Here is a 72,089-nt window from a genome sequence, read left to right on the forward strand (position 1 = left end):
CTCCCTGGCTTGCATCAAACAATCAGCATCTATGCACCACTCTGTGCTTCCAAATCATTTAAGACCTGCTTCTAAGCACTGATTAGATTTGGGGTCTCTCTCTTTCACTCCTTTCTCCCTCTTCTTCCCTATTTTTTGTTTGTATTCTATCTCCACAGCATTGCCTGCTTAACTTAACAGGGAGACAGTTTGGTGTAGGGGTTAAGGGCATGGGCTTTAGGAACAGACTTCTCCAGTTAAAGTGCTGATTTACATGCATGAGCTGTGAATCTTTAGCAAGTTTTACCTTAATTGAGCCTCAACATCACGTATGTGGAATGGAACAATACTATTTATCTCGAGGTCATTGCAAGATTGGATAAGCTATTAAATGTAACATTCTTAAAACATTGTCTGACATACATGGAATAGTTTTTGTATAGATGATAGCTATTATTACTGTCACAGACCTGTACTTCACTTCCTAGGGGCAATGTGAAAAAAGTTATGAAATTCACTTCTGAGTAAGAATTCCCTGAACTGTTAAATCCTATTTTCCCAATTTGTTGTTGGATAACTTAAGCAGTTTAATCTCTCTGACCCTTTGAAAACACTGGTACGAGTGGAAACTTCTTAAGGATTCTTCATGCTGACTCAAAGGTGGTAATGAATACAGAGCACATGGCATGTGACTTGACAAATGAATAAAAATGATATGGATGGAAATTTAGCAGCTGAACAAAGATATTACTGAAAACGCAATAGATAGGTTTAGTTAGAAAGAGAGAGAGAGCTCAGAAGAGTGACATTTTTGGACCTCAGCAGGATTCACTAGATTATATTCAGCAAAATAGAAAATGACCTTTTTCCTGTATGTTTAGAATATAAAGGAAGGAACGTTAAAATCGTGTGTCTATCAGTTCTCTATTGATATAACTGATTACCACAGGCTGTATAACATCAGCTTGGAAGTTTATTTAGCTCCCTCATCAAGATTTTGAGAGCGCCCAGGTAGAGTCTTCTTCTGGTGACCTGTGGTAGTATTCTGGTACCATTTTTTTTTTCTTTAACTTATTTATTTCATTTTACATACCCCTTTCCACCCCCCTCAGAGGGAATAAGGCCTCCTTTGAGGAGTCATGGAGTCTAGCATACCATGTGGAGGTAGGATCAACCCCTCCATCCCCTATATCAAGGTATCCTACCATAGGGAATGAGCACAAAAAACCAGTTCATACACCTGGGATAAGTCCTGGTCCCACTGTCAGCCTCCACACCTAACAGATCAAGCCATATAACTGTCACCCACATTCAGAGGGTCTAGTTTGGTCCCATGGAGGTTCCTCATCTGTCAGTTCAGAGTCAGTGAGTACCTGCTGGTTCAAGTCAGTGGTCTCTCTGGGGTTCCACTTTGACCCCCCCCCCCACTTGCTCACGTGATCCTTCTCTTTGACTGAACTCTAGGAGCTTAGCCCAGTGCTTGGCTGTGGGTCATTGTATCTGCTTCTATTTGTTACTAGATGTAGGTTCTATGATGATAATTAGAATTGTCACTAATCTGATGATGGGGAGGCCTGTTCAGATGCCCTCTTGACTATTATTAGGAGTCTTAGCTGGGGTTATCCTTGAGAATTCTTGGGACTAGCATCAGGTTTCTTCCTAAGCCCATAATGGCTCCCTCTATCAAGATATCTCTCTCATTGCTCTCCGCCTCTGTACCTCCCCTAACTCCGCCTTCTTGATCTCTCATGTTTCCATCCTCCATTCACTTCCTTCTATCCCCTTCTCAGTTTACCCAGGAGATCCTAACGATTTCCCCTTCCTAGGGCCCTCCATATGTGCCTCTCTTTTTGCCTAGCTTCTCTGAGGTTGTGAATTGTAGCCTGGCTATCCTTTGTTTTACATCTAATATCCATTTATGAGTGAGCACATACTGTTTTTCTTTCTGAGTTTGGGTTATTTTTTCAGGATTATTTTTGTCTAATTCTATCCATTTGCCTGCCAATTTCATGCTGTCATTGTGGTTTTTTTTCTGTTGAGTAATACTCCACTGTGTAAATGTACCACATTTTCTTTATCCATTTTTAGGTTGAGGGGTATCTAGGTTGTCTCCAGATTCTGGCTATTATGAAAAATGCTGCTATGAACACAGTTGAGCAAATGTTCTTGTGGTATGAGTGTCCATTTTTGGGGTATATTCTCAAGAGTATTGCTGAGTCTTCAGGTAGATTGATTCCCAATTTTCTGAGAAATCGCCATACTGATTTCCAAAATGACTGTACAAGTTTGCACTAGCATCAGCAATGGAGGAGTGTTCCCCTTACTCTGCATCTTCCCCAGCATAAGCTATCATCAGTGATTTTGATCTTAGCCATTCCAATAGGTGTAAGATGGTATCTCAGAGTTGACTTTATTTGCATTTCCCTGATGGCTTAGAATGTTGAGCAATTCAATAAATGTCTTTCAGTAATTTGAGTTCCTTCTGTTGAGAATTCTCTGTTTTGATCTGTTGTACCCCATATTTTAATTGGATTATTTGGTATTTTGGTGTCTAGTTTCTTGAGTTCTTTATACATTTTGGAGATCAGCCCCCTGTGGGGTTGGTGAAGATCGTTGCCTATTTAGTAGGCTGCTGTTTTATCTTATTGACTGTATCCTTTGCCTACCAAAGTTTCTCAGTTTCAGGAGGTTCTATTTATTTATTGTTGCTCCGAGTATCTGTGCTACTGGTGTTATATTTAGAAAGTGGTCTCCTAGGACAATAATCAACTTTATATGGAAAAACAAAAAACCCAGGATAGCCAAAACAATCCTATACAATAAAGGATCTTCTGGAGGCATTACCATCTCTGACTTCAAACTCTATTACAGAGCTACAGTAATGAAAACAGGGTAGTACTGGCATAAAAACAGAGAAGTCGACCAATGGAATCATATAGAAGACCCGGATTTTATCCCACAAACCTATGAACACCTCATTTTCGATAAAGGAGCTAAAAGTATACAATGGAAGAAAGAAAGCATCTTCAACAAATGGTGCTGGCACAACTGGATGTCAACCTGTAGAAGAATGAAAATAGACCCATATCTATCACCGTGCACAAAACTCAAGTCCAAATGGATTAAAGACCTCAATATCAGCCCGAAAACACTGAACATGATAGAAGAGAAAGTGGGAAATATCCTACAACATATGGGCACAGGTGATCGCTTCTTAGGTATAACCCCAGAAGCACAGACATTAAGGGCAACATTGAATAAATGGGACCTACTTAAACTGAGAAGCTTCTGTAAAGCAAAGGACACTGTCACTAAGACACAAAGGCAACCTACTGACTGGGAGAAGATCTTCACCAACCCAGCAACAGACAAAGGTCTGATCTCCAAAATATATAGAGAACTCAAGAAACTAGACTTTAAAATGCTAATTAACCCAATTAAAAAATGGGGCACTGAACTGAACAGAGAATTCTCAACAGAAGAAGTTCAAATGACCAAAAGACACTTAAGGTCGTGCTCAACTTCCTTAGCAATCAGGGAAATGCAAATCAAAACAACTTTGAGATATCATCTTACACCTGTCAGAATGGCTAAAGTCAAAAACACCAAGGATAGCCTTTGCTGGAGAGGCTGTGGAGGAAGGGGTACCCTCATCCATTGCTGGTGGGAATGCAATCTTGTGCAACCACTGTGGAAGTCAGTGTTTCGGTTTCTCAGGAAATTCGGGATCAACCTACCCCTGGACCTAGCAATACCACTCTTGGGAATATACCCAAGAGATGCTCTATCATATGACAAAAGCATTTGTTCAACTATGTTCATAGCAGTATTATTTGTAATAGCCAGAACCTGGAAACAACCTAGATGCCCTTCAATGGAAGAATGGATGAAGAAAGTATGGAATATATACACACTAGAGTACTACGCTGCGGTAAAAAACAATGACTTCTCGAATTTTGCATGCAAATGGATGGAAATAGAAAACACTATCCTGAGTGAGGTATCCCAGACCCAAAAAGATGAACATGGGATGTACTCACTCATAATTGGTTTCTAGCCATAAATAGGGCTCACGGAGTCTACAATAGGCGAATCTAAAGAAGCTAAGTAAGAAGGTGAACCCAAGGAAAAACATATAGTTATCCTCTTGGATAAGGGAAGTAGACAAAATTGCCGGGGAGAAAATTGGGATTTTAGGGGTGGGGTGGGATGGGGTAAGGGGAGATGGGGAGAGAAAAGGTAGAAGGGAAGGAGGGGGGGACTTGGGGAAACAGGAGGATTGGGATAAAGGAAGGTTGGACAGGGGAGCACGGAAGCACAATTCTTAGTTAAGGGAGCCACTTTAGGGTGGGCAAGAGACCTGACCCTAGAGGGGCTCCCAGGTGCCCAAGCTGAGGTCCCCAGTTAGTTCCTTGGGCAGCTGAGGATAGGGAACCTGAAATGACCCTATCCTAGAGCAATACTGACGAATATCTTGCATATCATCATAGAACCTTCATCTGGTGATGGATGGAAATAGAGACAGAGACCCACACTGGAGCACTGGACTGAGCTCCCAAGGTCCCAATGAGGAGCAGAAGGAGGGAGAACATGAGCAAAGAAGTCGGGACCATGAGGGGTGCACCCACCCACTGAGACAGTGGAGCTGATCTACTGGGAGCTCACCAAGGCCAGCTGGACTGTTACCGAAAAAGCATGGGATAAAACTGGACTCTCTGAACATGGCGAACAATGAGGGCTGATGAGACGCAAAGGACAATGGCACGGGGTTTTGATCCTACTTAATGTGCTGGCTTGGTGGGAGCCTAGCCAGTTTGGATGTTCACCTTCCTAGATATGGACGGAGGGGGGAGGACCTAGGACTTACCACAGGGCAGGGAACACTGACTGCTCTTTGGACTGGAGAGGGAGGGGGAGGGGAGTGGGGGGAGGGGGAGAAGGGTGGGAGGAGGGGGAGAAGAGTGGGAGGAGGGCGAGAAGAGTGGGAGGAGGGGGAGGGAAATGGGAGGCTGGGAGGAGGTGGAAATTTGTTTTTTTTTATTCTCCTTTCATCAATAAAAAAAAGAAAAAAAGAGAGAAAGTGGTCTCCTGTGCCAACGTGTTCAAGGCTACTTCCCACTTTCTCTTCTATCAGGTTTAGTGTAACTGGATTTGTATTGAGGTCTTTGATCCATTTGGACTTGAGTTTCTTGCATGGGGATAGACATGGATCTATTTGTATTTTTCTACATGTTGCATGTTGGCATTCAGGTATGCCAGCAAATTTGTTGAAGATACTTTCCTTTTACCATTGTACAGTTTTTGCTTCTTTGTCAAAAATCAGGTATTCATAAGTGTGTGGAATAATATCAGGGTCTTCAGTTCCATTGATCCATGTGTCTGTTTTTATGCCAATACTGTATGACAAGAACTTTAAGTCTTTGAAGAAAGAAATTGAACAAGATATCAGAAAATAGAAAGATCTCCCATGCTCTTGGATAGGTAGGATCAACATATTAAAAATGACAATCTTACTAAAAGAGATCTACAGATTCAATACAATCCCTATACAAAATCCCAACACAATTCTTCACAGACTTTGAAAGAACAATACTCAATTTCATATGGAAAAACAAAAAAAAATCTAGGATAATCAAAAAAATCCTATACAACAAAGGAACTTCCAGAGGCATCACCATTCCTGACTTTAAAATCTATATTAGAGCTATAGTAATAAAAATAGCTTGGCATTAGCATCAAAACAGACACATGGATCAATGATGTTCTGGTATCTTGTGGTAAGAATGGTGCACACAAAAACAGAGCCACAATGACCTTTATACCAGTCCAGTCTTGAGAGGCCTTATGACCTATTCATCCCTTTAAATTCATAACTGGTTTCACCCAATTCCAATACAAATTATTATTTTCTTTCTTTCGTTTTTGTCTTCCCCCACATTTGTTTGAGACCGAGTTTCATTATGTAGTGAGGTTCGTCTGGAACTTAAGATCTTCTGTCTCAACTCCTTGTTCAACTCTAGACTCAACCGGAGTTGAGAGAAAAGAAGACTTGGCATATGTAGCATTGAAAAGTTCCTAAATATTGCATATTTAAGTAGTCATCATTCTTCAAACTTATCCAAAGCACCAAACCATTTTAAGTAGTTCTAAGAATTTAAAGAAAAAAAATGTTGACTGGTGTCAACATCAACCTGTTGGAAATCAAAAATAGGGCGATTTTTTAACTCTAATAAGTGGGCAGAGAAAAGACATGTATTACTTCTAGAAGAACAATAATAACATTTGTTTGTCTTTTCAGTAGAAATTGTAGGAACTAATCTGGGGATAGTGCTCAAGTGGTTCAAGTGCTTGCTGTGCGAGCATGGAAGACAAGAGTTTGGACCAAGAGACGCCATGTACGTGTCAGGTAGGCATGGCAACCTGCCTTCAGTTTCAGTCCGGAAAGGTAGGGCTAGGGTGCTCTAAATTAAGATGGCTACAGTCATGACATCAGTGAGCTCTGAGCTTGATTGAGAGACCTTATGTCAGTAAATACAGTGAAACAGTGATGCATGATGATTTCATATATCAGCCTTAGGCATGTGTGCCCATACACATGTGTGTTCACACATTTAAATATGCACACATACACAGAAGAGAAAAAAGGGAAATTAGATTCTAAATGTGAGTAGAATTATTCTTTAAAATAATATGTCAACACACAATTCTATATTTGGAATGAATATTCATCAAAAATTCGATTAAAGTTGTTTTCTTCTTAATAGGAACAGAATACATAACTGGCATACCTACACCAAAAACATAGGAATTCTTCAAATATAAAAAAAACCCAATCTCATATATACAGAATTTCAAGATAAAATGAAGAGTAGCAGACTGGATGGTGGTGGCACACACCTTTAATCCCAGGACTCAGGAAGCAGGGGCAGGTGGATCTCTGTGAGTTGGAGGCCAGTTTGGTCTACAGGAGAAACTCTGTCTTGAAAAACACCAAAAAATAATAATAAGAGCAACCAATAAAGACAATACATCATACTGTATCTGTTAATATCACATACTATTGGGATATGAAGATTTATTTTACCATTATGGCAATTCACTCAGCATAGTTATGATGCAAGAATAGGGTAGTGGTTCAAAATAAAGTAATAGAATGCTCAAGAATACAACAGAAATTCAAAATTGGTATAATATATGTCCATACTTAGTTTATGACAAGAAAACCATAAGTCTTGAGTCAAATTGTGTCCCTTCAAAAGCTATGCTCAATTCCTAACTCCTGATACCTTAGATTATGTTTAGCTTTGGGACCAGAGTTATTCCCAGGTATAATTAGCTAAGACAATGTCTTAATGGAATAATATGTGTACTTTATTCATTACTACTGTCATCCTTAGGAGAAGGGATCATTTGCGCATGTACAGACTCAAGGAGGGAGAAAAGTATGTAATGATGGAGGCAGAACTTGAAATTCTCCACTATGAACTAAGGAGCCTCAAACATTACCAACAAACCAACAGACGCTGGAGAGAGTCAAGGATGGCCTCTTGCAACTGGAGAAACATGGTCCTATTAGCTTGATTTAGGATTCTAGTCTCTAGAACTGTGAAACAAGTCATTTTAAACAGCTCAGCTTTTGTTACTTCATTATGGCAGCCTTAGGAGTCTTACACATCACTGCAATGAAATGGGAACAATGATAGGGAATATCCTCAGAGGCAGAACAAGTATATAGATTCAGAACCTACACCACTATGTATGAGCTACACTAAAATACTAAGGAAATGCATCAGTATGTAAGAGAAACAGGTCTAAAATTGCTCTAAGTCTGGGCTGGGGCTCTGTGGTTGAGTGAAGAAATTTCATAGCAGTGTTCCTCCTAATGCTAAAAAAAAAACAAAAACAAACAAACAATGAACAAGCTTAGCAATTGCCCATACAAAAAATGGCAGTATTGTAATTAATTCAAATTTAATACTGCTAAAGCAGAGATGATAAATCCCCCAAAAGTGATTAAGAGGAGTGGGGAGGAAATCGGGGAGAAAATATAAAACTTGATTCCAATTAGATAAAGCTGAAAACTGGCAAATTAGTCTGTAATAACGTAAGACAAAACTAAGGATTATTTTAGGATTGGTGTTGATGATTTAAGAGGTACCAAGGAAACCTCTAGAATATCGATAATAGTCTTTTTATTTGTATGATATTTGTATGTATTACCTATATAGGATTTATTTATCCTATGATTTGTATATTTTTGTCTCTGTCTGTCCCAGTTCAAAGAAGATATTTATAAAAACCATGCAAGTGACTGGTACATCTACCGCTCTGAAACAAGTTATCTGCAAACCTAACATCTTATGATGTCACCCATTTGTTACACATAGTTTCTAAGGATGAAGAGTCCAGGGGTAACCTACCTGTATTCTCAGGCTCTGGATAGTCTCACAAGCTATGACTCCCTCATGGTTTAGCAAGGAACATTGTTTCTCTGGCCCACTCATATGGTGGTCAAGAGAATTTATTTCCTTCTAAGTTGCTAGGAAACCAGTGATCGTTCCTCCTTCCACTCTGCCATGTACCTCAAAACATAGCAGCTGACTCCCCTCACAGGATAGAATGCCAGAAAGACAAATGTCATAGTCTTTGTGACTTACTGGGGGGAAGTGACAGCCTATCAATTTTGTAACGTTCTATTCATTAGAAAGAAGCCCCCAGGTTGAGCTCTCACAGAAAGAGAAGGGATATACCAGGCATATCTGTTAAAGGCTTGGGAGCCTCTAAAGATTACCTCCACAGTATACAATTCCTCAGAGCAGAACAAGGAACACAAACACAAGCAGATATGTGTGAATTGCTACCCTTCCTTGTGCATTTTACAGTGCGCAGGATGAAGTCAATCATACAGGATCCCTGTGTTAAATGGGGAAGTCTCTACTGTTTTGCCCTGATTGTGTAGATGGAGTGACTTATTGGCTGTTAGCTGACCATGGGTATTCTCCCCTCCAAAATTAAATGAGGTTACACAGAGAAAAGCTATCCTCACATAAAGAAATGGCAAAATACCCTGTTTTAATGGGTTTGAAGAGACTCTTACCAGTAACAAATGTTCTTCGTTATCCCACCACCCACTTGAAAAGCAACTGGTATTAGGGGGAAGAATAGCCTTGTCTGGTCTATTGCAGGAAGCCTCATTTTATTGGAATGCAAGCATTACTGTGAAATAGGAAAGAGGAGAAAGAAAATGAGAAAATGGCCATCAACAACTGCTTTTAATGGAAATGGTATGATGGCCCCTCACCCTCTTCTTCATGGTTTTGAGGCAGTGATCCCCAGAGAGCAAGTCTGGGGATGCAAAGAAAAGGCCTTATTTGAGAAAGCCTGGTCTGCAAGTTCCCTCTGCTTTGATGCCCCAGCGAGAGGGAATGTTTCCATTGTGTGTGGGTTTTGATATGTAGCTTTGAAAAGAATACTAAATTGTCAAATGAAAATGTTGAATTCTGGTTTTTGTTGTTGTTGTTGTTTTTGCTGAGTAAAGGGAGCTGCTGTTGAGTAAGACTGAAATCAGTCCAAACCTTCAGTTATTAAGACTGCCATTTCCTCAAAAGGCACATAAAAGAACCCTTCCTTTTGTTTATGTGTTTTCCCATGGAAAATTCAGTAATTCTTCTCCTTCACTGTCAGACTAATAGGGGAAGACATGGAAATGCCAGTAGATAGGAAAGAGACAAGGAGGGCCTGTTTTTCTGGACTGTTGGTAAAATGGACTGAGGTTTGCGGAGTTTTCAAGTGTGAAGCCTGCAAGGGCCACTCCGTAAGAAATTCTCTCATTTTGAGTGCAAAACTACTCAGTGGAAATCACTTTACTGCATTATCACCTAGAAATCCTGTCATGAAACTGGAATAGTTTGCTGCCCAGTGTCACCAGGAAATAGAGAGAAATTAAGAACAGTGTTTATTTAAGAAGTACGATCTACACCACAAAACAAAACAGGGTTGATTTCTGTGCTTCCCCAAATTGGACGGAAAGCAGAATTGCTGAGAAGATTCTTTTCAACTTATATTCCCACTGACATCTAAATGTGTTAAGTCAGAGTCTCTAGGAGTGGAGAGTAGGCAAGCTGTCTTGAAAAGGGCTGTTGAGGTTGGGGTTGTGACGTTTTTCATTAAGGGGTCCAAACACACTGGCTACATAAAGTGACCAGAGACTTCCACATCACAGTGACAGTCGAGGTTCACAAACCTTCTACACAAGTTCACTACCTGAAGGAAAGTAAGAGACTGCAGATGCACAAATAACTGCATGATTCTTTCATTTGTTTTCTGTACGCATGATCCTTAGGGAGCAGGGCACTCCTGAATCTCCAGATTCGGTTGATAATTTCACAGTATGTCTCCGTCACTGGATGACATTTTCTAATGTCCTCAAATGCTCTCCATTTTCTAGGATATATGCGAGTATTTGAACTGTCTGTTGAAGGGAACAATTAAACCCTCTCTAATTACACTTTCCATACAGTTGTCATCTCTGAGTCTTCATTTTCCAAATGAAAGCAATCTGTCCATCTCAGTTTCCCTTATGTGTCAGGCCATTGGAAACAGGAGCGACTTTATCTTGCCTAGAAACATCATCTTTTCCATCTTTAAACTGTAATCCTTACTCATCACACAAAAGGGAAGGAAATATTTCTATTCCTCACCCATTGCTAGGTCCATGGCTGAGGTTGTTATAATGGAAGAAAGATTAATACAAAAAGACATACAGTTTTGTTTATTATAAATTTTATATGACACAAGAAAAGGAGCTGAAGACTCAAAAAATAGAGAGCTCTGAATTTTATGGTTGCTATTGTTAAGTTTGATGAACAAATAGATAGTCACAGAAACACCATTTTACAAGGGAATTTGATCTAATGCCTTAAATTGGGAGGAGACCAGTTTTTTCTTTCTTCAGATTTTTCTATATGTCCTATGCCATTAGAGATAAGCATGTACCTTTCTTTTAAGTATGGAAAGAACAATTCTGGGTTGCAGGACCTATGGTGTGTCTCAGGAAAACAACTCTTCCTGAGTTTTATAAGCATTTTTCCAGGACAATGAAAAAGTTAGGGACGTTCCATTTTGTACTCTACTTTGAAGAATCATACTTTGAAGCAAGTAGCTTGTCCTAGACCATTGTTAGTTCATAGTCCAGAAAAAATAAAACTTTCTTCCTTTCTTTTCTCTCTCTCAAAGAGGTTTTGAGCCATAAACATTCTGGGAAACCTGCCCAGGAAGTCTGCCCAGGATGTCTTCCTCAACACACATCAGGACTATCTCTCTATCAAAATGTATTAGGGGAAGCCCTGTCTTCTTGTTCCACTAAACAATGTTCCTTCTTCAGAAGTGCATGATGCTGTTTAATTGTGTGAAGGCATAGATGTGCCTGTTGCCAAGGAAACATCCTCCAGATCCTAGTTCATCATCATTTGCCACCAGATTTCTCCCCTCAACAGAACGTGTTTCACGATCACTCTGGGCAAAGCTGTGTTCTGAATCACTGTTGATCCAAACCTGCGGTGACACCATACATCCATCACTGTTGTGTGTAAGATGCCTTCACACCAAACCCACATTACAGATTCTCCACTGTTGTTCATGAACTCAGCTGCTACTCCAATCCAAGTTATCAGTGATTGTGCAGCTGATCAACCATGAGAAATGAATAAAGGATAAACGAACAATCTGTCCCCCCACACACACTGTCTAATTAATGTTCATGTGCGTAGTAACTCATGGGTTTTGTCAGTTATGTTTGGAGTTCTATTTGCCACCTTCTTGCTGCTCTGTGACCAAAGGTAGTAATTTTGTCATTTTAGATTTTTCTCCATCATCTATTGAACAAACATAACCCACTCAACTCAGTCTCAGTGTTGTTGTGAGGTTACAATCAGCAGATGAATGCCACAGTCCTAACAAACTGTCAGGAGTCACTGATCGGATGGAATTATAATTCTATGACTATTTTCATGAAGAAGCAGGTATTAAATTAGAAGATGAAGGCCTAGGGATGTAGAAACAAAACTAGCAAAAGAAAACAAACAAAAACAACAGCAAAAAAACCCCTCAGCTGTTATGTTGGTGAATAGTTTTTGTTACTATATACACTTAATATATATTTAAAATTTGAGAGTTGGACATCATCTTCCTTATTTGGCAAGTTCAAATAAGTCTTCAAAGATTGAGTTTTTTACTCTCGTGAGATGAAGTCACCACAAACTTTTGATCCCAAGAATGGTACTATCTAAACAGAAATGTTGAGAAAACTGTCTGATTGCTGCATGCTAGGTGTCTTGAAACTGAAGGGTTACTTATTTCCCTTTAGTAATCAGGCAGGTGGTGCTACTGGCTTACAGTGAAGTGGTGATACAGGGTTGAGGGAGAATCTGTCAGGCTCCCTGGTCTTCTCGTGGGATTTTTTTGACAGTTGTCAGGAAAATAGTAGGCAAGAAGAGCATATTCATGCCTGAAAATTGGAAGGTGGAACCTGCAGTTTGTTAAGAAGCCATGACTGTGGTGAGGAGGTCATCAAGCAGAAGTGAGACTTCCATGCTGGTTTTACTGAATATGGCATACCCATCTGTTAGCAGAGTCTGCTAGCTTGTTTCCTGACCACCCTGACTTGAAATAATCACACAGAAACTATATTATTTGCACAATTTGGGCAATTGTTTACGCATATATCTGGCTAACTCTTATATCTCAAATTAACCCATTTCTATAAATTTGTGTATTGCTATGTGGCGGTGGCTTACCGGGAAGGTTCAGGTGTACCTGTCTCCTGCGGGTGGCTACATGGCTTCTCTCTGACTCTGCCTACTCTCTATCTATAGATCTCTTTCAGTCTGGCTTTACTCTGTTAAGCTATTGGCCGAAAACAGCTTCTTTATTAACCAAGGGAAGTAAAATATATTCACAGAACACATCACCTCTGACATCACCTCCCCTTTTCTCTCTAAATAAAAACGAAGGTTTTAGCTTTAACATATCAAGATTATATATAACAAAACAGGTATCAAGCAAGAATCACTGTTACAACATTTATATCTACTTTATCATTTATCATAACTAAGGAAAACTGTAACTATCCATTCTTCAACTCCATCAAAGACCCCAGAAGAATATAATATTACCTATGTTAACAGAAAGTAGCACATTGTAAACAACTTCCAAAACTCTAGAATTGACAGAGACATCTCGCTACCTGGACAGTCATCCAAAGTTCTTCTGTAATGTTGGGGCATCCATATTCAGCCTACAGGCCCAAAGTATCTGGCAGACTTTTCCATGAAGCAGGAAATTACAAAGACAGTTTGCCTATATTGGCAGTCTGTCAGTCACTTTCTTCTGTGTCCTGCAGAATTTCTGGCAGACTTTTTAATGAAGCAGGAACCAAAAAACTGTCTCACCTTTTTTTTAAGGTAGCTTCAGTAGTCATTTTTCAGTGAGTTCTGTAAGTCCAGTCAAACAGTTCAGACAAAAGCAGTTTTTTAACCAAATAGCTAACAAACTCCCTAAGGAGCCTCTTTGATACCCATCTTTCTCTTGAAGTAATTGGTGCTGTCAGGAGCAGATGTGTCTCATTGCATGAAAAGTCTAAGTTCAAAAAAAATTTTAACTGCCATATTCTGCAGATCTCTGAAAGATTTAAAGAATACCTATCTAACTGAAATATATCTCTATATATCTAGAAAGCCTAAACAATATGATTACAGGCTTGACTATTATAAATGATTATCTATTAACCTATATTTCTTAATTATACATTATATTTTTTAATGAACTACACAAACACAACATCTTAATCAAGGTATTGTATCTTAAATTTTTATTAGTAGACCAAAATTCATACCAATGCAAATCTCTATAGCATATCCCCATTTAAATGTAAATAAACATTTATAAATAATCATTTAGGGAATTTGGGCATAGTTCTCTCCAAACTGCTTCCTGATTTTTGTTGGGTGAAGTAATTTTTAGGGGTGTTTACAGTGACCTTTCAGAGAGTATTGGTCCATCAACCCACATTAGTCTGGAAGAAATTCACAGGTTCTCATCCTCTGCTAAAACAAAAGAGGAACTTCTTTTCCAAAGCAATAAATCCTTAGACCCCAAATTTGAAGTCCATATACCTTTAAAATATATATGTTGGTTTAGTTTAGCAGCCCATACAATAAAATGTCTCTCTGTACTTAGCACATTCACAGTTAAAAAATTCAAAGAAAACACAATATGCGTAATTGAGACTCTATGTATATTCCATCTTTATGTGGCTTATTTTTTTTTTACTCCTTTTATCTATGACTGACTGTACTGTGTCTCTTTAAAGATTTTGTTTTATTTGTAATTTTACTATGTTAAAGTTAAAACCTTTTATTTAAACAGAGAAGGGAAATGGTATGAGAAGTCCTTCTGTATATGTGTTGCTTTTTTTGGTTAATGAATAAAGCTGCTTTCACTCAATGGCTTAACAGCATATAGGCAGGCTGGAAGATACATATATATAGCGGCGTAAATGAATGCAAGCAGATTATAAAGAATATATACACAGCTTTAATGGGGAAATTAGACTTAAATTACCACGGTTCCCATGGAGAACAGGAAGCAGGAAGGGGCGCACAGGAGTCCGCGTGCCTGATTTATAAGTAAACATTCGCCTAAGGCAAGCCCGCCCCTTAAGGGGCTGGCTTAACCCTACATATATATAAGGGGGGGGCAGAATCAGAAAGAAATCTTGTAGCTGCTACTGGAGACAGACACTTCTGTTGGAGCCTGCCAGAACCTTACTGGTAAGCCACAGTCATATGGCAATACACAGATTCATAGAGATGGGTTGATTTAAGGTGTAACACCTAGCTAGAAATATGTTTAAGCTATTGACCAAACAGTATTGCAGTTAGTATAGTTTCTGTGTGGTTATTTCAAGTCTGGGCAGCAGGGAATGAACAAGCAGCCTCCAGCTACAGCCATCTATAACCATCTATAATCTATAACCATCTATAAACCCGCCATGGAGAGTAGGTAGTAGCATCTAGATGCCTTCAAAGATGTGGAGTCAGCTAGGGAGTAAGGCTAGAAGAAAAAAAAATATGCCCAATCATTTTCAATAGTTTCAGTTTCTATTTTTAAACCTTCATTTAATGATTTTGATGTTGTTTGGTAGGACACTTTTAGTCAACTATGACTACATTTTAGGTGTTTCTCTATTGAGTGAAATTTCCCACCATACTATCATAAATTCATGTTCTGACACTTGTTAAAGTGTGTTTCAGTAGTTACAGAGAATTTTCTGAGTTTTACCCTACAATTTCCTACCTCTACACCATTAATGATCTTATTTTTCAACTGTGAATGGGCACTCACATTTCTCCCTATATAGATCATCATTTTTTTTGTTTTATTATTTTTATTGATCTCTACATTTTTCTCTGCTCCACTCCCTCCCTCTCCCCTCCCTTTCAACCCTCTCCCAAGGTCCTCATGCCCCCAATTTACTCAGGAGATCTTGTCTTTTTCTACTTCCCATGTAGATTTGATCATCTATGTCTCTCGTAGGGTCCTTATTGTTGTCTAGGTTCTCTGGGATTGTCATTTGTGGGCTGGTCTTCTTTGTTTTATGTTTAAAGACCACTTATAAGTGAGTATATGTGATAATTGTCTTTCTGGATCTGGGTTCTCTCACTCAAAATGATGTTTTCTAGCTCCATCCATTTTCCTGAAAAATTCAAGATGTTGTCATATTTTTCTGCTGTGTAAAGATCATCATTTTTCTATGGCCCAATTTATAGCCTATGTCTAGGGATTTTAATTTCCAACAGCCAGATCTTACTTATTACTCTTTCTTTCTTTCTTCCTTTCTTTTTTTCTTTCTTCTCTCTCTCTCTCCCTCCCTCCCTTTCTCTTTCTTTCTTCTTTGCAGTCACCCAGAACTGATACTGAAAGTTAGGTATGGTTTTCTCTCAACTGCCTTTCTATATTGAAGAAGCATAACAACTAAAAATATCTACTAATCCTTGACTCCACTTGTAATCTGGCCATTGTGAGAATGTCTAGGCTCCCATAACACTGGGGAGGCTGAATGATTGTATGTTTATAGGTTTGCTCAGGATTTCAAAATGGCAGATATTTTGTTTCAAGACACTGTGTAGAGTCCTGGATCACAGGTCCTTTGTAGAAGAAATCAAAGGCTGCATTTATTAAGCTTTGTTGATAATTTTATAGTATGATTAAACACATTTACTAGTTCCACAGCAGCTATCTTTCTTTTCCTGACCATTTGAGAAATTCTATCAGCACAACATTCCACTTTCTGCCCAAACACAACATGATGGATTCTGTTTTCTGAATTTAAACTTGCTAACCCATAAAATGCCCTTCTTATTGGGGCATAAAATCTTGCTTTGTTCTGTGATATATTTTACTGTGCTCTCATTATTTTATCTATAAGATCAGTTAGCTCATTTTGAACAGAAGATAACGACTACATCTATTCTACCTCACATTTGCATACAAGACTCTCACTGATGGGACCTGGTACCTTAGCAAACTCTCAGGAGCTCTGTGAGGATTTTTACACAGTGATGCTTATGAACACAGAAAAAAATTACAACCATTAAGTGTTTGGGTCCAGTAACCTCACAAAGGGAGATCATGCACACACAGAAATTACTGAGTACTAAGGAAATTTTGAACCAAAAAAAGTTTCACATAGCACTTTTATTCTGGGCACTGAGAGAAATGGAGGAGTCTCCAAATGTATAATCCCTATTGTTCAGAAATGAAGGCAAATATGGCCAGCATGAGAACTAACTAAATAAAAAAAGTAATATTGGGACTTCCTTTGAGTTTAAACTAGGTTGATTCTCAAATACAGTTCTTTAACTTGGTTGGAAGTCATGGGAATGCTCCAATGATTACTATGAGTAGAGGAAGCAGTCATACTTTTTGAGTAGCACCCCTGAGGCTTCCCCATCTCCTATATGTCTTTGAAGCCCTCGTATTGCAGTATTCTAGTGGCTTGAATGAAGCGAATGAGCACAAGGCAGAGGCCAAGCACAGGCAGAGAGCCTCTCTGGAGCAGTGGTAGAGATGAAAGGCTGCGTTCTGATTGTTGGCATGCCAGCCCATAGTTTTTGCCCAGTGATATTTATGCAGCTGAGAAGAGTATGTTAGTTTCATGTTCTTTCAACATAGGAATCAGAGCTCTTTTCTCAGAAGAGGGGTCCACAATGGAATGCATGTGTTTTCCAGCATCTAATGAACTCGTCTTCAGATCCTGGGGACCCTAAATACCACAACTGTGGGCTAAGCTGGGAGAGTCCTTCCCATCCAGAATTCTGATTTGATTTCAAACTTTAGATGATTCTGTCTCAGAACCAGACTTGAAGCATGTTGGGGATTTTATAGCCTGTGAGTTGAATTCATTTTGGTTACTGAGGTTTCACATTCATCTGAAAGAACTAGAATTAGTATAAGGAAATGGTTTATCAAATAGGTTTCAACTAAGCCAAATTCTCCAGATTGCTCAGGAATTGTGTTCCAAACCCAAGACCTCATCTACCAAAAAGCACCAATTAGGGGTTTGAAACATAGCACACCAAGTCAACTCGGATTTGCCTAATGAGAATTCTAGTCAGTGTTCTCTGGGAATCAGCCAGGCTCTGAGGCAGAAGTGTATGGGACTGGAGGATGCTACATTGACAAGCAACTTCTATTTAAGAAAAAAAATTAAAGCCATAAGCATGTTATTCAACTAAGCAGGGCTCGATAAGGACAAGCTGCTGACAATCCCCACAGCCATGCATTGTGCATGCATGCAGTGTGTGAGGGGCATGGCATTTGTATGTATTTGTGTGGGTGTGAAGGTACAAGCGTGTGTAAGAAGGACAGAGGTTGTCATGGATTTCTTCTTCAGTTGCTTCTGTACCTTATGATTTGAGAAAGTGGTTTACTTTATGATTTCCTGAACTTGGAGCTCATTGCTTTGGCTAGGCTGACCAGTTAATACACCCCAAGGAGCTGTCTGTCTCCACTTCTCCCCAACGCTGGAGCTACAAATGCTCTCTCGTGCATGGTTTTCAAATGGGGAGTAGGAATCAGAACACGAGTCCCTTATGCTTGTTCAAGAGGCACATCACCTACTGAGCCACTTCTCTAGACCTTCTTAAATATTTTTTTAAATTTGTTTAAGACTTACTCTTGTTTTTATCTTACATGTATAAGTGTTTTGCATACATGCTTGCATGTGCACCATGTGCATGCCCCATGCCAGCAGAGATCAGAAGAAGCAATGGGATTCCCTGGAACCACGTGGATGCTTAGAATTGGACCTGATACCCTACAAGAGCAAGAAGTGCCCTTAACCTGATTCCCTGCAAGAACAAGAAGTGCCCTTAGCCACTAAGCCATCTCTCTAGCCACATATTACAACATTTTTATAGAGTTTGCAATATGTTCAATTTTATTTTATTTATTTATTTTAATTGAAATTTAATTACATCATTTTACTCTTTCCCTTCTTCCTCCCAAACCCTTTGATGCCCCTTTTACTGCCTCTCAAATTCACTGTCCCCTTTAGTTGATCATTATTGTTACATATGTATGAATAAATGTATGAGTGACATCCACTAAGTCCATTTAGTATTGCTTGTAACCATGTGACTTCATACCTGACCACTATGCATTGGATAGACTAATTAGAGAGCATCTCCCTACAGAAGGCTAATTCTTCTCTCAGCAGTCATTGGTTGCCTATAGTTCTTAGTCTAGGGTGGGGTCCCATGTGATTTCTTCCTTCCTAATTACCTTGTCTATTGGTGGTGTCATTTTGGAGGGTTTTCTTTAAGCAACCATACAGTTGCAGTATCATGGGTGTGACTCTCTTGTCATTTGGGAGAGATACAATCTCATGGCAAACTTCCTGGATATCTGGCTCTTACTGTCTTTCTGCCCCATCTTCTACTATGTTCTCTGAGTTTTAGCAGTGGGATTTATGTTGTAGATGTGTCAACCAGGGCTGGGCATCCCATAATCAGCTGTTCTTTGCATTTTGACCAATTGTGGTTTTCTTTGATGCTCTTTGTCTGTTTCAAAGAGAAGCTACCTTGATGAGCAGTGAGCGTCACATGACTGTGAGTGTGAAGACAAGTACTTAGACTGCAGCTAGGAGTTATGCTGGTCTAGTAAAGTGGCATAGGTAAGTTGTCCTCTAAGATCTATGACCTCACTAGCCTCAGGTGTTTGTTTAGGTTTCCAGTCCCAGGCATGATTCCTTTCCTGTTGAGTGAGCCTTGCATAATTAGACAGCCGTTGATTACTGCGAAGACAGGAATGCCACTATTGTACCTTTAGAAACACCTTGCTGTACTGGCCATTGTTGTTCTTCAGAGACATCACAGCTAGGTAGGATGACTGATTGCTTTTCTCCTTTGGCCTTTTGCCTAGCACCTTCTGACACTATAAACACTAGTCCTCCGAGAGGCATTATTTTCAGATCATATCCAGCTCAAGTATTTTGAGTCTTGTCTCCAAAATACATGGTGTTTTTAGCAATAGGGAATTACTTTCAGCCTCTTAGAGGCAACCAAGGATAACAGAAATAGCCCGAATTTGTATGTGTGTGTGTGTGTGTGAGAGAGAGAGAGTCTCTTGAAAACTCTAACCAATAACTAAAAAAAGTTTCTCTAGGGTTTTTGTTGGATGGTCTATGGCTCTTGGGGGGTCATATGTTGTCTTGATGATCATTATGCTGAATGGGATAAGATGAAATCCCAAGACAGTTGTAATTTGCATTTCAAGGTGGTCAAGGATGTTGAACACTTTTAAAAGTATTTATTGGCATTTGTATATCCTTTTTTGAGAGGAAATGTTCAACACATTTGCTCCTTTATTGATTATCCTGACTAGTTAGTAAATATAAAGTGGTCAGCCCTAGAAATAAATACATACAAGCAACACTAAACAGGTCGGCAGGTTGTATTTGCTTAATTATTCATATCTCTCCCCACTTCAGTGTATGTGTGTGTGTGTGTTTAAGACAAGAATAATATTTTTTTAAAAAAAAGAGGCCATGCATGAACTTGAGAAGGAGCTGGAGTAGGTATGGAAGGGTTTGTAGGAAGAGAGAGGGTGATGTAATTTGTAATTATATTTTAATTAAAAACAAACAGAAATGATTTGGGTGTTTCTTGATATTTAATTATTATAGTTATCACTTAAGTTACCATTAATAATGTTTAAGTAATACATTAATAATAAGTATTTCTTAATGTTCTGATGTACAGCTGGTAATGGTCATCTCCCCCCTTCTTCAGGCTATCTTTATGACTATTTTCTTAGCTGTGCAGATGCAGTACTTGTCAGATCTTGGGATTTCCCATGTATTGCAAACCTGTTCAGAAAATCTTTGATTATATCTGTATCTTTAAGTGTTTACCCTCTTGTCTTCTAGAAGTTTCAAAGTTTCATTAATGTCTTTGAGCAATTTGGCATTGCCTTTATTTTCAGTTGATGTTTATGTATCCGGTAAGCACGATCTTCTACAGGTTAAGATTCAGCTTTCCTATATTTCTCTATATTTCCCTTGACCTTGATGATGGCTTTTACTGCAGCACTATGACTCTAGCATGATCTGACATTAGTTATTCATTGTCTCCAGCACTGCATTTTGTCCTAAGAAGAGCTTGTTATTGAAGTATTGAGGATTTTGTGTTTCCATATGAATTTTGGGATTGCTTCTAAGCATTCATTTTATAGAAACCTTTTTTACATAGTTATGTTTTCTTCCCATCTTTGGCTCACATATGCTTAGTTCCTACTACATACTTCAAATTTAATTGTTCTTTTAAAATTGTTTTTATTGAGCTATATTTTTCTCCATTTCTCTCCCTTCCCTCCCCCCCCTTCTATCTTCTCCTGTGATTCCTATGCTCCCAATTTACTCAGGAGATTTTGTCTTTTTTTATTTCCCATGTAAATTAGATCCATGTATGTCTCTTTTAGGGACATTTTTGTTATCTAGGTTCTCTGGAGTTGTGAATTGTACACTGATTTTTCTTTGCTTTATATCTAAAAACCATTTATCAGTGAGTACATATTATATTTGCCTTTCTGGGTCTGTTATCTGACTAAATATATTTTCTAGACACAACCATTTGCCAGCAAATTTGAAGATTCATTATTTTTTTCTGCTGTACAGTACTCCATTGTGTAAATGTACCACATTTTCCTAATCCATTTTTTGGTCAAGGGGCATTTAGGTTGTTTCCAGGTTCTGGCTATGACAAACAATGCTTCTATGAACATAGTTGAGCACATGTCCTTATGTGGGGTATGATTGAGTATCCTTTGGGTTTTTACCCAAAAATGGTATTGATGGGTCTTGAGATAGGTTGTTTCCTAATTTTCTGAGAAATTGCCATACTGATTTCCAAAGCGGCTTAACCAATTTGCACTCCCACCAGCAGTGGAGGAAAGTTCCATTTACTCCACATCTTCTCCAGCATAAGCTGTCATCAGTGTTTTTGATCTTGGCCCTTCTGACAGATGTAAAATGGAATCTCAGAGTTGTTTTGATTTGCATTTTCTGGTGGCTAAGGGTGCTGGGCATTTTTTTATGAGCCTTTCAACCATTTTAGGTTCCTCTGTTGAGAGTTCGCTGTTTAGGTCTGTACCCCATCTTTTAGATTGGATCATTTATTCTTTTAATAACCAATGTCTTGAGTTCTTTGTATATTTTAGAGATCAGTCCTCTGTCCAATCTGGGACTGGTGAAGATCTTTTCCCATTCTGTAGGCTACCATTTGTCTTGTTGACCGTGTCCTTTGCTTTGTGAAGTTTCTTAGTTTCAGGAAATCCCATTTATTAATTATTTCTCTCAGTGTCTGTGCTACTAGAAACCTTTATGTATAAACTTCTAAGAAAAATTGTCCTTGGTAGGGGAACTCATTACCAGAAAGATACTCAGATAACACCATGAATAAATGAAAGATACAAAGAAAAAAAGTAAATTTTTGCTCAGAATAAGGGGTGAAAATAAGACAGAGGACAGCTCCCCAAATGTCAATAAGGCCATGCAGAAGGTAAATCATAAGCTAGTCATACAATGACACTTCCCTGTAATATGGTAGTCTGCTTGTTGGGGTTTCTGTCCTGCCCGGTTCCCTAGCCATTAAGTCCCAGAGAAAATCATATAAAGAGTCTACATAAGTTATAAACTGATTGGCCCATTAGCTCAGGCTTCTTGTTAACTCTTATAACTTATATTAATCCATTATTTGTATCTATGTTAGCCACATGGCTCAGTACCTTTTTCAGCAGGGCAGGTCACATCCTGCTTCTTTGGTGTCTGGACAGGACTGCAGAGGAATGGGCTTCCTCCTTCCCAGAATACTCCTGTTCTCATTGCCCTGCCTCTACTTCCTGTCTGGTTGTCCCACCTATACTTCCTGCCTGACTACTGGCCAATCAGAGTTTATTTAAAACATAATTGACAGAATACAGAATTGTCCCCCACCACTTCCCTAGATGTTGAGTCAGGGGAGGTGTGACCCTGCTGATGGAGAATGCATTCTTGTCTCAAAACCCTGGAAAAACTGTAGCATTATCTTATAATTATTTCTAGTTTATGATATTTTCTCTGAAATGCAAATGAGTAAAATGCTTTAAACTGCCCTTAACTTCTTTACTCGAATCTGAGAATAGGTTACCTTTCATTTTGTGGCAAGTGCATATGGACACACATACCAAACGCCACAAACTGGGGCTTTCAGGGAACAATAATCTTGAGTATCTTCACACCAAAGCAGTAATAATTTCTCTGAAAGAAGATTTTAAGTAGCATAAAAACCAGTTACAACAGAGAAATGGCACATCATTGAGCAGATGTTGTCAAGTGGCGGTGCCTAAGAAACACATCTGAACATCCCACAAGGCCTGCCTACTGTAAGGTTGCTTGTGGTGGTTTGAATGAGAATGGTCTCCCAGGCTTATAATATGCATGATTAGTTTCTATTTGATGAACTGTTTGGAAAGGAATAGGAGGTGTGACTTCTGTTTCAGAAGTATGACTTTAGCCCCTGTTTAGAATGTCTATGGTTGGGAAATCTAGGACTTCCCCAGGTAGAAGGTCATGGGTTGATCCTGGTAAGATATGGTAATTTGGAGAAAGGGTACTAGATAGATGTGTGTTATAAAGAGACAGAGTCAACAGATTATCCATGTGACATGAAAGAAGATTTAAGGATGATGCCAAGAATATGGCCTCAGCCACTGGAAGGATGGAGTTTTCCATTGATGGAAATCAGAAATATTCAAGAATTTAAAAGCAGAAGGATAGTAGGAATTCAGAGTTTAGACACAGTGAAGTAAAAACTGCATTAAGTATATAATGTTTCCTTGTCCTCTGACATACCATGCATTCTCCTTCACACACACACACACACACACACACACACACACACACGCACACACACACACACACCATATTCTCTCATGTTTTCTATAATGACCTACCATCTAGACTACAGGGTTGGGAGACTTTTGCTTCCTGACTCTGTTAGCTGAATGAACCAGCACTAGGAGAATCTGGTACAGTGTGTCTATTGTTCCTGGACAAGGTGATTCCTAACATGAAGGCATATGAAGAGTGTTGTGAAATTTCTTCAACATGACTTAGAACATTTCTGATGCATGAGACTTTCCAGGGTTCCAGAGTTAGTGTTTTTTTCCCTTCCAAGGGAAAGATTAACCTCCAGACTCCAGACTTCAGACCAGGTTTGGGACAAAGATGATCTTGATGTAGCTGCCACCCTGGAGAAACAGGAAATGAATACAGCCATCAGAAAGAGTTCTCATTTAGTGACAAGCACCAAACCCAACTTTTCTCCTAACTATTGTTTACTGGATGTTTAAAAATAAGAGTCCTTTGATCCTCTTTGCTGAGGAAATGCCTACTCAGGGTTCTACAAGACTTTTATCACAGTTTTTCATATAAACACAATATCAAGCCCATTCACTATGGGCTTGCTTCTTTCTTTGACTGCATTTCTACACTGTTCCTCCCTGATCTGAGAACACATCCTGAGTCATATCTGATCTCCATCCATGGAGGGACCAGGTACCTTATAGAATGTCACATGTCTAAGTTTACAAGAACTTGAAACCAAGTGTGTGAGTTAACGGAATGAGAGAGACTAAAGAAACTTTAGGGCAGGAGTGCCTTACATTTGTATGCCACATTCAGTTGTATTCCTCCAGGGCCCACATTCAGGTTCTGTGAATGGCTGGTCATAAAACTGTTCCCTGCTACCACAATTCTCTGCTCAAACTTAACGGATGTGGGAAGTCCTTCCGTATATGTGTTGCTTTTATTGGTTAATGAAGAAAGAACTGCTTTGGCCTGTGATAGGGTAGAGTAGAGTTAGATGGGAAAACTAAAGTGAATGCTGGGAGAAAGAAGGTGGGGCTATGAGACACCATGTAGCTGCCCGCAAAAGACCGATACAGTGGAACTTGTCGGTGAGCACAACCACATGATGATACACAGATTAATAGAAATGGGTTAATTTAAGACATAAGTGATGGAGGAAGGTCATTGGCTAATAAAGGAACTGCCTTGGCCCATTTTATTGGTTAGAACATAGGTGGGTGGAGTAAACAGAACAGAACGCTGGGAGGAAGAGGAAGTGAGCTCAGACTCGACAGCTCTCCTCTCGGGAGCAGAGGCCTCAGCAGAGACTGCATGCTCCGGGCTCCTGGGCAGACAAAGGCGATGAAGCTCCGACCCAGGATGGACATAGGCTAGAATCTTCCCAGTAAGCGCACCTAGCTGTGCTACATAGAATATTAGAAATGGGCTAGTCCAGGTGCGAGAGTTAGCCTAGAAGAGGCTAGATAGAAATGGGCCAAGCAGTGATTAAATAAATACAGTTTCCATGTAATTATTTCAAGTAAAGCTAGCCGTGTGGGGACACAGCCCCGCGCCCTTATCACTACACATAAGAACTAGCCAATAAGAAGCTAGAGCTAATAGGCCAAGCAGTGATTTAAATAATATAGTTTTTGTGTAATTATTTCAAGTCAGGGTGGTTGGGAAATGAACTAGCAGCCTCTTCCAACACCTAACAGAAGATTTTCAGGAACAATGTGGTTGAGGAAGCTGAGAAAAAGTGTTCTCATCTATGTCACATTTAATTTACTTTAGTTCGAATCTCTTAAAGAAGATATAATTCAGACAAGAACCTATGAGGAGTTTGCTTAGTAAATAGCAAGCATAGCTACTAGTATAAGTAGAAATTAATAACTGCTTTTGTTATACCTTTGGAAATACACATATGAAAATGTTAATATTGGCCACATTTCTTTTGTAGTTGTATTCTCAAGGCATGCACACAAATTACTCTGTTTATCTTCTTTTCACTTTCTATTTGTACGTGTGTGCACGTGCGGATGCACATGCGTGTGTATGTGTTGTGTGTGTTGAGTGAAGGTGCCTACAGAGTTCAGAAAACAATGTTCTATCCCCTGCAGCTGGAGTTAGAATAAGTTGTGTGTGTCCAGACATGGGTGCTCAGAGTCATCTCTGCAGCCTGTTTATATTTTTTTCCCCGGGGTCATCTAGACTGATTCAGAAGGTGTTGTGGTGTGGAAACTGAAGGACTTGGTCAAGGACATAAGGTTTTTCCAGAGAAAACTGGGATTCACAGTATGATCTTGTGGTGCTCGATATGAAACTTGGCCTATTGACTGTTATGTTAATACCATAAGTCTCTCGAACAAATATTGCTAATATTTCCTAAGTGAGTCACATCACTATGTGTTCTTAGAACTGACATAACTGTTTTCATTTAGAAATGAATGCAATCATAAATTTTCACCACTTCAGACTATTCTATTTAATTATGTAGAATTTGAATGGCTCGGCCATGAAATTCATATGTGCTAGCCAAAACTCAGAAAGAAAAATAAGCAAATTCCATAAAAGCAGTCAAAATTTAGTGTTATCTTGTTTTTCTTTAAATTGTGCCCCACTGGTAATAACAGCCAAAAAATTCAGTTGCCCAAATATACACTCAGAGAAGCTCAAAAGTTTTAACACAGAAAATGAAGTTTACCAGGTTATCTCTCTAGAGTTTAAAATGGAAATTTCTTCTGCTGTTGTTGCTATTGCTGTTTGCCTTTGTTGTTTAAATTGAAGGTTCCTTACTGGTTCTGCTTCCATGAATGACCAAGAACACCAGGAAAGGGGAGAGTGACCATCTGGTGCCGGGAGGGTCATTTCCACATTTATTTACACAGAGAACTAAACAGAGCAGCACTGAGTCACTCTTAGGGTTAGAGGTTGGCAGCATGGGATGTGGAGGGATGAGGAGTAGGAGGAGTGTCCTTAGAACAATACAAGCTCCCTCTAACCAGGTGCCTTGGAAGGGCCTTGGTCTGCTTCAACCCAAGAGGAATCAGAAGATCAGAAGCAGTTTGGGGAGGCAGAACCACCAGGGATGGAAGCAAGAGAATAGTCCAGGGGGTGGGGAAGACATTTGGCAGCTGGAGTGAAGGATTACTCTCTCCCCCTGACGGGAGCCACTCCCAGCCCTTCTGGTCTGGCAGGAAAGGGGAATCCTGCAACCCCTGAGAGCAGGCCTGGGCTGCTAGGTGTTCCACATAGGGGATTGGAGGTGGCTCACAAAGGCTTGCTCTCAGGAAATAGAGCATACCTAGTTTTTCTGCCAGGGTACCATGGTCCTTGACCTTCTCCTAGCAGTTTGCTTGTGATCCATGCTTGATTCCTGCCAGCTTCTTCTTGATGGCATCTTTTGAGCTGGCATAGATCATTTTGCTCTTAAGGGATGCGCATTCAGGGGTCCTGATGGTGAACATCAGGTCGTCCATCTTGCCCTCCTTGGTCTGGTAGGTGGCATCATAGAGAACATAGCAACAGTTCTTGACTGGAAGCATCTTGACAAAACTGGTTCAGGCATCATCCACAGTCTGCCTCACATCTCCCAGGATTTCCTTGCCCTCCTACAGGCAGAAGAGCACAGCCTTCTTGTGTTTTTTCACTTCTTCTGGCATCGAGGACAACCTAATTTCATGTCATTGAACACCTTGATGGCACCATCAGAGGCTGCCACACCAGAGGCCATGTTTCCAGAAACAAAAAGGAGACCAGGAGAGCTATAGAAGAACTGAGCCTCAGCATCTGACCAAACCTAAAATGTAAATTTCCATATGAATACATAACAATACAGGGAATATAGCCACACAGAGGGCAAGAGGAAGACACATGGTACAGAAACTATACAGGTACTCAGATGACCATGAATTTAATGTCCTCTTTGAATATCTTAATGTCAGGAGCAGTGGAGAAATAGAAGGGTGATCACTACTCAGACCAGGAAGGGTTTCAAAAGGAAGGAAAGTCAAAAGGACCCCTCACAGCAGAGCGATGTCTGGATAGAGCCTGGGAATGGCTAAGATGAAAGACAGGCATGTGCTGAGCAGAGGGGTGTGGGTAAAGTGAAGGAATTGTGAAGGAAGGAATGAAGCCCATTATAGGCTTCCAGATGAAATAAGAGCTCCATCCTAACCTTCCCCAGCCCCTGCCCCAGCCTGTCCTATATAGAAGAGACCCAGCAGAAAACTGCAAGACTTCGAAGGCTAAGATTAGAAGTTGCTTAGAAAAAAAAATACCTTCATCCACACAGCCACATGTGAAATGAAAAGGATGAGTTCTGATCTGTGCTAAGAACCATCTCTCATTTATTCCAGGTTTTCCCCACAGTAAGGGTAAAGTAGAAGCAGAAATAAGTAGTAGAGATCTTCAGAAGATGGAGGACCAAGGAAGGAAATGTCTGCTAGACTCTCCAGAGAATGAACAGGAAAGGCGGAAACAAGTATCTGACGATGGGGGCAATGCCGAAATATCTCCAACTTTAACAACAACATAACACAAGGAACTTTTCAAATGAGGGAAAACCTAGAGTCTGTCCCAGAGAGAGTGGCACTATTTGGGGAGCTCTCTACCCTTAGGTGACAGGAACCAATGACAGCAGTTGGCAGAAGCCAAGGCTTAAAACAGAAGCTCAGGAAAATCTGGACTTGCACTTCGAGTAACAGACATTGTAAAGAACAGAAAAGAAGGGGGGAGTGCCAGCACTGACAGAAGAGGAGGTGCCACCCACTCACTCAGCTTGCTGGCAACAGCTGCGGGTACCATTTAAACAAGATTCCTGCTGAGTCAGGGGCTGGACAGCCCCAGGCGCTCAGTGAACTGCGTGAGTTAGGGAAACCTCACCACATGTGTCATGGGACTATACACTGAAACCTGGCCAGATTAATACCTGCAGTCTAAAGGGAAGACGCTCATAATCAGAACCATATTGCATTCAGCAAGATGAAACCCTGACTGGAGCCAGAGTCATCAAAGAAACAGACTTGGGATTCAAGTGGCATACAGAACCTCAAGGGACCATTGGGCAGGAAGAAGTCCAACATTTACAACCCAACCCATGAAGACTGGACCAGCGTCTGTGGCCCAGTTTTTCAAAGAGCTACTTGAGATAAAGGCAAGTATAAGCAACCAGTCTTCTGAAGGACCTTCCAGAGGTATAAGCACACCAGAAACCCAGTCATACAGGAGCTCTCTGGGTGTGACAGGTCCTACATTTGCAAAACCAGGAAATAACCTTGAGACTCAGGATGGACCAAAAGGCAAAGCAAAAAGCACAGGGCTGGAGAGGTGGCTCAGCAGTTAAGAGCATTGCCTGCTCTTCCAAAGGTCCTGAGTTCAATTCCCAGCAACCACATGGTGGCTCACAACCATCTAAATGACATCTGATGCCCTCTTCTGGCCCATAGGCAGACACACAGACAGAATATTATATACATAATAAATAAATAAATAAAATATTTAAAAAAGCAGAAAGCACAACCTGTAACCATCTACTTTTATTTAGTTTCTTTTGCTTAATATTGACTGCCAATAAACAAACAAACAAACAAACAAAACCTGCTCTCTTCTTATCTTCACCTTGCCCTTCCTATTTTCTCTTTTCATCTTCCTGTATACAAGCTTTGCCAGGGCTTCTGTGTCTAGGCACCCAGAGAGCCGTGGCTGTTTGAATTTACCTGGTTGCATTCCCTTTCCTTAGTCTTTGAACCCAAACTGCCTCATCTTCTGCCTTTATCCCCATCACCCCCTCATATGTTCACTATAGACAATTCCCAAATAAAACAAGTTCCCAAATAACTAACATGGGGACTTAATATTAATTATAAATACTCAGCTGATAGCTCAGGCTCATTACTACCCAGCTCTTACAACTTAAATGAACCGATTTTTATTAATTTATATTCTGCCACATGGCATTAACTCTCTTCTGGTGTAGGTGGGTTTTCTATGTGTTAATTTCATTGGTTAATAAAGAAACTGCTTGGCCTGATAGGTCAGAACATAGGTGGGTGGAGTAGACAAAACAGAATGCTGGGAAGAAAGGAAGTGAGGTCAGATACTATGGGCCAGCTGGCAAGTCAGACATGCTGAATCTTTCCTGGTAAAGCCACCACTTTGTGGTGCTACACAGATTATTAGAAATGGGTTGATCAAGATGTGAGAATTAGCCAATAAGAGGCTGAAACTAATGGGCCAGGCAGTGTTTAAATGAATACAACTTGTGTGTTATTTCAGGTAAAGCTAACCACGCAGGAGCCTGCTTTTTATCCTGCTCACCTCATCACTACACTCTTCCATCTTGAAACCCCTGTTTCTTCTCCATGTCTTGCTAGTGACTCCTTTGACCTTCTTCCCAGTTCCTTAGTCTGTTTTTTTCCACCTAACCTTATCCTTGTCAGCTATTGACTAGTCTGCTTTTATATTAAACCAACCAGAATGTAATTTACACACTGTAACGAAGGGTTATTCCACAGAAGTTCACACATCTCTTCCACTGTTTTTTTCTCTACCTCATTATTAATTACTGTCTTTCTGTAATTATTCCTGTTCTACACAGTCACAGAAACTAATACATCAGTAAGCACACACAGTGCTATTCTACTTCTTAATGTGGTTGATGACTAAGCGATGATTATTTTTTCATTTGACTACTAATACTTTTTGATAATGATTGATTTTGATGACCGTATTCTATTCTCAGAGAATATTGAGAATAAATATTGGTGCCCTGAAACAGCAGCCTTGCAGGGGAAAATGACATCTCAACCCTACTACAGCCTAGTCCTTGTTGAACACGGCCTACATTGTCAATAAAAGAATAAAGATGGCTTTTATTTGTTTGTTTGGTTGGTTGGTTAGTTTTGTTTTTAGTTCAACCAGTGTCTCAATTACAGCCTGCCTAAGCTGCTTGCCAGAGATCATGAACTTCATCCAGACTCTCCCTCCCTTTGTAACTCACTAGACCACAGATCCCTTTTTGACAGGGACCCTATAGCCAGCCCATGTAGCACAGAGACATGGCTAATCTTCGTGTGCTCCCTGGTACAACTCCTCATGACTTCAGTCACCCTACAGCTGCTTGTTTCATATTCATAGTCCAGATTGAGTAGCATGCACATATCTGCGCTCTCACATGGTCTCGTGGGTCTGCCTGATCCTACCCTGTCTATATACCTCCCAGTTCCCAGATCCACACTAGGTGCCACAAACAGAGCCCAACCTGGTGAGCCCTGTCTGTGCCCTTCCCAATGCCCTGGCATGAGGCCAGCCTTCTCTGTCTACAGCAGTCACACAACTAACGTAAGAGTCCAATTGTCCAGGTCTCATCATCAAAAGAGTGTGAAAGGTGAAGCAGTGTGCTTCCCTTGATCCACCATTCCTATAAAAATGGTCTCCAAAGAGAATCATCCAAATGAACCACAGGACATGAAATTTAAAAGGATAGTCACAAGTGTCATCAAAGAATTCAAGAACTTTAAAGATGACACAAACAGCCATCTTAGTGACTTTAAAGAGAGAATGAACTCAGATAGAATAAGCATGTAACTGATGCCCAAGGAGACACAAACCTAAAGCTGAATAGCATGACAAAACAACACAGAACTTGAAAATGAAGAGATAGAAATACAGAAAGGAACTCAAGTTGGAGAGAAGACAGTGATGAAAAATTCAATAACCCAACTAGAAAACTCAAAGGAAAGCCTCACAAATAGAATAGATGAAATAGAAGAGAGAATATGAGCCCCAAGCATAAAGTAGTAAAAACAGACCAAACAAGCAAACATGAAAATTTTAAAAGGGCACAGGAAAGGAACATACAGGAAACAAGGGATACCATAAAAAGACCAAATCATCAAAATATAAAGATAGATGAGGGAAAAGAACCCCAAGTCAATGGCATAGACCAGATCTTCAATAAGGTCATAGAACAAAACTCCTCGAAACCAATGAAAGACACACTCATACAGATATAAGAAATACATAAAATGTCAAATAGACAAGACCAGAAAAAAATCTCCTCATAATAGATAGTTAAAACATTAAATTCACATAACAAATAGAGCATTGAAAGCTCCAAAAGGAAAAATAAGTCCTATATAAAGTATAATTTACCAGAATAATTGTAAGATCTATGGAACATAGATGAAGACAAAATATATGAATCATGGAAATAGAAGAAGAAAAATATAATTTAATGCTAAAGGAATAGAAAACATTTTCAATAAAATTATACCAGAAAATGTCTCAAATCTTGAAAAAGAGATGCCTACATAGGTGTATGAAGCATTTATAACATTAAACAAACAAAACTAAAAGAACCTCCTACACCATATTATAGTCAAAACACTAAATACACAGAATATACATAAAGTAAGTTAGAAGCTTCCAGAAACACCAAGCCATATATAAAGGTAGGCTCAACAAAATAGGAGATTGCTTGGCAGAAAAAAAAATTAAAAAGCCAGGAGGGCATATGATGATATATTTCAGGTCCTGAAAGATAATAACTACCAACCTAGACTAATTGTACTCAGAAAAACTGTCATAATTGGAGAAAGAAAAACTTTTCAGAGTAGAGCAGACTAAAGGAATTTATTACCTCAGTGATGGTTTGAACGTAATTGACCTTGATAAGCTCATAGGGAGTATACTATGAGGAGGTGTGGCCTTGTTGGAGGAAGTGTGTCACTGTGGGGGTGGGCTTTGAGGTTTCCTATGTCAAGCTACACTGAGTTGAGACCACTTCCTGTTGCTTGCAGGTCAATACGTAGGACTGTCAGCTCCTTCTCTAGCACCTTGTCTACCTGCCCACTGCCATGTAGCACTGCGATGATATTGACTAAACTTCTGAAAATGTAACCTACCCCAATTAAATGTTTTTTCCTTTATAGGAATTTGTAAGTCATGGTGTCTCTTCACAGCACTGGAAACCCTAACTAAGACTAATCCAAACCCCAGTTGTAACAGTGGATACTGGTAGGAACTGTTAAGGTTGAGGAGAAAGATAAGTACATCTATGAGATTGCAGAAGAGAAGAAACCATGCTAGAACAGCAGTTAAGCAGATGAGGATAAAACACCAAGCACAACAGAAGTAACAAATGACAGAAATTAATGCTCACCTCTCAGTAGAGGTGCGGGGCTTCATTACTCATCCTTATGATGCTTTGGTCTCGGTGTGTTGCATCACACAGCAGTCCATGTAGACAGTCTTTCATGTGACTGCACGGTCTACTGACAACATCTAGCATTTTCATCATGATACACTCAAATTTTAAAGACAGCAGCTTACCTTGAATATATATATAATTTAGTCTCGCTTTTAGCCTGTCACAAGTCCCTCTCTGTGGCCATTTAGGATACTTACAGATTTGTGAGCATCACCACAATGGTTTGGTTCAGTGTTCCCCTGTCATCAAATACATGGAAAACAAACAAACCATGGTCTTTCGTGGGGGAGCTCATAAAATCTAGCCGAAGAATGACAGTCAGCAATCTATGAAAGTCATGGCCTAGATTTTTGTTTTATATATTTCCCGGAATTCTGGCTTGATGCTAACAGAGAAAAGGCATGAAATTTAAAAAGGAAAAGTCAGTTGGTCTGCAGGAGAAGAGAAGTCAGACTGCTACCCACACTACTACAATATACCATGTTTGCTAAATATGCCATTGTCACATAGAATCATATGACAAAATTCATGGGCTTCTTGAAGTATGCACAGTCAGCCTTTTGGAGTCATTGCTAAACAGGCCAGCAAAGATGGTTCTTTTGTTTGCTCATGAATTTCTAATGCGGTGGCACCAATTGTAAGCACATTTCTTTGCCTTGCGAGTTAAGGCTTTGGATTTTTCTCTGTGATGAAGGTATTTAAACTTTGTATAAGAATTTATCCTTATTTCCCCTGTTTTTTGGTCCAGTTTTTTTTATTTAGCAATCATTACTAACTATGTTTTTGAGAGGAAATAACTCTAACTTTAGGATTAGAAATTGTTCTGAAAGGAAAATGATGCTCAGAATTAAAATGAGTACTCCATGTCCCTCAGCCAATGAGAAGATTCAGGACCAGAGTTCAGATCCCCCCACTCCAGACTCCACAAACACTAGGAAAGTACAGTGTTCCCACCCTCTAGACTCCCCAGCACCTGAAGGTTATATAACCATGATGTTCAGAATTAAAATGAGTACTCCATGTCCCTCAGCCAATGAGAAGATTCAGGACCAGAGTTCGGATCCCCCCACTCCAGACGCCACAAACGCTAGGAAAGTACAGTGTTCCCACCCTCTAGACTCCCCAGCACCTGCCCTTTTAGAATTTCCTACTTTGGTTATATAACCATGCTCACCCCACCACACTGCCCCTTTAGAATTTCCTACTTTCTTTCAAATACTTCAGGGCCTACTCAGAATTCAGTTAGTTTAAGACATTTCACCAGTGCATCAAACCCACAACTTCTTACACACTTTCAAATCACAAGTATCACAAAAGCAAAATATGTAGAGGTGTTATTCTTTTTCCCCAATATCCACAAGTTTCACTCTTCAACACAAGTCCAAATCAGAAGGAAGAAGAAATGTCTTACGTAAGATAAACTCCAGTGGCGTGACATGGCGGATGTGTGATAGAACTCCAGTGGCATGACATGGCGGATGTGTGATAGAAGGAAGAATGACCTGATGTTGGTTTGTGGAAAATTTCTGATCTGAAGAACGCCTAGGAGTTTGTCAAAGTTGAGACTGGGTGGGGGAAGCCTCACTCTCAAAATAGCCAAGTTTGCCTGAATTTTTTTTCACTACTGTCTATAAACCCAGGGACAAGATATACACAGAACTAGGCTTAGACAAAGGAAGATTTCATTGTCATAATAGCCAGTGCTGCATGTTCTAAGAAAAGAACACAGTTAGAGGGAACAAAGAGAATTCCTTTACACACTCTCCCAGCTGTAGAGTGTAGACAACCCACATCACCGTAGCTAGTGGAAGAGAACACGCACTGAAGTTTGTCCTCACCCACCCCCATCTCTGAGGAGACACCGATGGCCTGAGTAGTTCCTAGAAGAGGGTGCTGCCACGTTTACAGAGAGGATGACTCAGCCAGGCCCTCAGAAACTTTAGCAGGCTTTCTGATCTCTAAGATTGATAGGTTCCTGGTGCTGGGTCCCACTCTTCAGTTACAAAGGCCTGGGCAGGGCTTGAGAATGCTCATCCTTAACAAGTTCCCAGGTCAGGTTGGTACTGCTGGTGCTGGGAACCACAGCTTTAAAATCTGTTTTGAGCTAAATGGGTCAGGCTGCCTGTTGTTTCTTGTCTTTAAAATGACGCTGGCCCTGAATCTGCAATGGTTTCTGAAAGCTGAAAGGGCAAAGGCTTTCTTTCCAGAATGACATTAATCAGAGGTAGTGTAACCTGATGTGTGTGTGTGTTTGTGTGTGTGTGTGTAGGTGGTTAGATTGTTAAGAGAGTGCCATGAAAAAAGATGTTGGCAACCTGACTCCAGTTCTGACTTTGACTTCTCCTTCTCTTCCTCTTCTACCCCTCCTCTATCAACATCAAGTGCTTAGCTTGCATCACCATGCACTGCCTCAGCATAGACCCCAAAGCAAGCTAGATCCTCCAAAACCATGGGCAAATGCAAGTTTCTTCTCTGTAAGTTGATGACCTCAGATATTTTGCTACAGACACGCCAAGCTGACTAACATAGTTTTCCGGGAAGCACCCCCGTCTCTCTTATCCTCATAATCCATGCTCACACTATGACTTTCAACTTTCCGATACACTGGATGCTGCTTGAAGTGAAAGAATAAATGAATAAAATAATATTCATTCCTGGGGATCACTTTGGAATCAAACCTGCTATAAACATAAGACAAATCAAGTGATTTCATGATTATTTGGGCATAGCTGGGATGTTTCTAGGTTGCCAAAGTAAAACATAATTACATTTAATTTTTAGTAATATAGTGCTTTTCCTCCAATAACTTGATACAATCTTATTTCATTTTAGCACAGTGGTTCTCAACTTCCCTAATCCTGTGACGCTTTAATACAGTCCCTCATTTGATGGCGTCCCACCCAACCATGAAATTATTTCATTGTTACTCTACAACTGTAATTTTGCTACTGTTATGAACCTAGCACTTTGGAGATGGAGACAGGAGGACCCAGCTTGAAATAAATAGCAAGGCAGATATTTCAAAAGGTGAGTGACTAAGCATATTTCCCTGACTTTTGAAAATGTATATTTTTGACATATTAGAAAATTTGTGCAATAAATACAGAACATTGGAAAAGATTGTGAGGCCATGTTCTCCAGTTTCTTAAGAGTCCGTCTTGTTGCCTCTTACAAATTCCTGTGATATTATAATTTACTGTAATGCCATGAAAAAAATCATATTTTCATCTTTAAGTGATTCATTAATTTTGCAAAAGCAGAAAAGAAGACCAGCCAGTCACAGCTGGTAAAGTTTACTATGGTACCAAACCCAACTTTATTGAATTTTTTGTGATACTAAAAACCATTTGAAGAGTCTCTTTGCTCACAGACTCTCAGTTATGGAAATGACTACTTTGTCCCATAAGTTAGCCACAGGGCTGATTCAGACAGTTTGTGGCTCCCAGCTAGGAAGACACGATGAAGAAAACCATGGGATTTTGGTTTTTAAAACCGGTAGAGTTCTTCGGAGTCATGTATGAGATTTATCAAGTCTTCTCCTTCTAGTTTTACAGGACAGTTGTGGCTGCATGAAATTGAAGAATTTCCACATTTCACAAAATGCTCAACATCATTCTGGTGTGCATTTTGTTTTTGCAATCCCATCCATCACAGGCATTCATTCATTCAACTGCAATCTGCAGAGTCCTCAGGGCAACCCTGGGGATTTTTTAATAACTGCATTAGTTCTTGGAAATAATTTTTCAGTATCAAGTTGCTTTGTGTTGTTATGATAAAAAACTAACCCAAAGTATCTTGGGTGAAGAAAGGTTTATTTCATCATTTATGGGTTTCTAGACAAGAACTTAAGGCAGGAACTTGAAGGCAGGAGCCATGCTTGCTGTACATTCCTCATAGGAAGACTTGACAGCTGACTGGACAGGGGACAGGGCTTGGGGCTTGGGGATGTGCCAAAGAGAGAAACTCCAGTAGGGACACTGGTTGCATGGTACTTGGCCACACTATGGCCTTTGTAGTCACTGGAAAGTTAGGACTGGAGTAAGAAGGGTAAGCTTTTTTCGGCTTGAAGAGTGATATAGAGAAATAAATGATGTACCGAGTGTTTAGCTGACTACAGGAAATTTAACCCTAAGACATCTTAAAATGGAGTTCACTCTGGCATCACCTGTGAGCTAGGCACACCTGTCTGCTACAGAGAGGCTTCCTGGAGAGCCAACTGGTTCCAGGGAGAAGACCACAGCCCACTTTGCCCTCCTTCAAACACTTCTGCACTCACAGGCCCCAGAGTCTTTCACACAGCTACCGGGGTCGGCTCTGCCTTTAAAAACTTCTCTTTCCTTTTTCCTCCTTATATTTTATATTTAACATTTGAGAAATATTAGATATCTGTGACTGCCAGATGTAATGACTACCAAATTTGTTCTAGTATAATAAAAACTTGGGAGTCAGAAATTGAGATAAAGACCTGTATGCCATATTCTTATCCCTAGTCACACATTAATGTCACTTACAAAGCCTAGAATGCTTAATTTAATTGGTCTTGAATAAGAGGTTTCCTTATTGGTCCAATATGCCAAACCTAGGACACCAACGCCCATGAGTTTTCAGGAAATAACTTCGCTATTTTAACGAAACTCTTGACTACCAGGGCAAACATCCGCGAGCTGAGTGACAAGTGTCTTTGCTCTCTGCTGGTCTAGCAACATTTTCTGATAAAAGTTTGTCATTTTTTTTAGTAAAAACTCTGGAGTTTTTAAAATAAGATGAAAATAGAAAATTAATTACTAGTTACACACACACATACACACACTCTTAAACCTTAAAAAAAAAACTTAAATATACAAAAATAGCTGAGACATAAAAACCAGATAAAACTCTTTTAAAATCTGGTTAAAATAAAGATATAAAAGGCTACTTAGGTGTGAAAAAGTCAGGAAGCAATCTGATAAACCAGCATTGAAGAAAGAAAAAATAAATCAGTTTTTAACCTTGGACCACACAATGACAGGAAAATGCAAACAAGAGGAAAGAAACCAATGGAGTTATACTCCTCCTCAGAACTCAGAGCTGCAGAGGAGGAAGCTGATGGTCGTTTTCCAAGCTGTCGCTCTCATTCTTACTCCAGGCGGTCTGGAAGTGTGGCTCTACTGTTCTCTTATACCAATGCCTTTAGGGCCAGGCCCTTTAAGTTCTGACTGAGAAATATCACAGGGGCAAGTACTAGAAATCGCTGTCTGCCAAACCGGCCTCTTGCTATCATCCAGAAACCTGGTACAGAAGTGAATCTTGGACTCCAGAGAGTGCCTGTTCTTGGTCTCAGGTATGTTAAACATAGCATGACGAAAGTCGCTAATGTTTGGTAAAGGAATTTTTAAACATCAATTAGAAAGCCCTGTTCCAAACACCTACCTCAACTCTATGGAACAAAATAGTACCATTTGGGGTATTCTTGTTCACGAAATTCATGTTTTTGATTATGCACCGGTTAGGTAAACTCTAGCAGGCTTTGTGCTTATATTTTATTGATTTATAATGCAATAATAAAAAGACTATGGCGTTCACCAGGCACTAGAAACGGAGAAATGAACAAAATAACGGCAGTGCCCCGTCTCTGGAAGCTTAGATCGTAAAGGAGACCATGCTAACTGCAGTGCACATAGCAGCAGCTGGTTCTTGACACTGCAGAGATTTGCCGCTCAGACACAAAAAGAAGGACGCATCATTTTTGTGCAGAAAATGAAGGCCTTCCTCTCAACCTTTCGCATGACTGCTCTCAATTCACAGGCTCCATCTTCTATGCTGCTGAAATCAAAACCTACCCGAAAGAGAAAAACAGAGTTTTATGTCCGCGTGTTTTCCATGCCCTAACAGCTTTCAATTCCGCAGCAACTAGCCGGGAGCTTGGGTCCTTCAAGTGGAGCTTGCTTCTTTACCGATAAGGCAGACAATGCGGTGTGTGTCTCAGGATGCAGGTGACAAGAGGAAGAAAGGCAATCTTCCGGAGCTTGGAAAGGGAGTTTGGAGACCAGTGAAGCAATGTAGAGAATTCTGTCGTTTAGATCAGATACTTCCATGTAATAAATATTTGCTGAATATTTCACCAGGCGGCTAGATTCCACAGATAGGGCGGCATTGTTTCTTTTTTCAGACGTTAGGACTTTTGTATGTGCCATTGTAGGGTATAGGATACATTTCGGCTCCCATTTCTAATTGGCAATCCGGTGGAAAAAAATAGTCTAATATGTCTGAGTGTAAAATAATCTTGGAGAGGCTCTGTGGGAGCATTGAGGCAAATGCAAATTGTGTTACCTTTTCGGCTTGAGGGCGTCTCAAGGAACAGTTCTAAAGACCCGGAGGCAGGGAGACTGAGCGTCAGAAAGCATTCTAGCAGCTGAAACCCTACTCTTGTGATAAGCGCCAACCTTCTCTAAAGGGCTGTGACTGGCAGCTGTGGGACAATGGACAAACGAACATGGAGAGGTGCACCCAACACGTTCTTCCAAGGCTCTGCACCCTGGCCTCATTGTTCTGAGGCTTCGCGGAGCGCAGCCAGGAATATCAGCTTATTCAGACTTCAAGATGAGAGATCAGAAAATTACCAATGGATTTGGATTCCTTCTTTCTTCTCTTTTAAAAAAATCTCCTCCATTTAAAAATTTATTTTTAGAGTGACAAGCCACGCATATTGTGGTGCTTTATAAAACTGAGAACATTTCAAGATACAGTTCAGAAATCCCCACTGTCAACGTGGCTGTAGCTGGAAAAGAACCTCCAAGGTAGTTGAGATTACATGAGGTCAGGGTTGGGAAGATGGCTCAGTAGGTAAGTGTTTTCCAGCTCAGCATGGAGATCTGAGTTTGAAGGCCTCGTACGTGCATAGAAGTCAAGTATGGCAGTTTGTGTGTGTAACCCTGACACTGGTGTTGGTTGGGAATAGTTGGGTCCCTGGAGCTTACTAAGCAGCCAGTCTAGCCAGCTAACAAGCTTCTGGTTCATTGAGGGTGGGTAGATGAAAGATAGATAGATAGATAGATAGATAGATAGATAGATAGATAGATAGATAGATAGATAGATAGATAGATAGATAGATAGATAGATAGATGACATTCAGGGTCAACCTCTTGCCTCTGTAGGTATATATGCACATAGATAACATACTGCACACTTTCACATACACAAAAATTAGTTACATTGTAGCGCAAAGCCTGCTCTACGCGCCACGTGCTATGGTATAGTTGGCGAGTCAGGCAAGAGGCTGGAGATTGAAACACAGACACACAACGCCAAGAATGCCCAAGAATACCCTCTTTGTTGTGTTCCAGGAGCTTATATAAGGTCTCCTTGACTAATGGCCATGCCCGAACTCTCAGCTGCAAGCCCACCAGAAACCACTTCCCTGCCATCAGGAACTCCTGAGGGTCTCATGCTCAGAGCAGCTGCAAAACAAGTTGTTTTCTCAGAGCAGCTGCAAGCATAGAAAAACAAGGTGTTTACTCTGGCAGGCAGAGAGGTCACAGGAAATTCAGGGTCTGGGAGTCCACAGTCCCCAACATTACGTGAGATTTTAAGAGAGTGTGTTTATACATCCTTATGGGGAAATACATCAAAGATCTCATTCTCTCTCTCTCTCTCTCTCTCTCTCTCTCTCTCTCTCTCTCTCTCTCTCTCTCTCTCTCTGTGTGTGTGTGTGTGTGTGTGTGTGTGTGTGTATGTGTCTCCCAACTGTCATGTACCAAGGAAAGGCAATGAAGACAGAGGAAGAAATAGGCAGCCCTTACCAAACCCCTAGACTCTGTGAGAAAACAGTTGCTAACAGTTGCTATTGCTGAAGTTGCCAGTTTATAGTATTTCTCTTTCAGCAGCGTGAACAAACTAAGACACATTTTGTTTTCTTTTTTAACCAATAAATGGGATTCTATTCTAACAATTATCTAAATAGCAGAAGCAGTCTTGAAAATAAGTAAGGGGGAGAAATTAGGCAAGTTTCAAGGTGCATGTCAGAAACATGTGCATTTGAGGAGATCCCAGGCAGACATGAGACAGTTGAGTAAAGGATCCCAAACTTAGGGACCAGGAAGTACGCCGTGGCTTAGATGTGGTTTGAGCATTTCCCCAAGCAGGTAGTAATTAATGTGCTAAAATTTAATCCCAATGTGAGGTATCAAGAAGGAGAAATTTGCTCTGTAATGTTTTAATTATCTTTTAGGGGTGGTTAGGATTAAATAAAGTCATCAAGGGGAATCCCTTCCCAAGGAATAAAAAGTGATGTCTCTCCATTGAGTCAGAGATTCAAAGGTATGAAATGCTACCAAGTATGATGCTTGCTTCTTGCCATGTGCTGCTCGGCACTATCTTGAGTCTGTCAATAGAAAAGTCATCATGACCTGAGCCTACGAACCTCCAGAACTAGATCATTTTTTCTTGCTTTGTATTTGTCATAACTTTGAAAAAATGGACTAACATAGCCATTACTTGAGTAAAACCATGCTGGAGATCCTTGATTAAAATAGAGCTGCATGTGGGTCAGGAGTCCTAGCTTTGTTCCATCCCTAAGTGGATCCAATGCATGCCTTCTGCTGATTTCCTGCTTCACTGAACTTATGACCAGATGCACATGCTCAACAATTGAAAGAACTGTGAGCATGACAAGTAGAGATGTCTGAGCAGGGGCAATGGCACATACCTCTCTAATCCCGATACTTAGGATGCAGAAATGGGAGGATCAGAAGCTCAAGCAAGGTTAACATTGGCTACCTAGTGAATCTGAGGTCAGTACTTGAGACTCCATCTCAAACTCCCAGAATCTCAATAAGAAAGAAAGTAGGAAAGGGAAGGAAAGAGAAGGTAGGGAGGGAGGAAGGGAGCCTCAATCTTACCACTAGGGTGTATTGGACAGCCAGGGTTGGCTCTTGCCCAAAGCTAGAGGTCTCAACAGCTTCTGCTATCACTTTATGGGTGGCTGGAATCTGAGTGTTAGAGTAATTTAGTCCAACATAACATGAAAAGTTTCTACCCTGTCATGACCCCAGGAAAGCTTGGGAAGTTATTTATGATTGAATTCTTTTTTGGTTTGTTTGTTTGTTTTGTGTGAGGTACTGTGGAATTGATCAGCCTAGTGCACTAAGAATTTCCATCATTTTAATTATGTGCATGTTTTGTAGTGAGAAGGTGCCTTGGGGAAAGAGGAAAAGAATCAATAGAAAGATGGTAAAAATCCACCCTTTCTGCAAGTTGGCGATGAACTTGTGTGGGCTTAACTGTGTTGATCTCTTAACCTGTGCTGGCAAAAGATTTAAAGCCATAGACCAACTGCTCATTCCTGGGGATTTGGAGGCAGTACATTGCTTATATTTTTGTCAGTAAAAAGAGATAATTAAGGCTCTCAGCAACTACAGACTTCTTCCTAACCAGTGACCTTACAAAACAAGGCAATGAAGTTTTAAACCTTTACAACTCAACCTGAGAAGTTAGCATGCCATCTGCATTATTTCTTAGAATCAGTTAAGAGTAACATATGTTATTTTCCCAACTTTGTATTTCTTGAGGTCATAATGTGATACAATACTGTACCTAACTGTGAGACATGTAAAGAAGATGCAGCCCATGCTATGTGCAGAATCAAAGTTACATGAAATGTTTCTTTGGATACCTAGGGCTAAAAGTAAAGGTATGAGAAGTTGTTTGGCAGAACTCTGTAGGGGAAAATTGCTTGTTCATTCCTGACCACTCAGATTCTAAATAACCACACAGAAACTATATTATTTAAATCTCTGCATGGCCAATCACATAAGCATATTGCTAGCTAGCTCTTTTAGATCTTTGGTTAACCCATTTCTATTGATCTGTGTATCACCACATGGCTGTGGCTTAGTGGGTAAATTTTCCTCCAGTATCTGTCTTCAGTGGGGCTATATGGCTTCTCCCAACTCCATCTTTTTCTCCCAGTTTTCAGTTTAGTTTTCCCCACCTAGCTCTACTTTGCCCTATTGCAGTCCAAGGCAATTTCTTTATTCATTAACCAATAAAAGCAACATATATATAGAAGGACCTCCCACACTATTTCCCCTTTTCTGTTTAAATAAAAAAGAAAGGTTTTAACTTTAACATAGTAAAATTACGTATAACAAAGCAGGTATTAAGCAAAAATTATAGTTACAATTCGTATATCTACTTTATCTTTTATCATAATTAAGGAAAACTATAACTATCTATTCTTCAACTCTATCAAAGACTCCAGAAGGATATAATATTACCTAAATAACCAGAAAGTGCATTGTAAACAATGTCTAAAACTCTAGAATTGACAGAGACATCTCGCTGCCTGGATAGTCACCCAAAATTCTATATCATTGGCTCATCCATCTTCGGCCTACAGACCCATAGTATTCAGCATACTTTTCCATGAGGCAGGAAATTTGAAGATCTCTTTTGCCTTGTAATGGCAAAGTCCATTAGTTGTTTTCCTCTGTGTCCTGCAGAATGTCTGACAGACTCTTTCATGAATCAGGAGCCCTGAAGGACTATCTCACCTTTAGGCAAGTTCAGCAGTCATTTTTCTGTGGGTCCTGCAAGGCCAATCAAGCAGTTTAGGCAAGAGCAGTTTCTTCCCCAAATGACTAGCAAACTCCATAAAAAGCCTCTTTGATGTTCATCATCCTCTTGAAGTAGACTGGTACTGCCAGGATCTGATGTGTCTTACTGTCATAAAAAAATCCTAAGGCCTTAAAACATTTTAAATGCCATATTCTGTAGTCTTTCAAAGGTTTGAAGAATACCTATCTATCTGAACTATATCTCTATATATCTAGAAAACCTAGCTTGACTATTATAGATGATTATATATTAACCTATATTTCTTAATTATACATTACAGTTTTAAAGGAGCTGCACAAACACAATACCTTAATCAAGAGTGGGAATATACAAAGGACAAAATTGACCTTAAATTTGTATCAATAAACCAAGATCCATACCAATACAAAGTATCCATCTCTATAGCATATCCCCCTTTAAAGGTAAACAAACATTTATAAACAATCATTTAGGGAATCTGGGCATATTTCTCTCCAACCTGCTTCTTGTTGGGCAAAGTAATTTTTGGGGTGTTTACATCAACCTTTTGGGGGGATCTTGGTCCATCAAACCACATTAGTCTAAAAGGATTCCACAAGTTCTCATCCTCTGTGGAAACAAAAGAAGAACCTCTTTTCCAAAATAATATATCCTTAGACCCAAATTCTAAAGTCATGATACCTTTAAAATATATATGTTGGTTTAAGTTAGCAGCCCATACAGTGAAATGTCTCTCTGTACTTAACTCCTTCACAGTGAAAAAATTAAGGAAAAAACAATAATATACATAAATCCAGACTTTCTGTGTATTTTCCATCTTTACATGGCTTATTTTTCTTACTCTTTTTAATCTATGACTGTCTGTACTCTGTCTCTTTAAAGACTTTGTTTTTTAAAATGATTTACTTTTTTTATAACTCTCTATACTCTTTCTCTTCTTTCTCCCAAGCCTATGTACAGTTATCTAACACTATCACCATTTAGAAGTCTTTTTAAAAAAATCTGAATCTGTCTTTATTGTATATCTGCAATTATTTTCTGACCAGAAGCAACTTTTTTAATATATAATGCTAAGCAGGCATGACTAGGGTCAACACAGGCCCTGCATGCTTACTCTGCCCAGTCCAACCTGGCAGAGGCATGTTTGCTTCCTCTGTGAGCCATGCACATTGCCCCATTTCCAGACACAGAGCAAGGTCTGTAGTAATATGAGCGGCAGGGCTGCGTCCCCACCCCAGCCGCCTGCTCGGCTAGCTTATGCCCCGAAATAATTACACGGACACTGTATTCTTTTAATCACTGCTTGGCCCTTTAGCTCTAGCCCTTACTGGCTAATTCTGATATCCCGATCAACCCATCTCTAATAATCTGTGAGCACCGGTCTTACCAGGAAGATTCTAGCCTAAGTCCATCCTGGGTCGGAGCTGGGGCATGGCGTCTCTCTGAGGCATCTGCTCCGGAGAGGAGAGCTGCGGAGTCTGAGCTCACTTCCTCTTCCTCCCAGCATTCTGATCTGTTTACTCCACCTACCTATGTTCTAACCAATAAAATGGGCCAAGGCAGTTTCTTTATTAGCCAATGATCTTCCTCCATCAAAGGTCTATGTTGCCATTAAGCAAGTTGTAGCACTCTGCTCACAAACCCCATTTAAGTGCTCCATAGAGGACCTCTTGAAAGAGTTAGAGCTGTTTGTGCTGGCAAACCAGGAAGTTGCCACTTTTGTTTTTAAAGATGCCACACAGTTTTTATTGTACCTCCTCTGCAAACAGAGCCTACCTGAAAAATTGCTATTACCAAAAAGCTGCCATTTTGTGGGTCTAGAAGCCCTTAACAAAACCTTTCTTAGACTTTATGTGGAAATTCTTGCCCCACGCTTGCCAATTTGTTGGGCGAGGTCACTCATTTGTTCCCGGCTGATCAGATTCCAAATAACCACACAGAGGCTATAATTATTTAAATTACTTCTGGCCAATCACTTAAACATATTAATATGTTTAATAGTAATTAAACAGACTAGCTAGCTCTTATATCTTTCGTTAACCCATTTCTATTCATCTGAGTATTGCCATGTGAATGTGGCTTACCAGATAAAGTTTCTGCTGGTGTCTGTCTTCAGCAGGGATACATGGCTTCTCCTGACTCCACCTTCTTGCTCCCAGCATTCAGTTTAGTTTTCCCCACCATAAGCCAGTTGTGGATATTTAAATCAATAAAAATTCAGTCAAATCAAAAATTTGATGTTTTTGTTTTGTTTGTTTGTTTGTTTTCCTATGTAGCTCAGTTTGGCCTCAAGCCTGTGATCTTTTTTCATATATCTCTCAAGGGCTGAAGTTCCAAGTGTGTACTTCCATGCCTGGCTTTCTGGTTTTATTATAAAATAAAGCATGGCTCAGAAACTGTGAAAGTTGTATAGAGAATATTTTTGTGTTATTTGCCAAGACTGCCCTGATTATCACATCCTATATAACCACAGACCAGTGATTGAAGCCAGGAAATAAATGTTGGTATAATGTTAATATCTGGACACTGGTTTTTTTTCTATACCCGTTTTAACACTTAGTTATTTGCAGAGTATTCTTAAGATTTGGATCAAAAATGTCCCTGAAAGACTGTCTATTAAGGAAAGGACTTTGTCACTAGCCTGATAGTACTACCAAAAATCTTGAAGTTGAGCTACCGGTAGATTCTTTAGAAATATGATTATGACCTGTCTAGGCATAGATTTATTCTGTTTATTTAGGGGGGAGGGGAAGTCTGTTGAGTTGATTTAGTCTGCTAGTTTATATCTGTCACTAAATTTGAAGTGTTTGCAGTCATAATTTCTTACGTTAGATGATACTTTTAGATGGATTTTTCTTATTTATATAATTTAATTCACATGTTTAAAATATTTAAAGGTCACAAATAATATGTTAGAATGCCATGGGAACTCCTACAATCAGTAGCCTTTAAGATACTGACCCACTTGGGCGTGGCCTCTTATACTATAAATGCCGACTTAAAGTGTGTGCTTCCTTTCTCTCCTAGATTCTGGATTCAGTTCCTGTTCCCCATTTGTGCAGAGAACTCTGATCTGTGAGTCTACCCCTAAATAAATAACCCCTTAATATAGTCAATTCTGAACTAGTGTGGGATTATGTTATAGTATCCTTCTTCATCTGTTGCTCACGTGAATCTCAACTCCATGTCTATGGGGATAGGCTGAAAAAGGCCCTAAAGGTCCACGACCAAGAAGGTCTCCCACCCCTGTCTGACTGGCTTGATTTTACATACTAAGTAGCTTTTTGCCAAAACCCTGCCACAGCCAGAGCAGAGTTACCATGTGTCAACTTGGTAATTTTTCAGGTTTATACACACTTCTTCTCCTGCCACTTTCCCAGCAACATGGTGACTTACACAGATTCTCATTTGTGTTCCCTCCTTGCAAGCTCTAGGTTTCTTTCCCCATGTATGGAATTGATTTAATTGCTCCAAATTTGCCAAGCAAAGCATATTTCTCAGTATTTAACTAGGCACCAATGCATGGAACCGAAGTAGCCCTCCGCTGGTCATATCTTTCCAACAAGCATTTGCAACTGTGACACCTGTTAGCTAACAAAGATTATTACACCTACAACAATTTATTCAAATCTCCTAACACAGGTAAGAAAATTAATAAATTTGAAAGTTATACAATGGCAGGCAATATTACCATTCAGTAATTTAATAATCATTGTTTACATGGCTGGCCCTGATCTTCTGTTCCTGTTTAAAGACCAATTTTATCGCTATTGTTCCGATTGGACAATTTCTGTTGACACACCTCAAATTCCTCCAGTCTCTATTCAATATACTCCTTATAGATTTGCATTTTAGCCACTGTATTTTCAATTCTAAAATGCTTATTCTTTGTATCTCCTATTTCTTGCTGAGACCTATTCATTTCCTTTCATTTTAACAGTATTTGAAATTATTTGCCAAGACACTTTTTAAAGCATTGTCTTAAAATTCTTCCTTGTAACTTTAGCTTTCACACCATCTTAGTATTGGCATACTTTTTCTTTCTTATTTGGGTTAATATTTTTCTTGATCTTTGCTATAGTGAATCATTTTGAATTGGTTCCCAACTATTTTGAAACAACATTCAAATAATTATTTTTAAACACTAAATTTTAGCAATTAGTTATGCCTTTGCCTGGTTTTTTTGGGGGGAGGGGTGCTTCTTGTAGAAATAAATTTAGTTTTCAAAGTCTTTACAGTACTGTCTGTCATATTCACCTATGTGCATCTCATAGCTGTAGTTTGTAATATCACAGATCAACTTAATAGAGGACGATGGGTTTACATGGACTCATGCTTGAGGGAATACAACTCATCATGGCAGTGGCAGGCATGGTGGCTGGGATTTTGCCTGCAACATAAGAATCTTGAGGTTTTACTTGTTCATGTATCAGTGGATCAGGAAACAGAGAGAGCTTGGGCCTGATCGAGGGCAGAACCTAACCCTCAGGCTGTGTTCCTCACGAACTCGCTTCCTCTAGCAGGGCCCCACTTCTGAAAGGTTTTGCAGCCCCTCACAACAGCATCAAAGGTTGTAAAGGACACGATGTCCAAACCAGAGCATGTGTGTCATCATAATGTTAAAGAAAAAAGTCACTTTAAAACAATGTGGTAAAACACTGCTATAAGGGGGTTAGTATGGTGGTTCCTGCCTATAGCCCAGATCTCAGGAAGCTGAAACAAGAAGATGAAGAAAAAAATGAAAAGCAACATAAAAAATACCTTGTTGCTAGTTTCAGATTTATGAAAATTAACAACAAAACATCAAGCCCTGTCCAAATGTTTTGTTTCTTGATCTTTACTCTGCTCAGGTAATAATCAAGATGGGGTCCATTGATTTTCCTGTCATGGAAGAAGAGTAACTGTGGAACTCTACCTTTAATCATCTTGATGTTTATAAGAAAAAGGAGGAATTTCGGGGGCAGTCTTAAAAGCAGGTAGAAATGTGGTGTCCAGTGCAGGCTGCATGAGGGGCAACTTCAGTCAGGGAACTGAGAAAGAGTCTGAGACACAGGGAGTCCTGACTCGGACAGCGGCATGCACATGACCCTTATGTTGTTGAGGTGGAAGTCTTAGGAGGCCAAGGGTGAGCTGGCACCTATAAGCTAGAGGCTTATGGGAAGCCGATACTGGGAGACAGACATGACAAGGTCAAAGTCGACCTTGTCACCGCTGTCCTGACAGTGTCTCCTCACAGACATCCCCAGAGAGTTATTTCTTCCTAGGATCTGACCCAAGGAAGTAGCTCCTCTTCTTATCTTTTCTTTTTGTTTTTTTAACTTTTCATTTCTCCTTTCCTTTTATTTTATTTTTTATAATTTCCTACATGATACTCTAGTCATATCATTTCTGGTCCATCCTCACTCCCTCCAATTCCCTCCCTACCCCCATGCCCTCTCAATTCTTTATTATTGTTGCCTATATTTATTCATATATACATACAGAAATACAACCTCCTGAGCCCATTAATATTGCTCTTAACCTTATTTCTTATATTAACTTTTTCTAAGATTAACAGATTTCACACTGATGCTGTCAAACCTTATTTGTGGCTGATGAGAGGGTTCCCATATGTGTATTGATGTGCATATATTTTCACAAACAGCATCTTATCTGCAACATAATATAGAGAGTTTAAAGGATTCATTTTCAACCAAAACATGATTTAGGAAAAAAAAATATAGCCATGTGAGAGTGACAGAAACCCACCAGGTAATGATGAAAAACAATAGCACTATGTGGGTGTCCTTACTAACTGGACACAGTAAGGAATCCTATAATCATTTCTAGCTTTGTTAAATGGCGCCAGGGTGTGGTTTTAAGTCATTGACTGGGAGTCATGTGAAACTGGGTAGGAATTCTTGTTCTGTCATTCATTGATTCCATTACCTGGGAAAGATTACAGGAGCTCTCAGCTTCGACAGAAAGAAAGCAATCTTAATGCCTATCTTGCGAGGTCACTACTTGGATTAAATAAGACATTATTTATGTGTAAGGAGCTTAGCATCATGCCTGGCACATGATGAATGTCACCTTTCTTTCCTCCCTCTACTTTGTAATGTCATCTCTTGTACTGGTCCTTTTCCAACCCTTCTCCTAGCCTTCATCCATGATGCTGGCCACAAGCCCTCGCAACTTCTTCTCAGCCCCCTCCTTTGTTCAGTAAAACCCCGCATTGTTACAGGCATCATTTGTTAAAACAGATAAAAATGTAACTGAATGTTTTAAAATTAATGTAAGGCAGTGCAGTTGAGAAAAGTGAAATAACAGATTCCTGTAGTTTCCGCATTTGTCTACTAGATCCATCAGCTAACAGTTGATTCGAATTTCCTTTATTGACTCTGTGCTCATGTTTAGTTTACAATGTTTATCTTTATTCCCAATTATTCTAACCCACAGAAAGCAAGCAAGGCCCTTTATAAAAATCAAGCATGAAGTTTCAATTTTCACATGAGTCACACTTGTGAAGAGTCTGTTCTTTTGTCTTGGGCTTGGCACATGCTACACATCAAAATGGGATGGGCAGGGCTCTGTGCGTGTAAACAGCTGGCACAGGGCTTAGCCGACAGCATAGAGGAATCAGAAGTTCCTTTCAGTATGTGTGGGGAACACCACGAGGAAGAATCGTGTTACACCCACGGGAAGGATTTACTGCTTCATAGATATGATAAACCACCCTTAAGACTGGCCCTTTGAATCTGCTGAGAGGCTTTCGGCAGTACTTCACTCATAGTCAGTCCCAGGACCTTAGGGATGGAGCTAGTATTTTCATTTCAAAGTTAGGGGAACAGATGCAAAAAGAGACTTACTCAAGAACCAGGACTAAGTCCCAACTAAGTGGATACCTGAGGAATGCAGACCAAATCCACCCTCTAGGCTACTCCTGCCCTCCACATTTATTTCGTGAAAGGAAAGTATTGACTTCAACTGTCAACCCAGGTAAGCACCAGGATACATCACTTCCCACCTGTTGCAACACGTTTTTGAAGTCTTACTTGCTTTTGCACTGGCAGGATCTTGAGACGATTAACTCTGAGTGCTTAAAGGGCCTCGTGGGGTGAGGGAGACTGGAAGATCAAGGCTCTTATCAGAGCTTAGACTCTACTCTGTGCCTGTCTCATGGGGTAGTGACCCCTAGGGAACAGTTCAGTCCTGCGAGAAGTGAATAAGTTCGTCAGTTGGCCTGGCTTCCGGATGCAGAAGTGGCTCAAGTGTGAAAACTGATAGAATTCAGATCAGGTCATTTAGGATCTACGCAAGAGGTGCTCATACATTATATACGCAGACAGTAGAAAGTACAGAAGAATATATTCTCAGAAACAGAATAGGCTCACCCATGGCAGAAAGGACCAGAAAAAGTCAGAACTGAGGGCTAAGAAGTGGAATTGCCAAAAAGCTGCAGGAAATGGAAAGAAAGGGGCAAATTCAACACAGGGATGCCCTAAAGAGCAAAACAAAACAAGGCACCACCAGTTTCTAAGTAGGAACCCGTATCTGTTTGCCTCTCCGACATGGATGACAAAAACTAACCTGTCCCTACCAATCTTCACCATAAATGTCTCTGTTTGAACTCACAGTGGTGTAAATGTTGGAGCCACAACCTTTTGCTCACACAGGCCACTGCACCCCCACCCTGTCACCAGACCTGCTTTTAACACAAGCACATACCTTGCATTCAAATGCTGCCATCAGCCTGAGCTGCCTCTCCATCCCCTACCTAATCTTTCCTTCCCTCTAAGCCTGGACGATGTGGGAACAGGAAGTTGTATGTACTGTCTGGTGTGAAGAGAACAATGATGGATACAGAGGATGTCCTCCACTCTCAGTGTTGACCCCAGCGGGAAAACATTCCCACAGGAATATTTATAAAACCAATGCTTTCATTTTGACCATCCAAGTGGATTTTCCTATGTGTTTGTTAAAGAATTGAAGACAAATTAGTGTGTTGGTTAAAGGATAAAACCCCACAGAGTCAGACAAGTCCATAGACCCTTGTTCAGATAAGCCCCTGAGAGCAGGTCATTCTTGGATGTCTTCACGAAGCTGATGAAAATCTTGTGATTCTATACAGTGTGATTCTATACAGTGTCCAATTGTGCCATAGAACACTCTCTATGTTGCTGTACATACTTCACATGTGGGCTTGAAGGCTCCATTTTCTCAGAAAATAGAAATCAGCATTGTGTTCCGAAGGGCTTCTGTGGGACTTGGCTGTCCTGTTCAGGACGACTGACTGTGGGAGAGACTGATAATGCAGATCTGATGTAGGAGTGATTTCTTATTAATAAAGAAACTGCCTAAACCCATTTGATAGGCCAACCCTTAGGTGGGTGGAGAAAACAGAACAGAATGCTGGGAGAAAAAGGCTGAGTCAAGGAGTCGCCATGATTCTCCCACTCCAGGCAGACGCAGGTTAAGATCATTCCTGGTAAGCCAGCTCGTGGGTTACACAGATTATAAGAAATGGGCTAGTCCAGGTGCGAGAGTTAACCGAAAAAAGGCTAGATATAATGGGCCAAGCGGTGTTTAAAAGAATACAGTTTCCATGTAATTTTTTCGGGGCATAAACTAGAGCTAGCCATGTGGGCGGCCGGGTGCCGGGAATACAGCCCCGTCGCTCTTATTACAACACAGATCCACAGTTTTAATACTTATTTGTGCCCCAGTATAGGAACAGACAAGGTATCATTTTGTTACTGCATTTTTTTATGTAGCTATTTGACAACACATACTAGGAAACCAATCATTGAGCGCAACTAGTATTTTGTTTAGAAAATTATTAGAAATGGTTTCTGTAGTTGTTTTCATTGTCTTAACTTTTTCTGTAAAGAACAATCACAGTAGGTTTTTGATCCTACTGCACGTACTGGCTTTGGGGGAGCCTAGGCAGTTTGGATGCTCACCTTAAGAGACCTGGATAGAGGTGGGCGGTCCTTGGGCTTCCCACAGGTCAGGGAACCCTGATTGCTCTTCGAGCAGATGAGGGAAGGTGACTTGATCGGGGGAGGGGGAAGGAAATGGGAGGCTGTGGCGGGGAGGAGGCAGAAATCCTTAATAAATAAATAAATTTTAAAAAAAAGCCAAAAAAAAAAGAAAAAATTCTAACCTGGCCACATAAGTCCTTACAAATGGTAGAGTTCTTGAACAACTTCCCATACAATCTCAGCATTCTCTTCGATTAAGGTGATTTCCTCCAAGAAACATGTGGGGACATTTCACTGCAAAAATAAAAAAAAAAAGATTGAATCACCAATCATGTAATAATTGATCCCTTTTCCTCATAAAGGTTGAAGGAGAAGCATTCAAAACTTATAGTGAACAGCTGGAATGCTGCGTAAGATAGCCTGTCATTTATTATTTATTATTATTTGTTATTGCACAGTCACACAATGGCATCAGGAAGAGAATAACTAGATCTGTCTGCTTGACAACATTTGACCAAGAAAACACTCAAGCATCACTTATGCAGTTGAATTGGAGATAATTAAGCAGTCCAAGTTTATTTGTTTGTTTGTTTACTGAAACAATATCTGGCTGTGACGCCTAGGCTGGGTCTCAAATACTTCTGACTCCAAAGAGCTGGGATTACAGGCAAGTGTCACCATGCCTGTTTCCAAATTTTTAAATAAACATTTGCGGTGGTTTGGAGGGAAATGACCCCCTTTAGCCTGGCATTGTTGGAGTGGCATTGTTTGAAAGAGTTAAGACAAGTGGTCTTGTTGGAGGAGTAGGTATGGCCTTGATGAAGGAAGTGTATCATTGGGGGTGGGCTTGAGGTTTCAGAAGCTCAAGCCAGGTCCAGTGTCACTCTTTCTTCCTGTGGCTTGCAGATCCAGATGTAGAACTCTCAACTCCTTCTCCAGCACCCTATCTGGCTGCATGCTTCTATGATTTCCATCACTAATGCACTAAAGCTCTGAACCTGTAATGCAAGCCCCAATTAAATGTTTTCCTTTATAAGAGTTATGATCGCCATCGTGTCTCTATACAGCAATAGTAAAACCCTGTTTAGCACAACATTTAACCATTGATACTTTATCAGGGCTTAATCAATATCTTATTTAAGAGGAGAAAAAAGAAATCCAGAAACAAGTGGAGAATCTATTTTGCTGTGCTTATAAAAAGGAGGAGAAGAAGGAGAAGGAGGAGAGAAAGAGAAAAAGAGAGAATCTGAGTGTAATTTAAGGCATCAGTCATAGCTAAAGAGTTAAAATTACAAACATTGCATGCATGAATGCTCAGCATGTCTGTTCTTCCAAAGTAATAATTGAAGTACATGCCTGGAATAAAATTCAAATCAAGCATTTAAGGCTCCCTGAAGCACTTGGAAGAGTTCTTTCATATCTGGCACTGTGCCTGGTACAGCATAGTCTAACATGTGTTGAAGGGATGATGGTGGATTCTAATGTGAAATATCACTGTTATGATCCAGCAAAGGTGCTGTGAGACTCCTTCAGCCTCTCAAGGGAAAGTAGGAGAGCAAATTAAGCCATGCTGTCTACCTTTGGTACTTGGCCACCTCAAAGCTCAGTTTTGGGTTTGGAGCCACCTTTTTGGGTGACTTCTGCCACGACTCTAGCTGTAGCAGGTTCGTACATTCCAGGGAAGGGATGTGAAGATTAGAAAAGTCAGGGAGGTGGAACAGCAGTAAGAAAGAAACACAGAGACATAGGATAGTATTGGAGGGCCACTCAGTGAATGCTGAATGCTGGATTCTTCTTCTGACTCCTGAGTTCACCTGTGTTTAATTTTCCATACACTTTTATATCCTACTACAAAAGGAGGCAGGAAAGGCCAAAGACTGTTTTAACATGATACGAAGGACAACCAGTACTTAAGACATTGAACCATTAGTTCTTGAGAAAAGTATTTGAAGTCAGACTCCACAGCTCTTCTCTCGGGAGCAGACACAGGAGAGAGACGCCATGCCCAGCTCCCAGGCAGACGCACGCTATGAAGCTCCGACCCAGGATGGACTTAGGCTAGAATCTTCCCGGTAAGCGCACCTAGGGGTGCTACACAGATGATTAGAAATGGGCTAAATTAATATGTGAGAATTAGCCTAGAAGAGGCTAGATAGGAATGGGCTAGAGCAGTGTTTAAATGAATACAGTGTCTGTGTAATTATTTCGGGGCATAAGCTAGCCGGGCAGGCCGCTGGGGTTTTGGGGACGTAGCCCAGCCGCCGCGCCCATATTACTACAGAGGGCCACTCAGTGAATGCTGAATGCTGGATTCTTCTTCTGACTCCTGAGTTCGCCTGTGTTTAATTTTCCATACACTTTTATATCCTACTACAAAAGGAGGCGGGAAAGGCCAAAGACTGTTTTAACATGATACGAAGGACAACCAGTACTTGAGACATTGAACCATTAGTTCTTGAGAAAAGTATTTGAAGCTTGGGGCAGTGTAAACACCCTAAACCAAGTATCCTGAAGGCCACCATTTCCTACGTCAAACCTCCTATCCCAAAGAAGGGGCACACACCACTTGAAGCCTAAATGATCGTCAATTGGAAAAGTTCCTTTCAGATCTGTTTTCCTTTCCTCCATCTTTCTGCATTGAATATAAGCTCCACGAGGATGAAAACACTGAGCAGTGCCCGGCTCATCTCAGATAGTGGAAGAGTACCCACAAGTGTGGGGCTGTTGTTGGCTCCAGGAAGGTCAGTTAGGCCTATACCCTCCATCTTTGCTCCATGTGCTTCCCGTTCCCTTTGGTCAGGGTGGAGAGGATATACCTTTATGGGCTGTCTCAATGTCCAAAACACCAAATAACCACACCTAGGTCAGGGTGTGTAACCACACCTAGGTCAGGGTGTGTAACCACACCTAGGTCAGGGTGTGTAACCACACCTAGGTCAGGGTGTGTAACCACACCTAGGTCAGGGTGTGTAACCACACCTAGGTCAGGGTGTGTAGCCACACCTAGGTCAGGGTGTGTAGCCACACTTGTTATCAACAATTTGATCAAGCTCAAACTCTCTGACCTCCAGACAAGGTGGAATAGGCTCACATTTTGGGGGCCCTCCACATTTTTGCAACTGTACTATGGCTCAGACCTTAAAAACAGTCGCTGCTCTTTTAGAAGACCTGAGTTCATGATATTAGTTCCCAGAACTAATATCATGGCTCACAATCTTTTGTAACTCTAGTGTCAGAGAAACTGACACCTCTTTTTCTTCCTCATAGGCATCTTCACACATGTGGCAGATGTCCCCTCATACCTACAAATAAAAATAGATCCTAAAACATTTACCATTCATGATTAGTTGATACAGGGGTAACTGGAGGTCTGCAAGGGAAATAATACTGTCCTAAGACTCAAAAGTCAGTCATTTGGTTGATCTGTGAATTGTGTAGAATTATACTTCAAAACTTGGGCCATGGGCCAAAAAGACAATTTTTCCCTTTCTCCTATCTTAGTGTGTGTGTGTGCACACGTGTATATGTGTGTTCTTCATTTTCCTTTCCATTCACCACCTTCCTCACAAACTTCAAGCATTATATACAAGTAAAAGCATGTTGGATTTTGTAGTTAGAATCAGCATGGCTAGAAGCTGTACCTGCAACTGGACTATGGCTAACATATAAAAGAAATGAAGCAATGCTTACTATATATACTACACATGTACTATATAATACTTAATATAAATATGTGATATATCTACACTGTGTGTATAGTAAATTTTGAAGGCTTAGAAGGAAGTCTTTTCTTGTCCTATCAGAGCATTTTGTAATGAGGTCTTTCTTTGTTGGAAACAAACACTATTCTTCCCTCCGTAACTTTTTGTGTAAACAAAGTTGCTTGTACATGTTTGTTCTCCTACAGGTAGAAAACAGAGTGTGTACTTGCCAAATAAATGCAGGGTATTAATGTGACCCTGCTGATAATTTTGCTAAACTCCGGAAAAATCATTTTTGTTACGTAAATAAGATGGAAGACAATGGTCAAAGATTGGAGTTTCTCGGCACACAATGAAGGCTTTGTACATTAGATATTTTCCTTGTCTTTTCCCCTCTCCCTGATAGGGCGGTAGCAAAAGCTGAGCTTTCCCACTTTGTCCCTGAGACAGGGGTTTTGTGTTAATTGAGGGCAACTTTGCACCTTATCTAAGCCTCTCACCACAGGCTACTTAGGAAAACCCTGCTTTGCTGGTCCCTGGACAGGAAAGAGGGGCCACAGCTGAGACAAGGAGCTGGGCTTTGCTTCAGTGCGGCTCACAGCTTTGCATAAAGGAAGATGTTTACCTCTGTTTATAGCTGGTCCCTCGTCCCTTTATAATTCCCATGGCTGGTGTTACTTTTTATAGCTTTTCTGACTGTCTGGGAAGGAACCACGTTGCTCCCAACCCTAGAGAGCAAAGGGAAGAGGGAGAAACCTTCAGGAACACTGCGTGCAGAGGACTTTCTCCCTCCCCGGGCCTACAAAGCAAATGACCTGGATAGTGGATGCAGATTCCCTGTAGGGGCTTTAAGGATGGAGAATATAAGTCAAAGAACTTGAGCTGCATTTCATATGCACCTACTCCTTTTTGGGGTTGTTGATGATGCTGTCAACATAACACTTATTATTAATGATTGCTGGCTGGCTTAAAACTAAATTGTTACCACTTGGTATCATAATAATTGGGAAAAAGACTTCTGTCATCATGTTTTAAAAGCCTGGTCTACGTAGAGGGAGTTTCAGGACAGCCAAGGCTACACAAAGAAATCTGCCTTGAAAAAAAAAAAGTATTTTCAATAAAAAATAATATTGTTGTAGCAAACAGCAAAAATGCTTGTGTTCTACTTTGCCTCTGACACTAAGAAAAAGAAAGGGAACTTGGCTCATAGCTTAAGTCTGAAGAGGATGCAGGGTATCTTTTAGAAAGATTTTCTTAATCAGCAGGATTAATCCTGACTTTCAACTCCAGATAAGAATAGGATATCCCATAAGAAGGATTTGCAGCATGTGAATTTGCAGCATTTTTTTCTAACCAGGAAAGGCTCCGAGGGTCTTAGTCACAAACATTACATTTATTAGTGAGTATGTCTATTTCCTGTATAGAATGAAATATCAAAACAAACACTTGAAAAAGTCTAGAGAAGTCAACTAAATCACAGAGGTGAATTAATAGAGGGAAAATAAGTGGCCAGATGATTGAATAAAGTATGTGTGTGAGCTTAAAATTAACCCCCGACAAATTCTGGCATAGTTGTATGTGCCTTGAGTGTGCGCATGTGAGCACACACACACACACACACACACACACACACACAGAGCTCACAAACTACCCAGAGATACGCAGCTTACATTGCAAAGTCTGTAACTAGACTTTGAGTACTAGAGGCTGTGCCTAGAAGTCCTCTGAATGGTATTAATTGTATGGAATTCTCTACAGCCTTTTCTCATTGCTTAAGAAGGGACTCCATCCAGAATGAAATCATCCAGCCACCTGCAACTCAGGCAGTCAACTTTGAGCAGAAACAAGACAACAATCTCTTGGAAGAATAGAAGACAAAGGCCAGACCCACCTTCCAGGAAGATGGAACATGCTCCACTCCCAGAAATGTTGATAACTCAAAACCCCAAACATCAAAGCTGCCACATCAGCCACCCACCTGCACTGTCACAAAGAGATAGACTGAAATTGCCCTGTCCATTGCACGGCCAAGTGCCTGTCTGTCTGTGTTGGGAGCTTTCATTCTTGATAAAAGTAAATACTGTCATTAATAAAACCACAGCAAGCTTTATGCAAGAATATAAACTGACTACCTCTTATGAAATACTTCAATTAGTAAGTTATGACAGAAACAATATTCACCAAACAAAAAGCTTAATTAAATCTGTACTACCACCCACCAAAATACAAAATGAGTCATTTTTTTTAAGAAAAAGTCAATTGCATTGAATGTAGTTAATTGAATCAGCTATTTAGTTAATCTTTTTGCACTTTTTTCATTTTTCCATTTTTGTATGTGTATGTATGTGTACATGTGGTATGGATGTGTGTATACATGTTTGCATTTGTGGTGCACACATGTTTGTGGAGTGATGGAGGAAGGTCATTGGTTAAATAAAAAGAAACTGCTTGGCTCTCATTGGTTAGGAGATAGGTGGGAGGAGTAAACAGAACAAAACGCTGGGAGGAAGAGGAAGTGAGGTCAGACTCGACAGCTCTCCTCTCCGGAGCAGATGCCTCAACGCCATGCTCCCCGCTCCAGGGAAGATGCACGCTATGAAGCTCCTACCCAGGATGGACTTAGGCTAGAATCTTCCCGGTAAGACCGGTGCTATACAGATGATAAGAAATGGGCTAGTCCAGGTGCGAGAGTTAGCCTAGAAGAGGCTAGGTAGAAATGAGCCAAGCAGTGTTTAAAAGAATACAGTGTCTGTGTAATTATTTCGGGGCATAAGCTAGCCGAGCAGGCGGCTGGGTTGTTGGGGACACAGCCCCACCACCCATATTACTACAGTGGAGATGTGTACATGTGCATGTGAGTGCATCTGGAAGTCCAAAGTCGATTTTGGGAATTGTCTTCCCACATGCTACCTTTTTATGCAATGAGACAAGGCCATCTTATTCTGGGGCTATCTTGTCTCCGTCTTATGAGGCTACCAGCACTGACATGGGTTCTGGGGATCTGAACTCTGGTTCTCATACTTACATAACAAGCTCTTAAGCACTGAACCATACCCCATCTTTTTTTCATGGTTCGCCATGTTTTACACTACATAAGAATTATCTTGAGCCCATAAGTCATCACAATAGCAAAACTCAAATAAAAAAAGATCCTCCAACATTGCACATTGGCCATAATATACAGTTTAATGCTCACTTTTTTTTTACTACTGAATCCAACTGAATCAGAGCCAGATCCAATTGGATATTAGCAAATGGTTAGCAGTGATTTGTTGGATCAGAGATGTATATCCTATGCTTCCCATATAACAAAGGTCTCCCATAATGTTCTAAAACTTTTAATAAATTGTACAATTTTATTCTAGAACTGATGGAGGATGTCTCTCTGTATGCTGTGAATGTTTTGTTACCATTGGTTAATAAATTTAGCCAATAGCCAGGTAGAATAGAGTCAGGTGGGAAATCCAAACAGAAATACAAGGAGGAAAAAAAGGCAGAGTCAGGGAGACACCAACAGTCGATAGGGAAGCAAGATGCTAGATAACAAGCCACAAACCTCGTAGTAAAAATATACACTAATAAAAATGGGTTGCTTTGTAAGATCTAGTTAATAAGCCTGATCTAATAGGTCAGACAGTTTTTAATTTATATTAAGCCTCAGAGTGGTTATAGGGGAACTGGTGGGTGGGAAAGAAACCTCCAATACATATGAATTACATAGAATCATATTCCTAACAAATCATCAATCATCAAAATCAGGACCTATGGAGAAAGTCTGGTAAACTTTGCTTGCCTCCATTTTTAGACGGGGCTATTAAGCAACACCAAGATCTTGGCCACCAACGTGCAAAACTCCAAATGGAGCACATTGTCTCAGAGGGGAGACTGTTTCCAGGTTAAGCAGAAAGAACTGGCGATGCCCTTTTCAGACCTTCATCCTTTCATGAGACCAATCATCAGTGAACCAAATCCCTTTGTCTTAAATTCTTTACAGGTTCAGTCAACTGCTGTATAAATATTACTTCCTGAACAGAAAGACCTTTATGAACCATCTGATAGAACCCTAACACACAAGGACCACTTCCTGCTATTTTCTTACTCTGTATTGTTCTATATGGCTCCGAGTTTTTGTTTATTGGTTGCTTCTTTAGCTAACATGCTATATACCTGTGGGTAATATTATAGTTTTGTTCAATGCACTAACCTACTCATGCCTGGAATAAGACTTGGAAAATAGGGTTCCTCTTCAGATAGGTTTTTATTTCTTGAGTTTAAGAATAGTTACAGAAAGGTGCCTCGCCCAGAGTGTCAGAGGGTTGTCACACTGTTATTAAATTTTACAATGTATTGCCCTTAAACCTTGTATGTGTGACTCAGAGGCAGGGCATTAAAACTCAACATCTGGAGGATTTCCCCAGAGGCTAAAGAAGAATCAAAACTGATGGGTGCATTCTGTATGCTTCTTGCTGCTACGGCACGATAGCTGACGAAATGACTTAAGAGACAAATGACTTACCTTCCCTCATAGACTCAGAGGCCCCAGTGTCCACAGAAGCCAGCTGCAGCAGGCAATAAGCACAGAGCTCAGGCTGGAACCAGAGGTAGGTATAATCTTCAAAGTCCAGGCCCCATTGACCTATCTCTGTTAGCCAAATCCCACATAACCAGGGGCTCCACCATTTCCTAAAGCAGCAGCACCAGCTGGGGACTAGTGTTCAAATACATGGGCCTCTGGGGACCAATTCACAAATAACTGTAGCTTAAACAAAGGCTATAAAGCCCAAGTTTGCATTCAAAGTCTGTTACAGAAAGACTCCGGCTGATTTCCCAGTGTCAGGGCGCTAATCCCTGCCTCCATTCTGAAGTAAAAAGATTTATTTTGCACTAGGTGTGATCATCTTTATCACTCTGCTTTCTTTGTGTGTTCTTTGTTGCCAAATGCTCTTTCTACCCCTTCCATGATTTCCAGCATCCTTTGGCATTATGACTCATGGAAGTCCCATCCCATCTGCTGTCAAGTGCTTCTACAAGAGGCATATATTGCCCATTATCACCACGGTCATTAGAGTTGTAGTGTATATCTTGACTCTATTCAGCATCTCCTCCTGTCCTGTGGCAACATCTCTCTCTATTGTCTTTTTGGAAGTTCGGATTGCTTGCATATGAACCTTAGGTTTTCTTCTAGACTAAGCAGGGTATCCTAGTTCAAAGTCCAAAGTTTACCAGTCATTTGCAGCTGTAAGGTGTGCATCTCAAGTAAAGAAGAGAGGGCTGTGGACAGCAAATACCAGATTCTAGAAAGGGAAAAATGTTAAAGTCTAAAGAGGGTCCCACCTCTTACTACCCCTGCAACTTCTCATATCTCAGTAATACTTTGAGAGGCACCCTGCCAGACCGGAAGCAGTTTACATGTTACTCCATCATACCTGATGCCATATGCAGCATGGTGCCTGGAATTTACTCCACTGCAAAACTTGATGACTGAGTGAATGCATGCATGCTTGGGAAAACTTTCTGTTCTCATATAGCTTGAGCATCCCAGGGACCCATGTTGGAAACACACATCCTTAAGGCAGGCTATAAAACACCTTCGTCTTTAATCCTTATCCCCCTCTGGCAGCCACCCACTCCCTCTGACCAGCCATTTATCTCAGGGTACCAAATGCCATTTGCCCACTGATCAAAGGCTGCGGGGAAGGGAGGCAGGGTGCAGCTGTGCTTGATCCTGCCCACACCCTTCCTGCTTCTAGCAGCCCACCCCAGGGGCTATTATGTTTTCACAGACTCAGCCCAGTCCCGCCTCCAACCCTTCCCTCTGGGTCCTTGCAGACACCCAGTGTGCCTGAAGGGACAGTCCTTGGCCCTGGAGCCTGCTTTCAGCATTTCATTGTCCCCAGGCAAGGGGTAGATAGCTGCCAGAGCTCCTTTTCCCCTTTCCTGGGACACTGATAAGGCAAAGAAAACAGTTCTCTATTTTCCAAGCAAAAGCTAACTTGGTAGAATGGGGTGGAGCCCAGTGATAACAGGAGTAGAACTTGCTGCTGTCTGAAAGGAAATGTGGTGGGGAAGGGGGAAGGGAAGACTGCATGGTCAAGCACTGTCTCCTGACAGTACTCCCTTCCCAGTCTCAGAGCCTCATCTCCTGTCCATAAGGAAGAGCCATTCTGCTTGAGGTTGTCTGGGCCACCTAGAGCCTCTCATGGGACACACTTATCCAGAGTGCAGCTTAAAGGCTAGAAATAGAGAAGGAGGCAGATAGGATACCCTCTCAATAGACAGAGTGTCTCAAGCCTGTGATCCCAACACTTGGGAGGCTGAGGAAGGAGGCTATCAAGTCCCAGGATAGAGTAGACTATCTGAGGAGACGCTGCTTCCAAACAAATGAATAAAACTTCCAAGATTGCCTTCCTGCGCAGTCAGTTCAGGGCTGTTTGGAACCCGGTGCCTTTATCATTTTAATTGCAAGATATGTGCCTGTTAATTTAGGAAACTTCATGAACTCCACGTGCTTTCGGTTTAGTCTAAGGGTCCTTTGATCAGGGGTTCTTTAAAGAAACAAAGCAACAAACCAACTCACAATAGTGTACACTGTCCAAGTTGCTGTGCAAAAAAAAAACCTTCAAAGGTGGGGTTGCTATCCAGTAAACAGTGCAAGAAAACAGAATAAAGAAATGAAGATTCTCCATTAGAAAGGTCTTTCCATCTTCTGTTATTGTTATGGTTTTGGGCCCTATAAGAGACAAGCCATGCCTACTCCCTCCCCCATCCGCTGAGGCAGGCTGATCTTCAGCTTCCCTCCTGAGCTCACTCTCTTTTCCATCTTCCTCTCAGAGAGGCAGCTTCGCTTCCTCTCTCTCTCTCTCTCTCTCTCTCTCTCTCTCTCTCTCTCTCTCTCTGTCCTCCCTTCAGTATTCCTCCTCCATAATCCCCTGAATAAACATTCAACCTCACCCTGCATGTCGTGTCTATCCATGTTTCTGTCTTCTGCCTGCCTGCCATGTGTCTCCCTGCCTGGGACTGGCTGCTCCCAGAGCCCACTGCCTGCCACCACATGGCCTGCTACCACCATTTGGGACCTACAGCATTTCTGCTGTCTACTGCCATGGGGATCTTGCAGCATTTTTTAAAAAACAACATTTTGGTGCTGTGACTTGGATGATTCACCCACCCCGGACTTCCACCCGGGGCCGGAGTTCCAGTTTTAGGCGCCATCCAGGACTCCGAGCTCCCTCCTGGGACAGAATCATGACCCGAGGACCTTCTCTACAACAACCCACGCGTTCCATCTGCCTGAACGCAGCTCCTCCAAACAACACTGGCTTCTAATCGTGAGTGTCCCCATTTCGGCCAGCTTAACCATCTCTTTTAACCCAAGGGATTGACCGTTGAGCTCCCAGCAACCCTTCATGGTTTTTAGGGATGGGGGGGACCTCCAACCACGGGCCTTCAGGGCCTCGGTTGTTCCCTTCGCTGGCATTCAATTCGGCTTGTCTCCTGTGCTAAGCCCATGCCTGGGACAGCGTGGCCTCAGCCAGCCCCTCAGCTCACCTGCACCTGGAGGCCCGGGGTCTCCAGTTCTTCCTCTTTTTCTCTTTTCATTTCTTTTCTTCCTTCTTTTTGTCGTAACTGCCGCTACGGTGCGGCCTGGCCTTGGCTGAATCCCTCCTGCCAGGGAATCCCTCTCCCGTCAGAGGCTCGAGTCGATTCAGCCAGATTATAGCACCACCACCACCACCCCCCCCCCCCGTGAGCTTGGATGCCTGTTCACAGGGCCTGGGTGTTCGTGCCATCTGCATCTCGCCTTAACGGGGAGCTGTTCACGTTGTAGGCTTGAGGTGCCACGGTTTTTGTGGGTGTTTTCACGGCCTTGACCACAGGAGCCAAGCCATCCAGACTTATCACTCTGGCCTCATGCTTTAATGCCTTACACTTATCAGCCTCTGTACAAAATGGCCCCAACTACCTTAAAAAAATTTAAATGGCCTTTTTTTTGGGGGGGGGTTCCAGCCTTTTGTCCCTCCCCTCTGCGGCTTTTGTTATAGCATGGCGGCTCACCAACAGAGCAGACAACATGTGGGGGTGGCCATCTTGGCTGAGGGCCAGATGGGTCAGGTGACTTTTTCGCCTTCTTGGCTGAGGGCCAGGTCACGTGACCACACTCTCCCAGTTTTACTCCCAGTTTTACCCTGCCTTCTCACCCGGTTTTCACTAAAATCCTCCTGTTAATTCTGTTACATGTGTTTTGAGCAATGGCATGTCTCTGATAGGGCCCATCAGAGTCATCCACGTTGCCCAATTCCTGTTTACTCTTTCTATACATAATAATGCATAATAATTGTTCATTACATCTCATTTCAGACTACAAAATCATGAGTCTCATATTTTAAACTGGTATGTACCTTTAAGTTTCTTAAGCTGTTTTCTACCATTGTCAGTTCTGGCATTAACCTTTCATTGTCAGGAGTTTTTTCTTTCTGCCTTTTTACAAGTGTGGATCTTACCTGTTAAGAGCCAATATACTGCAGCTATATTTAATCCAGCCCTCAACTGCTCAGAGATCCGGGGAATGCGATATTTAAGTATTTAATATTTGAAAACTTTTCATAACAAAAGAGTCAGGTTGACTCCTAGCAGCACACTCTTATTTCCTCCAAAGAAGACAGAAGACAAATGGACACACAGAACAACGTCCTTCTGCGGTTCGCTTTGACTGCCAAGTGCTGACCATTGGGCAAAACTGCCTTTCATCTAAACTAAAGACCTCTATACACGGATGGAATCACTGGAATCGACAGCCTAGCTTCTCAGGTCAAGGTAGGCCTGTCTTCCTACAGATTTCTTAGCCTACAGGGTCTTCTGGAGCCTGGCAGGCCCTGCACTAAACAGCAAAGCTCAAGTGCAACCTTCAGCGACCATGGAGGACCCAAAAAAGAGTAGCTCTGGGTGCCAACCAAGTAAGTTCTCTGTCATTTTTTAATCAGTAACTCAAATAAAATCTTATCCTTCTCAAAGATCTCTGACAGTTTGATAGCTGAGAGTTTTCCCAGATTACCTCACCAAACAAATTTCAAAGCAAATTTCTCTCTTATGCTGCCTTCCATAGTCTTAAAAAATACTTTTCATTATACAAAAATATACTACAGTCATTATGTGTCTCAAACTTCTGTTTTCACAAACCCAAGGAGTTCTTGCGAGTTCTAGGGAGCCGAATTAAAGAATCTACCTTAAACAGGTCAGATACATCTCTCTCAATTCCCTAGTCCTAAATTTTTTTTTCCTTAATTTAACTTTGTTCTTTGTTCTACCAATACCTTAAACAGGATAAGAGATACCAGACATTTCCATGCCACTGACACCGGTCAGAAGCAAAAAGACCAGCTATGCCAGGATGTTCCCAGCACACAGCCTTCTTCAGGTCCCCCCCCCCCAAAGACGATGCCCACAAATCAGCAGGAAGCAGTTTTGAGAATTCGCCGCCCCAATTCCTTCAAACTGTGGTGTCTAATCTCCTGCTTTTTATTATAAGGAAGACCTGGGAATGTTATGGTTTTGGTCCCTTTAAGAGACAAGCCACGCTCACTCTCTCCCCCATCCACTGAGGCAGGCTGATCTTCAGCTTTCCTCCTGAGCTCACTCTCTTTTCCATCTTCCTCTCAGAGAAGCAGCTTGGCTTCTGCCTCTCTCCCCACTTCTCCACTTCCCCCTTCTCTGTATCTCTCTCTCTCTCTCTCTCTCTCTCTCTCTCTCTCTCTCTCTCTCTCCCTGTCTCTCTGTCCTCCCTTCAGTATTCCTCCTCCATAACCCCCTGAATAAACATTCAACCTCACCCTGCATGTCGTGTCTATCCATGTTTCTGTCTTCTGCCCGCCCGCCATTTGTCTCCCTGCCTGGGACCAGCCATTGCTCAGGGACCAGCAGCGTCTCTGCCTGGGGCCCACTGCCTGCTGCCACATGGTCCGCCACCACTGCTCTGAGATTAGCAGCCGTCTCTGCCTGGGACTGGCTGCTCCCAGAGCCCGCTGCCTGCCACCACATGGCCTGCTACCACCATTTGGGACCTACAGCATTTCTGCTGCCTACTGCCGCGGGGATCTTGCAGCATTTTTTAAAAAAAACACAGTTATCTTCTTTCAACGTCTTCTGCATTCTAAAATTCTCATCATGCAAATTTCTTCCTTCGTTGGATCTATACCATGATTTTTGTGACTATTGTGAATGGAACTATTTCATTGATTTCTTTCTCTGTGGCTGTCATTGATCTATAGGAAGGCTATTATTTTTTTTATGTGTTAGTTTTATATCCTACTACATGGCTGAATGCATTTATCAACTGCAGAAATTTCCTGATAGAGTCTTTAGGACCTTTTTACACAGAATCGTATTTTCAAATAAGGATACTTTTGAGGTTTTTTTCTTTTCTATTGGTATTCCCTTTATCTCCGTCTCTTGTCTTATTGTTCTGGGTTAGACTTCAAACACTATGTGGAGCAGGAATGAGGATGGCAGTACTTTGTTGTTTTCCTGATTTAGTAGGAAGGCTTCATATTTTTCACCTCTTAGCATGATGTTGGCTGTGGATTTGTAACATAATGCCTTTATTGTGTTAAGATATATACCCTATATCCCAAGACACTCAAGAATGCTTATCACAAAGGGATGTTGGATTGTGTCAGGGCCTTTTCTGTATAGAATAAGATGATTTGTGATATCTAACCTTTAGTCATTTTATGTGGTGGATGACAGTTATTGATTTATATATATATATATATATATATATATATATATATATATATATATATATATATATATATATATATATATATATATAACCATGCCTGCATCTTCAGTTTTAAGCTTTCTTGATCTTCATGATGTGTTGTAGAATTTGGTTTGCAAGTATTTATTGAGAATTTTTACATTTATGTTTATGAGAGAGATTAAGCTGTGATTTTTCCTTTTTTAAAAAAATTTGGTCTAAGTCTGGTTTGAGTTTTAGAGTTATACTAACTTCATGAAAAGAATTTTTTTTTATTGAGAAAAGGAGAAAAAAAAACCAAGTTTCCACCTCCTCCCAGCCTCCCATTTCCCTCCCCCTCCTCCCACCCTTCGCCCCCTCCTCCCACCCTTCTCCCCCTCCCCCCACTCCTTTCCCCCTCCCCCTCCAGTCCAAAGAGCAGTCAGGGTTTTCTGCCCTGTGGTAAGTCCTAGGTCCTCCCCCCTCCGTCCATATCTAGGAAGGTGAACATCCAAACTGGCTAGGCTCCCACAAAGCCATCACATTACGTAGGATCAAAACCCCGTGCCATTGTCCTTTGCGTCTCATCAGCCCTCATTGTTCGCCATGTTCAGAGAGTCCAGTTTTATCCCATGCTTTTTCAGTCACAGTCCAGCTGGCGTTGGTGAGCTCCCAGTAGATCAGCTCCACTGTCTCAGTGGGTGGGTGCACCCCTCGTGGTCCCGACTTCTTTGCTCATGTTCTCCCTCCTTCTGCTCCTCATTGGGACCTTGGGAGCTCAGTCCAGTGCTCCAGTGTGGGTCTCTGTCTCTATCTCCATCCATCACCAGATGAAGGTTCTATGATGATATGCAAGATATTCGTCAGTATCGCTCTAGGATAGGGTCATTTCAGGTTCCCTATCCTCAGCTGCCCAAGGAACTAACTGGGGACCTCAGCTTGGGCACCTGGGAGCCCCTCTAGGGTCAGGTCTCTTGACAACCCTAAAGTGGCTCCCTTAACTAAGAACTGTGCTTCCGTGCTCCCCTGTCCAACCTTCCTTTATCCCAATCCTCCTGTTTCCCCAAGGCCCCACCTCCTTCCCTTCTAACTTTTCTCTCCCCATCTCCCCTTACCCCCATTTGCAGAGTCTGAGAGAGGAGGAAGTAGAAAACCTGCCTTGACTCACAGGCACAAGAAAGGACTTTCTCAACAGGGCTCCAATAGCATGGGCATTAAGACCAACAGTTGGCAGTTGGGATCTCATGAAACTTAATAGTTCTGCGCAGCGAAGAATATCATCATTTAAGTGAAGAGGCAGCCTAAAAAATATCAGTAATTGTTTTATCAGCTATATGTTTTTGGAAGATTAATGTCTAGCCTATACAAAGAGTAAAAAAAAACACTAAGCACTAAGAAAACAAACAACTCAATTAAAAAATGGAACATGAAACTTGTCTCAGTGTTCTATTGCCATCAAGAGACTCTAAGACCATGGCAATTCCTATTAAGAAAAGTATTTAATTGACAGTTTCAGAGGTGTGGTCCATTAACATGATAGGAAGCTTGGCAGCACAGAGGCAGACATGGTGCTAGAGAAGGAGCTGGGAGTTCCACATCTGGATCTGCAGGCAGCAGGAAGAGAGAGACTTTAAGGCTGGCTTGATGACTAAGCATTCAAACACATGAGCCTACAGGGGCCATCTCTTTTCAAGCCACCCAAAAACTAAACAAATATTTCTCAAAAAAAGAAGCACAGTCAAGACATTTTCATGATCAAAATCCTTAGCTATCAGAAAAAGACAAATTCAAACTACTATGAGAATTCATCTTACTCCAATCAAAGTAGCTAAGATCAATAAGATAAGTGATAACAAATATTGCCATGGGTGTTAGGGAAAGGGAATACTTATCCAGTACTAGTGGGAGCGAAACTGGTATAGCCACACATCTAGAAAAAGAAGTAACATATGATTCATCTCTATCATTCTTTGATATATACCTTATTCTGGGTAAGACCTTTTTTGACTCTATATCCTATTATAGCAATATTTGCTTATCCATGTTTGTTGCTGCTCTATTTATCACAGCCAGGAGATGAAAACAGCCTAGATGTCCATCTCCCAATAAAAGGATAATGATACTGTGGTACAGTTACACATGGACATCTCATCTGCAGAGAAAAATGAAACTGTGAGATTCTCAGGTACATGAGGAGCTGGAAATTGTTATTCTGAGTAAAAGGACTGAGAGGCAGAAAGACAAAAGCCACATGTTTTCTTTTGTACATGGATGCTGACTTTGAAGCTGTGTGTGTGTGTGAGAGAGAGAGAGAGAGAGACAGGCAGACAGAGACAGAGAGAGACACAGAGAGAGATTTGGAATACCAATATAAGTTAGGAAACTTGTAAGCCATCGGGGGATTTCAAGTAAAGCATGGGTTAGAATGCAGGTGGATTGAGAGGAGAAGGGGGACTAATGGGATAGGAAGGGTTAAAAAAAGTGGGAATAGAAAATGTCTCAGGAAGGACAGCTAACACTGAAGACTTTTGAAAATGTCATATGGAAACTTACTACCACAAATTTTCCTAGATATATGTACACATGTGTTCACATGCATGTGCACCCATGAGCGTGCACATACACACACACACACACACACACACACACACACACACACATACACACACACACACTTAGGTTGAAATAAAATTATCCTATAACAGGAAAACAATGTCTCCCCTAGATTGTCCATTCTGTCAAGTAAAACCCCACCGTGCCATGTATGAGGTATGTCTTCTTGAGTTATTGGTCAGTGGGATCCTATAGATAGCCCTCCAAACATTACAGGCTATTATTGCCTTTGCTCTTGGTTACTGTGTAAAGTTGTCCTCATGGCCCTACAGGCTCATGTGTTTGGATACATCATCCCCCATCGGGGGATTTGTTTGAGAAGGCTTAGGTGATGTGAACTTGTTAGAGAAAGTAGGCCACTGGGAGTGAAAAACAATTCCTATGATTTCCAGTGCTCGATCTCTGATTTATGACTGTGGATCAGCATGTGAGCTTTCAGCTGTTCCTTTACTCCATCGTCATGGAAACTAATCCTTTGGAACCATAAGCAAAATTAAATGCTTCCTACTTTAAACTACCCTGGTTATAGTGTTTTGTCACAACAGTAGAAAAGTAACTAAGACAGTTACCCTCCATACCTCGAGAGTAAGACACTATTACTGGAAACACCACACACCTGAGTTGGAGGACATTGGGAAATCAATCTGGTGCTGACCTGGTAGCTTCATTCCTAATGCTGGAAGGTTATAATGTAATATATGTAATACACATATACATATATGTATATGTATGCACACTATATATATATATACACACACATATATATAGTTAAGAAGGAAAAGTCAGAGTTAGGAGATGAATTGGAGAGAGAGATAATGGGGGTAGGTTTGACTATGGTATGCTTGTATGATTATTAAATAAAAGTCTGTTTGCTGAGAACGAAACTCTGAGGTGGATGTTTGCCTTACACTGTCAATACTTGCTCTGGCCCCTGGAGCCTGTACCAGAGCTGGCAGTGCTGGTTACAGTGATCAGAAAAGTAAGAACATTTCCTAAGTTCACTTCAAGGACACTTGAAGGACACTACAGGTAGCGTCCTAAAACTCAGTCAAGACGATCCTAATACATACTCTCTGATTCCTAGTTTTAAAGGTATTTTATAGAGTTTTGTTTGTTTGCTTGTTTCTTTTTGTGATACTGGGTCTAAAACCCAGGTCCCATCGTTAAGGAAACATCCACATCAAGTAGCACTCCCAGTGTTCTAATTCAATGGGTTTTCCCCCTCACATGTATGTGTGATGTGAAAGCAGGCGTATTTTGCCTGTTCGTATGTGTGTGGGAACATATATTTGCATGCCTGTGTGGAAACCCTAGGTTTCTCTCCACAGACTCTCTCAGTTAAATCCAGAACTCACTGATATTACTCGTTTGGGTAGCTACCTTGTTGAGGGCATCGGCTCTCTTTGTCTTCCCAACACTAGCATTAAATCTCAGGAACAGGAAAGGATCTTACCAGACTTATTCCAAATTCCAAAGAAGTCTCTCCTCAGCATCCGCCACAAGGAGTCACCTTCGCTGGGCAGCCAGTTCTGATTTTTATCTGGTTTAATTAAAACAGGTTTTAAGGTAAACACTAAAGTAGAAACATTGTTTATAATAGTGTTACAATGAAAACAAACGTTAGGGTTAGATAGTTGTTAGGACTGAACCAGCAAGGTTAGAGACACCCAGCAAAGTCAATGAAAAGGTTTACAATTTTCCTGACACAAGGTAGGCAAAGAACTATATTATGAGGAAAACCACAGATGTGTCTCTTGGTGATCAGAATAACCATTTGTGGTCAAACATCCTTGAAGCTTTAGTTAGCTGTAACCATTTTTCAGAAACTAAGGCAGGAGGATATTTCCCACACTAAAGCCTGTACCCTCAAAGTGTCTATTGTCAATCCACTATCACTTATATGCTGGTCTGGGCACTTTTCATTTTTTTTGTGGGGATCATGGGAAGAAATACCTTAAAAGGTACATCTGGTCTACCATGATCTGGCATGTAAAAAGGATCGTCCATTCCCTGTCCACAAGAATGCTTATGGTTTGTTTATCAATTCTCCTCTAACAACTCATCTCTTACAGTCTTGATTCCATTAGTGGATTAATTCTCGATGGAGTCATCATTTGGCAAAATTATTAGGTGGTGGGCTCCCATTGCAGATGTGGGTCACGAGATGCCTCCCTGTGAATGATATCTTGTCCCTGGCCACTTCCTGTTTTCCATCTACTTCCTGGATGCTCTAAGGTGAGCAGCTTTGGTCTGTCACAACTTCCTGACCATGTGCTTCTCTCTTTACCACAGACAGACTCAAGGCAATGGAGCCAGCTGAACACAGATTGGAAGCTCTGAAGCTGTGAACCTGAATAAATCTCCCCACCTATTAAGTTGTTCCCTTGGGTGTTTGTCATAGTAACAGAAAGTCTGAGTACCTGTCCATGGACTTATTTAATGAGAGGGAGATGTAGTAAATCATACAAAAAACTTGAGGGACCAATGGCCACTTTCCCCCATCGCTCTGGATTCACTTTCCTCGATCTACATTTACTTTCAAATCATATATTTGAGCCCTGTTCTGATGTGGGATTCCCCTCTGTATGCTGTAAATACCATTGGTTAATGAAAAAAAAAACTGTGTTGCCTCTGCAGGGCAAAATATAGGTAGGCAGGGAAAACTAAACTAAATGCAAAGAGGAAAATGCAGAGTCAAGAAAAGCCATGGAGCCCCGCTGGAGAGAGATGCAGAAACGTAACTCGGTAAGCCACAGCCTTGTGGCAATACACAAATTTGTGGAGATAGGTTAATTTAAGATATGAGTTAGCCAAAAATACACGTAAGCTATTGGCCAAACAGTATTGTAAATAATATGGTTTCTGTGTA

At 40.9% G+C, this 72,089-nt stretch overlaps 1 pseudogene; it reads right to left on the reverse strand.

The window, feature by feature from the left end:
* Positions 1 to 26,349: 26,349 nt before the first annotated feature.
* LOC142831704 (cofilin-1 pseudogene) lies at positions 26,350 to 27,158 on the reverse strand (annotated as a pseudogene).
* Positions 27,159 to 72,089: the final 44,931 nt, after the last annotated feature.

The sequence above is a fragment of the Microtus pennsylvanicus genome, chromosome 1 (assembly GCF_037038515.1).
Source record: "Microtus pennsylvanicus isolate mMicPen1 chromosome 1, mMicPen1.hap1, whole genome shotgun sequence".
NCBI lineage: Eukaryota > Metazoa > Chordata > Mammalia > Rodentia > Cricetidae > Microtus > Microtus pennsylvanicus.